The 67,253-nt window shown below is 30.7% G+C and overlaps 1 protein-coding gene across 1 annotated transcript; it reads left to right on the top strand.

Annotated features, from left to right (window-relative positions):
• The first annotated feature begins 9,219 nt into the window (after nt 1-9,219).
• Nucleotides 9,220-63,371, top strand: LOC132721226 (choline transporter-like protein 2). The gene is made up of 22 exons (XM_060705491.1): nt 9,220-9,370; nt 33,695-33,743; nt 34,673-34,746; nt 36,907-36,985; nt 43,622-43,736; nt 45,403-45,463; nt 46,390-46,540; nt 47,680-47,763; nt 48,276-48,388; nt 49,022-49,138; nt 49,980-50,079; nt 50,515-50,607; nt 51,698-51,839; nt 53,749-53,804; nt 56,432-56,608; nt 56,911-57,039; nt 58,057-58,126; nt 58,959-59,032; nt 59,420-59,490; nt 60,077-60,165; nt 60,953-61,037; nt 61,731-63,371. The coding sequence occupies exons 1-22, from the start codon at nt 9,235-9,237 to the stop codon at nt 61,841-61,843; spliced, it is 2,178 nt and encodes a 725-aa protein (XP_060561474.1). The 5' UTR covers nt 9,220-9,234; the 3' UTR covers nt 61,844-63,371.
• The last annotated feature ends 3,882 nt before the right edge of the window (nt 63,372-67,253 follow it).

Raw genomic sequence — 67,253 nt, 5'->3', positions numbered from 1 at the left:
AAAGGGACTAAAACAATGGGTAAAAAAGTGAAAGATGAACAAATAGTTTTAAGCGAGAAAAGTAGTAAGTTCAGAATTTATATATTAAGAATATCAGACTTTAAACTTTTTATATAAAAATTATTCTTGAGTTACTTGAAGAGAAACATGCACTTGGTGTAATCAATCAGAAACACCTGATGTACAGCATTATTTATTGCTTAAACATTCATTAGATATGATCTGAAAGTAACTGGATATTTCAGCTTTCTGTCCAAAATGTCAAACAGTATAAATGTCATACTGCTTGCTCATGTTTTCTTGAAAATGTCGTTATTTAATAACGGTTACAGACAAAATAGAAAACAGCATAAAGATCAAAATTGAATATTTCACAAACATCATACAATAGCTACAAAAAAAGATCATAAATAAATATTAATGCCTTTGTTTAAAACAAACTTTAACTGAAAAACTTTTTGTCATTCAAGTTCTTCTGGATCACTCACGAGAGATATTGCCATTTTTATGCAAATGCTCAATTTTTTTTCTTCAGATCCCCTCCCCCTTTTTTTTGAAGCAAAAATTGGGATTATATCATTTTGCTTTTTCAATATTGTGGAGTTATGAAAGAATAATATATATGATTCTGGTTAACATGTTGTTCATATAAGTTTACTTTGGTTCAAAACTCCAGTCATATGCACTGAGATTGAAAGTGCTGCAGAAATTATAGAAATTATGGAGTTTCTTCTTGTTATTTCTTAAATACTTACATATTATTTTTTTATTTCGACACTTCAAAAGTTCATGAAAGTGTATACTTGAGCAAAGTTTTTATTGATCTAGTGTATAAATGTTTAATATGTATAAATGAGCAAAGTGCATAATAATCTGAGTATGTAAATGATTTAAGTGTTTATTTAATGATCAATGTGTATAATTGATCAATTTGTATAAATGAACAAGCAATGTGTATAAATGATTAATGTGTATAAATGAGCAATGTGTATAAATGAGCAATGTGTATAAATTATCAATGTGTATAAATGATTAATGTGTATAAATGAGCAATGTGTATAAATGATCAGTGTGTATAAATGAGCAATGTGTATAAATGATCAATGTGTATTAATGATCAAAGTGTATAAAGGTCAATGTGTATAAATGATCAATGTGTATAAATGATCAATGTGTATTAATGATCAAAGTGTATAAAGGTCAATGTGTATAAATGATTAATGTGTATAAATGTTAATGAATTAATGTTAATGAATTATCAAATTATATAAATTTTTAAAGTAGATAATTGATCAATGTATAAATGATCAAAGTATATATTTAATTATTGAAGTTTTTATAAATTATATGGTCAAAGTGTATACTTGATCAAAGTGTATATCAAATGCATGAAAGATTTATATGGTCAAAGTGTGTAAATGATCAAAGTGTATTTAAATGATCATAATGTACAAATGATCAAAGTGTGTAAACTATCAAAGTATATAAATGTGTAAGAATGATTAAAATGTATAAATGATCAAAATATATAAATGATCAAAGTATATATTAAATGATTAAAGTTTTCATATGGTCCAAATGTATAAATGATCCAAAGAATAAATGATTCAAATGTATAAATGATCTTAGTGTAAAACTGATCAAACTATTACAGAAACAATGAGAATAAAGTTTTAACATTTCATACTAAGATTTCTTTAGAAATTCAACCAACATAATGTCTAGTATATGTTATATGAAACTATCTATAATATTTCACATTTAAATTAAAATAATGAAATTTATTGTCATTCTGTAAACATGAACATTTATATGGAAGACACGTTTTGATTATTAAAGAAACATTTCATACATAGCACATATGGCATGGACAATGTCATCAACATATAAGGCATGTAGAAATGGCAATAAATATGATAATAAATCATCTATATATAGGTAACATCAGGCTTTATTTAAATCAATTAATGAATGTGCATATATTACTACTACAGGAAGGTGATATATATGTAATTATGAATGAACTAGATCATTTTAGTATTATGATTGACAGATGTATACAAATGTTTAGTGAAACAATGCATGTTAAATGCAATACCATCATATAATATAATATTTAAAAATAATTTAGTTAAATTTGAGATATACATGTGATGATGAAAGATTTCTCCATAAAATTTAAGTAAGCCCACACTCTATGAGGTTGGTCACTTTTTCTTGTTGAGGATATTGTGGAAAATGTGTCTCAAATATAAGAGCAGGAAACTTTTCGGGACTTATTATAACCAATAAGAATCTGTTTGGTTGATTTTAATGCACAGGTTGACAATTTACCAATGATAGTATTCTTACATAAATTTGCTATTTTAACACAATTGAATAATAATACTAGCTGTCCGGTCAACTCAGTACATGGAGCATTGGACTATGAAATGGGCAACACAGGTCCAATTCCCAGACAATGCAGGTAACTTTTGTTGTGATTGTTCTACGGTCATTCGGGCTGTACCTCTGCTCTGGCATGTACATAAGTTATCAGTTCCTTGGGATAGTGAAGGCAACTAGTACCTAAATTGTGACAATTGAATTTAAGGTGGTAAGTTGAGTGAAAAAAATCATGAAGCCTGAATTTGGAAAATTGGTTCTATTTAAAAATACTGGAAAATATTTCAATATCCCATATGATGTTTCTAAAACATTAATGATATGCTGGAATAAATCAATCTTTAACTATGGACTGTTTTTTCCACTCCTCGCATGAGGGTCACTGATTGTAATTGTACTGGATGAGAAGAGAGCTCTCATCTTCAATTCGTTGAGGTCTAGGGTTCTTTTGTAAATAAATAGAATATAACACTGGGAGATCCATTGAAAACAAAGTGAACCAATTTAGGAAGTGAAAATCTCAAGCTCATTTGTGGGTACATATATATTTTCTTAGAATATCAATGGAGGGAACTTGTTGATAAATCTATCTCTAGTGTATTTTAATTTGTAGGACACATGATTTTTATCAGCACTTCATCCCATTGTTATTTTACATATATATCTTTATCATGTAATATTGATAACATAATTTTTATAATCAATGAATTGCACACATTAATATAGTGATTATCTTTAAACAATGGATAAAGAAATGTGTATTTTGAAACTGTAAACTCTTTAAATGCTGGCTGCAATATTAAGTTGCCTATGCCACTATTCTCAAGCTACTTAATTTGTGTAATGGTCTTGTCCAGCTTTAAATTTGGAGTAGTCCATTAAAAGATTTAGGGTTTTCTGAGTTTCAAAGCACAAAATTATGCTGCCAACACTGTAAACCGTGGTCAGACTGCACACCTGTGCAGGTTGGCCTCTCAGTTTGAGCAGGTTACATGTTATTGACAGACTGCACACCTGTGCAGGTTGGGTTCTCAGTTAAGCAGGTTACAGATTATTGACATCTGTAGATGGGACAGGCTATGCTGCTTCAATGTCATGTTGTCTCCTAAGTGAAATAAGAGGCTTATACTCCTTATATTTTTGATAGGAGTTACTGCACTTAGATTTCCTTGTCATTGCTTGGTTTCTTTTGAGTGTTTACCAGTAAGAATTTTAAAACAGAGTGATTTGTGCTGGTCAAAAGAAGACATATTTTCAGGTGAGACTCAAACCAACAACCTCCAACCAATAGGTCTGATTCTACACCCCGATATATTGTCCCAATTTACTTCCACAGTCTATGTGTAAGACTTCAGGTAAATCAAAACAAAATTTATATATGATAATCTTTTCAAATAAGGTACTTTTCTGATTCAACTTTATATTTTATAATTTTTCAAATTATTTCTACATTCATCTTCTAACAAACTTTGGTATTGTTTATCAGTGTTTATAATGTTTGTAAGGGCTGTTATGATGTTAATGTAATATCCACCCTGATAATAAACTCATGGCCATTTATCTGTTATCTTTATCATAGGGAACTGTGATCTAAATTCAAACAAATTAAACAGACATTTGATACAGATTTAACATGATTCTTATTTAGTAGTGGCTGATACATGTGGTGCTTGAAGAGGTCTGATTAACTTTGTCTCATTCCCAAGTGAATATTCATGAAACCAGGCCATATTGAAAAATATTGCCCCCTTTTTAATAAAATGCCACAAAAATTTTTAGGGACATATATAGGACAAAACTTATTAGGACATGTATAGGATAAAACTTGTAAGGGCACATATAGGACAAAACTTATCAGGGAGTATGAAGGATAAAACTTATTTGGACATATATAGGACAAAACTTATTAAGGCATGTATAGGACAAAACTTATTAGGACATGTATAGGATAAAACTTGTAAGGGCACATATGGGACAAAACTTATCAGGGAGTATGAAGGATAAAAGTTATTAGGACATATATAGGACAAAACTTATTAGGACATGTATAGGATAAAACTTGTAAGGGCACATATTGAACAAAACTTATCAGGGAGTATGAAGGATAAAACTTATTAGGCCATGTATAGGATAAAACTTGTAAGGGCACATATAGGACAAAACTTATCAGGGAGTATGAAGGATAAAACTTATTAGGACATATATAGGACAATACTTATAAGGGCATATATAGGTAAATACTTATCAGGGGTATAAAAGATAAAGCTTATCATGGCATATATAGGACAAAATTTATTAAGACATATATAGGATGAAACTTATTAGGGCATGTATAGGACAATTTTTATTAGGGAGGATATAAGACAAAACTTATAAAAGAGGATATAAGACAAAACTTATAAAAGAGGATATAAGACAAAACTTATAAAAGAGGATATAGAACAATACTTATAAGAGCATAATTATATAGGACAAATTTTATTAGGGTATATATAGGACAAAACTTATAAGGGAGGAGATAGAACAAAACTTATTAGGGAGCATATAGGACAAAACTTATTAGGGAAGAGGATATAGGACAAAACTTATAAGGGAGGATATAGGACAAAACTTATAAGGGAGGATATAGGACAAAATTTACAAGGGAGGATATAGGACAAAATTTATAAGGGAGGATATAGGACAAAACTTATTAGGGAGGATATAGGACAAAACTTATAAGGGAGGATATAGGACAAAACTTATTAGGGAGGATATAGGACAAAACTTATTAGGGAGTTTAAAGGATAAAACTTATTAGGGAGCATATAGGATGAAAATTATTAGTGCATATACAGGACAAAAAGGTGAGCAAAATATCCAGCATGACTGGGACTCAAACACAGAAACCTAAGAATACCATACTGCAGTTCCACTGACAAGTCTATCTGACTGCTTCACGTCTTCTTCCATGCAAGTTAATATAATATGCCCTTAGCTTTCATTTCTTCAAAATCAAGCTATTATGAAAATTAATGCATTTTTGAATCAAAGTATACATAAAGCTGCCATAAAATGGAAAAATGTCGTAATTATGTACTCATTTGATTATGGCATTATGATTCTAATAAAATTTGTTTACATGAGATCATCTACCCTCATCAATGTAAGTGAGTACAGTATCAAGAAAATAAAGAAAACAAAAGAAAAATAAATAAAGGGAAAACCTTCAAAGAGATAGGAAAATCTTGGAATAGCTTTAGTCCAAATGTGTACAGATAATAAAAAATTGGGGTCTTTTTTTGTACAAAAACTAGAAAGATATTTGATATACTATATTAGTTACTTCAGGTGTATTCAACAATGATTAATATCCTATTGATAACAAATGAAAATTAAGAAAACATAAGAAAAATAAAAAAAGGAAAATCTTTAAAGAGATATGAAAATCTAAGGATAGCTTTACCTTTGGTCTAAGAGTGTATAGATAATAAAATGTATTTTTTTGTGTGTGTACAAAAACATAAGATATTTGCCTTAAAGTTACTTCATGTGAAGTCAACAATGATTAATTTCCTCTTGATAACAACTTTGTTGTACCAGGTAATAAATTTACAGGTGTGTATTATGAAATGAAACTATGGGGATTATCGACAAAAATACATCAGGGGGTAAAATAGATTGTCAACATTGGTACATGACTTCCTTGTGGTATTAATGCTGTTCAAGTATCACAAAATGTTAACATTAAGATAAACAAATCATCGTGTCACATTGTTCATGAACTATAGATTGTATAATAGGAAAGATCATGTATAAAATGTGTTGATATCAGCTTATAAGGGACATAACCATATTGGTTCTGATTTTCAATATTAAGAGTATTCTCCCTTGATTGCTTATTTAAAGGAACGACTTGAATATATTTGTAGTGTGTGTAGCTTCTAAAAGGAATTTTATCATTATCCTCATCACCATCAATGATTTACCTGCCATCATCATTATCATCATCAGCATGATCATCATTTTCATCATCATCAACAACAACAACAACAACATAATCATCATTATCATCATCAACAACAATGTCAACACAAATACAACAACAAAATCATCAGCATTGATCACCACCATCAATGATTTGGCTGTCATTATCATCTTCAAAATCATCTCCACTACCATCATCATCATAAACATCATCATCATCACTACAATCAGCATCATCACTACCATCATCACCATCATCATTACCACCATCATCATCATCATCATCATCATCACCACCACTTCCATCATCACCAGTACCATCATCACCATTATCATTATCATCACCATCATCATCAACACTACCATCATCAACACCATCATCACCATCACCACTTCCATCATTACCACTACCATCATCACCATCATCATCACCACCAACAACAACAACATCATCATCTTCATCATCATTGACAACAAAATCAGTAATAAAATCATCATCATCATGATCATCATCAATAACAACACTTAATAACTAGAACATCATCCTATACATCATAACTTTTATTGTCATCAAACTTTTGTGTCATCATCATGATAATAATCCTTATCATCAATAACATCAAAAAACATCAAAAAGTCATTTCAACATGCAACACCTAAATCATCATTTTTATTACCAACAACATATAATCACTATCAGGTAGGTTAAAATATAATATGGACAACAATATTGTCATGGATTTTACTTTAGACCAACAATACACTATTAAAACTCATTACATATCATGATCACATGTAATGTGTAATGTTTGTGTAATTTTTGTCCTTATCTATAACCATGTAATAGGGCTGCATTTTAGTAAACGTTCTCAGTTTTTATTGCCCTTTCCGCTTATTTTCCGTACCTTATTTGTTAGAGTTAATTTGATTGGTGCTTTCGGTTTAATTCTATAGTTTTTATTGGTCCACTTGATTAATATAATTCGATTAGTTCAGAACTTGTTATGAGTAATTTTGACCAATCAATCTTATAGTTAAGCATTGTCATGACTACCAAAAGTGTATAAATACCGGGTGAATTTCTATATATCTTGTCTTGGGAGCTGGCCGACAGGTCAGTTCACTTCAAAGCTTTAGAGCTTTGGCACTCTTCAAAACTTAATAGTTTTGACTCTCTTTGAAATCTATATGATTTGAGAATTTAGGCTAAACTTATTAATAAATACTTAGAAATTCTTTTTAAATAAATAACTAGTTTTTGGTAGATTCTGCTTAAATATATAGTCTTATTCATACTTTTGGTAAATAAATTATACGATTGTCGTTTAAATAAGTCTATGATTATCGTTTGAATAAATCTCGTAATGTTAAATTTATAAAGTCTTGTGTTATACTTTCTTAATAAAAGTAAATTAAAGGTAGCGTCCTACACCACCATCCTAGCCACTGGTTGGCAATTAAGAGTTCAGAGAACCTGGGTAAAGTGCCGTTTAAAGATATATTTGTGATCACGTGTCGTCCGTATAGTAATTTGGCCATTTATATTTTAAGTCTGTCCAGAGCGCCACTGAGTGTTGGCCTCGAATCAGCTTGAACCACTGATAATAAACCGGCACTATTACAACCATTTCAAGTGGTTTTGGACTGTATACCTGTAGCTCCAGGCAATTCACATACAGATTATGACTACACTATGTATATTAACCATATTTAGCATAGGGAAATACCTGTTCATAATGTTTACATACAAAGTCACAGCCCTTTGATATAGTATTAGTCTTAGTGTATTGATTATTTCAATAAGCCTATGTGAATTTCACTTTTATATTTGTTATCAACATTACAATTTGCAGCGGATTTTACTAAATAACTAGTATGTTTGACGTCAACTTACTAGTTTAACAAATTTGTGGATATTTTCAATGTGTACTTTAAAAATACATTAAAAGCTTCATTTTCAAATAGAGTAAACTATTGTTTTCATTCACTAGGTCAATTCTGGATCAATGACGACTGCGGTTTTAAATTTCACTGTTAAATCAATATATGATGCATAGATTATCATAAAATCTGTTTGAAAAGAATGTTTTTAGTATTCAGCTTGTCCGCTAAAGAATGTACATTACATTGAAAAGACACCCAGGTTTGATTGTTGACCTGAAGTTTTGTACATTAATTTCATAAAAGCATCCTAGCATATTATAGAGTTCATTACCTCTATACTATATTATCTAAAATGTAAGATGAATTCATTGTAAAGAAGGTTCAGTGAAAGAATTTATTATACATTAAACTGTCATAGTTTTGTCATATATAGAGCATTTTATGTTAGCCTTCAAAAACAGACACACCACTTAATGTTTTTATTATCAAACTTATTGTTTGCTTGTGGGCAAAACAAAAACACATAGAAACGATAATAAAAAAGTGTTCAAATGTACTTGTCAGGAATGTAAGATGGACTTGTATTTAAACAAAAAATTATCTTCCAAACAGAAGTCGGTGTGTTATCTCATATAAAACATAGTTAGAAGTGGTGTATATAGGAATTTGATGGACTATTTGACAAAGAATACAAAAATCATGGAAATGTTTAACATCATATAGAGCTAGGTAACATTAAAGTGTTTTAGCTTTAAACACTACATTTTTGACCAGTTCCTGGACATAGATTCAAAATAGTTGTTGAAATGGATATAAAATAAGTGATAAATATCAAAAGAGTGGAAAACAGGATTTGACTGTTTGAAATGAATTACATTAAGGATATCACACAAGATTCAGGATAAAGAACAAATAGTCAAAATAGGAATAACTTTTAAAGTGACATAGCAAATAAAATATAAAAGTAAAACAATTGACATTAACCTGGTGGTGAAAGAGATGGGCAAGCAGAAGAAGAATGGAGGTGTAGATAAATCAGAGGCTGTGGAAGTTGAAGAATTTCATCCTCTAAATGCTGCTCCAGCAGCAGACACTGGGGAGAATGATGAGTCAGAGGAGGAAAATCCTGAATATGGTAAGGGAAGTTTAGTGAGGTATATTATAGTGAAGTGAATGTATTTCAATATCCAAGTTGTTTTACAGTTTTGAATGCTTATATCATTAAAATGCAAGAGCATCAGCAGAGGAAAAGAATCTTGAATAAGAAAATGTCTGTTTAATTTTTAGCTTGACTATACGAAGTATATGGAGAGCTGTCCTACTCGCCCCGGTGTCGGCGTCCGCGTCCAGATTTCAGATTTAAGTTTTGGAGCCGTAAAATATTTTTCACTATAACTTTGTCATTTCTTAAGGTATCAACTTCAAACTTCAAATATATGTTCCTTATCATCAACCACATCTTTTGTGACAAAGTTCATAACTCTAGCATCAATATTTTCAGATTTATCTCCCCTTGAACTTAGAATTTTCCTTAAAAAATACTATTTTTTACTGTTACTTCTTTATTTCTTAAGGGATCAACCCCATACTTCAAATATATGTACCTTATCATCATCCCCATCTTATGTGACAAGGTTCATAACTCTAGCACAAATATTTTCAGATTTATCTCCCCTTGAACTTAGAATTTTCCTCAAAAAATACTATTTTTTACTGTTACTTCTTTCTGTCTTAAGGGATCAACCTCATACTTCAAATATATGTACCTTATCATCATCCCCATCTTATGTGACAAGGTTCATAACTCTAGCACCAATATTTTCAGATTTATATCCCCTTGAACTTAGAATTTTCCTTAAAAAATATTATTTTTTATTGTTACTTATTTATTTCTAAAGGGATCAACTTCATACTTCAAATATATGTAACTAATCATCATCTAAATCTTATGTGAGAAGGTTCATAAATCTAGCACTAATATTGCAAGAATTATCCCCCCATAAACTTTTTTTTACTATAACTTTTTTAGTTTTAAAGTTTTAAAGGTATCTACCTCAAACTTCAAATACTTATTCCTTATCATCAATTACATTTTATGTGACAATGTTCGTAACTCTTGAGACAATATTTACAGATTTATCTTTCTTTGAACTTAGGATTTTCTTTAAGAAATATTATAACTTCTTTACTTTTTAAGGTATATACTTCAAACTTCAAATATATATTTCTTATCATTACACACATTTTGTGTGACAAGGTTCGTAACTCTAGCATGACTATTTCTAGAATTATTCCCCTTGATCTTGGAATTTATGTTAACAAATGATATTTTTTTACTATAACTTAATACATAATTATACATAACTGGTTTTTCTTTCATAGTTTTGTCCTCCTTACTGCGTCCAGTATTTTATTAGTCGAGCTTGGCTGTCTCCTGTGACAGCTCTTGTTATATAATACATTGTATATATAAGTTGTGTTGCAGTTTGGAATGCCTCCCATTAGAGAAACCTAGGCACCACACATACAGTCAGAAACTTCTTGTACAACTTGATATATCTCACCAACAACTAAAGATGTTGGCTTGTCTTTGAGATTACAATAGGTCATCACTATCCAAGGTCTATAACTTAAGCATGAGTTTTGACAGAATTATTTGTCTTCAAAACTTTGAAATTTCCTTCTTAAAATGGTATCGGTAGTTGATAATCCGCCTAGTTTTAATAATGCAACGATAGCCATTAATTACAACTACTTTTATGCTAAAGATCATAATTATAAATGCATAGAACTATTTACATGTTTGTTAGAAGAGTAATAAATACCTCATTCTGATCTGTGCATAATTCAGTGACTGTATAGTAAATGAATTTGAGCCCAAATGAATTTGAAAAGATGCAAGTCCTGACACACTGACAGAGTATTTGTCTGCCTTGCTGCTATTTAATGCTTATTAAATAGATTACCAATACAGCGTTTAACAATAGCCCAGGAATAGCAAGTGAAGTCCAGAGATCAGTCATATGTAAAAAAGACTAGTTTCTAGATGTAGATTTTCATTCAAAAATATGAATCTTTGTCCCAAATAGACAGATCTTTGTGATGTGACAATAATAGATACAATGTATTATATGCAATTGAACTGACATTTTGCCATAAATAGACTTAATTCTTTGACTAATGGAAGGTGTCTATATGATAGATAGACTGAAATAAACTGAAATAATTGTGGTGCCAATCAATATAATATTTTCTTCATGACAATAAGACAGAAATTTGTAACAAATAGTAAAATAATGTGACAAATAGACACTTTCTGGTGACCAGTAGACAGACTTCTGTAAAAGATATAAAGATCTTTGTTACCACTAGGCTGATTTATGTGTCAAACAGGTTGATCTTTGTAACCAAATACAAAATGTAGATTGATCTTTGTAACCAAAAGGCTGACTTTTGTGACAAAAAGACAGATCTTTGTAACAAATAGGCTAACTTATATGTCAAATAAACAGATTATTGTAACAAATAGGCTGACTTTTGTGTTGAATAAACAAATCTTTTGAAACCAAAGACAAATTTTTGAGTCAAATAAACAGATCTTTATGACCAACAAACTAACTTTTATGTCAAATAAACAGATCTTTGTGATCAATTGTCTGACTTTTGTGTCAAAGGCAGATCTTTGTAACCAATAGGCAGACTTTTGTTTCAAATAGACAGATCTTTATAACCAATAGGCTGAATTTTGTGTCGAATAAATGGATCTTTGTAACCAATAGGCTAACTTTTGTATCAAAGGCAGATCTTTGTAACCAAAAGGCAGACTTTTGTGTCAAATAGACAGATCTTTGTCACTGATAGGCTGACTTTTGTGTCAAAGGCAGATCTTTGTAACCAAGAGGCTGACTTTTGTGTCAAAAGACAGATCTTTGTCACCGATAGGCTGATTTTTGTGTGCAGTAGACAGATCCTTTTGTAACCAATTATAGACTGAATTTTGTGTCAATAGACAGATCTTTCTGATCAGCCGACAAACATTTGTGTCAAATAAACAGATCTTTGTAACCTATAGGCTGACTTTTGTGTCAAAATAGATCTTTCTGACCACAGAGTCACTTTTGTGACAAATAGTCAAGACTATGTAACCAATAGACTGACTAATTTATTGTTTTCTTTCTAAACCTTTTCCTGCAACTATAAAAGATAACTAAAATTATCTTACATAAAGGAACAATAGACAGTCATATTGCACTGAGTAGGTTTTGTTATTATGTAATATTGTTACATAAGGTTTGTACCATAGAAAGTTTAACTATCTATGACAGAATCATCATATTGAAGAGAATTGCTTAGTTGGGAAAAAATCAATTAATTAACATGATAAAATTGTTATAAGTACACAAATGCATTCTTGTTTGATTTGTTAAAGCTTTCTGTATCATGATGAAAGTGTTTGATTACCTGTGTCACAGATGTTTTATATATACTGTAATATGTATAATAAATGAGACCATCTAAATTTGTCTGTTCCAAACTATGAATGGAATATGAGCAGACAAACAGAAGGAATTTACACACAGTAATTTATTTTGTTACAAATAAATAATCAAAATAATAAATACCTAAACACATAATTTTAATAAAAGATATTCTGTCCCGTGAATGAATTGTTTTAAAAAACAAGAAAGATGACGTAAACAAATATCATAAATTGTGTGAAAAATTTAAAATTTTTGTGAAGAACTTCGATGCATGTTGAAGAATATTTTGTTTGTTGTAGAAATCATAATTTGAAGAAAACTTTGTTTCTTTAGAATTATTGTCACATAGTTATATAAAATGTCCAGCCTGACCTGGGCCTAGCCTAGTAAATTCCCCATGAACGGTTTGACCCATTTAACAAATGGTTTTTTTCGTTTTGTCAAACCATTTAGAAAAATAATGCCCAAAATTATCTTGATGTCTCTTTGACAAGTCTAATTAGCTAGACTGACCAGGGCCCTGGAAAAACTATTCCATAGAGCTACCCTGCCTCATACAAAGTTTCTCCCCAATTTGTAAAATAGTACAATACCATGACATTTGTAAAAACTTAATATTTTGTACGTAATAGAGACTAATTGTGAAGAATTTGTTGATTTCTAAATGCTTTATTATGAAGATCTTATGTTTCTTGCAAAGAATTATTTTGTTTATCATTTATTACTTTACTTTATTATGCCCCAGGAAAACTTTTAATTAATTTGAAATAAATAAATTGTAATAATAATTATAAGTTAACTTTTACTGAAACCACTTGTAGGTTAATATAAAGGATACCAGGGTTTTAAGGTTTGTTTCAATGGTATTTCTGTTTTGACTGTTCCGAGAGTTGCATTCTTTCATTTTCGAGCGAAATCTATGCTTTTATTAGGAAAGTTACGTCATTTTCCTTAAAAGACCTATCATTTCAATTGACTGTAAACTGAATATGGAATCTTACATATTGTGATCAATTCTATACACTGTAATATTAGATAAGAAAGCTACAAACCTAAGCACTGAAAGCTATATAAATGTGATGTTTATTCCTGAATAAAATAAAATTCTTTCGAATTTTGGATGCTTAAATAATTAGATCTTTATGTTAATTGAAGTTGTTAAGAGATTTTTATACATAAGGGAGCTGTATATGGATTCATAAATAAAATAAAATTTCTTTTGAATTTTGATTTCATCTATAAAAAAGAGTATTATGTAAATTGAAATTGTTAAGATGTTTCATACATAAGGGATTTGTATATGATTGTATAAGTAAACTAATATGATATAAGATTTTTATTTTAGAAAGTGACCCTTTATAAAAGGTCATTACACAGAAAACAATAGTATTAATAATAAATTGAAAGGTGATAAAATTTGATAACATATGACTTTTTGATTGTGGTCTAATATCTAATAGTTAATATCTGATCAGTGTCCGAAATTTAACATGATCTGGACTATATATACAGGATTTATTTTATATATTGTGTAATAAAAAAAAAGATATTTTGTGATGGAAGTAATGATAATGGATTATTCAATTCAGTAAATAAAGATTTTCTTTCATACCCATTAACCTGCTGTATTCATATGTAACGGTTTTGACCAGCATTTAATTTTTATAACAATTCAATCAAAATTAAATGGATTTCAATGTGAAAATACAAAAATTGAGTAACTAACAGTAAATAGAGAGCCTGGTAAACCTGCAACGATGTACAGGCTAGCCTGGTAAACGTAGTGAAATAATAAATGTTTCAGTGAAAAATATAAAGTATATCTCACTGATAATATTTCAGTATTTTTTTTTTCATTGATGAGCATAATGTACATTCCATTCTTTTGAAAAATGATCTCAAAAGTGTGGTGGTCTTAATTCTTGGGTGGTTTGAAGTACTGAATTTACAGTATATGAAAATTGTCAACTTACTGTTTAAGTATTTTAAGTATTGCCAGACAATTTATGTAGATATATTACATTAATACATGCATAACTTTAACTGATGTGTTGACATTTTGTTTTCTAATAGGTTTTAAACTTAGGCTTTAATTTAATCTTTAATTTTAATGAAAAATGGGACTATTAATAGGAAATAGCACATCCTGTTTGGTTATAAAGTGCTATAATTATTGAAATTAAAGATATATCAATTTGTGTGATGTACATATGCATCATGTAAAATCTTGCTGCAATTAAATTTAAATGTTTAAAGCTTTAAGTCACTCATCATTTCATATAATTGATATAATGCTGCATAGATACTGTGCATAATTTATGCAGACGGAAAAAAAAAATCTCTAAATTGAAATTGTTGGACCATTCACTTATAACATGTATGAATGTGCATCCGGAACTTTGTGATGTTATTATATAACAATATCTTGTCAAATAAAGCAAAGAAATATACAATAAACAACAATATAAGGAAGATAATAAAAAAGGACTAGGCAGTGACTAAAAGTAACGGAGATATTTCTTGTTTAAATAGGAAATTGTTTTAAGTAAGGAAAAGTTAGTAATGTATATGGATTCAGGATCAGTTCGGATGTCAAAACGTGATGATAATGGTTCAATGGCTGATGATGACTATTACGCTGATGATGATGAAAGTAAGTGATTGATTACCTTAATCACAGAATACTTCAGAATACTTCAGAACGTATTATTTGATATATATGAGCCGCGTCACGCCAAAACCAACATAGTGCGTTTGCGACCAGCATGGATCCAGATCAGTCTGATCAGGATCCATGCTGTTTGCTAACCAACCCTATTACAAGTAGTGAAACTGATAGCGAACAGCATGGATCCTGATCAGACTGCGCGGATGCGCAGGCTGGTCTGGATCCAGGCTGGTCCCAAACCCATTATGTTGGTTTTGTCGTGATGTGGCTCATATGTATCCCTTGCCATACTATATATCTGGACTTTATCAACCAAACCATTCATCATTTTCAAGAATTTTTTTTTAAATATTTACTACAGTGCTGACCATGATCAGACAGCACAGAATTGATGTGCCAGCCAGTCTGTTCTGGGGCTTGCAAATGTTGGATCATTTGTAACCATTAGACAGATATATGTTTTAATGCATACAAGTATCTTTTTACAATGTAGCCCTGTCCTTTAAAAAAATATCGGTAATATTTTTGATTAAGTTTGTTGTATGATATTGCAAGGTGCAAATTGAAATGCCACTCATTAAAATTATTAACAGATATGATATACACATGTATAATTATGCAGATATTTAAAACAAGGAACAAATAGCAAGATGGAAATTTTATTGATTTTGTTTAAACCACAAATAAACACACTTCATTTAGCTCCATGGTTTAAACTAAAACATGCATTTTTTTTCCAGATAATTTCTTTTCCTAAACACAGCACAAATACCAATACTTGTAGTGCTACAATCATGTATTCTATAAGACTTTTTTTTAATGAAATCACAATCATATATATAATATCTTTATGCATGTTACATGAAAATGAAAAAAACACTGCAGTTTAGATTGTGTTGGGGGTTTGGTGGTAGTGACCATTCAACCGCTGAACACATGTGAATCTATAAATTAAATCCAAGATGCTATTAATGGCCACGGTAATAACATGCAATGTATCTTAAAGATAAACAGTCATAAGTATGACAAATATCTTTTGCCATTTTAATATGCTCAAACAAAGTGAATATCCAAATGTCTAGTTTTTTCATGAGATCAGTTAATAATTATGTAAGAAGAAGTATGACTAAAAATTCCACTTTTATTAATTTGAGGAAAGAATATAAGACTTTAATGCTGAATTTATTACATAATTATAATAATCAAAATAAGACTTAACTGAGTGTATCAAATATATAACATTTGCTTTGATGAAAACTCCACTGGTGTTATACTGTAGTGAATTAGTTGATGTACCAGTCAAATGTAATAACTGCCCCGACCCTACAGCCTTTGGCCGGGGGAGCATTTTTTTTTATCTTCTGTCTTTTCTGGCTCTGCCAGATCAATGTAGTGATTCTGTTGGGGTTTTGTGATCACAGTGCAAGAGTATTAACAGCAAGGATTTTAACATCTGACTACATGTATCTATCTATTCAGAATGTGGCCTTGTCAAACCCATTAAGGGAGGTTGGCGGTGGTAAGACCTGATTACAACTCACTAGTAGTGTATTGTATTATTATGGACTAGTGTATTGTATTATTATGGACTAGTGTATTGTATTATTATGGACTAGTGTATTGTATTATTATGGACTAGTGTATTGTATTATTATGGACTAGTGTATTGTATTATTATGGACTAGTGTATTGTATTATTATGGACTAGTGTATTGTATTATTATGGACTAGTGTATTGTATTATTATGGACTAGTGTATTGTATTATTATGGACTAGTGTATTGTATTATTATGGACTAGTGTATTGTATTATTATGTGAAATGCATGTAAAAATTCACTCATGAAATCGCCTAGCCTGGATTCTCCTGTATTGGGAATCTAGAAAGTTTATTGGCGACGCCGGTGAGCGGCGTCGTCTATTATGGAATGCTTTTTATTTTTGCCTATGGAAGGAGCTGTTATTATTAGCAGTTAATTTCATGTTGTGTTAATTATGTTAGTTTGTGAAGTTTCAATGAGCTGTACCCCTGTGATAGTTTGTATATTTTTGATAAAGATATAATTAGATTACGGATTTCTGAGATTATTATGATTATTGATGGTTTATCATCTAATATTATATAATTGTAATACAACTGATTTTTTTTTTACTTATAAGATAGCCCCAAATTTGCGGAAAGATAACCTCTACCATACTTTGACCAGAAAAGAATTACAGCATTACTCCCCTTTATTTCCAACAACAGTAGCTTGTAATTGAGGAAAAATTATTCAGCTGTAAACAAGCGTAAATAATGTATCAGTGCTTTTACAACACGGATGAACTAGTTTTAAACTTTCTGGAGTGTTTACGAATTTGTGAGGATTTATTGGGTCGTAAAATGTATATTTCACATCATTAGATATTCCTTAGGTGGATATTGTGTCTGTGTGTCAGAATATTCTACTTTCACTTTGTGAAGTTCTGCGTGTTTTTCTTTGTTTGAAATATTTAACAATTAATACAGTGTGTTTTATCTAATTCAATTTTTGTTTGGATTTTAAATTAAGATAATTTGTATGCGAGAATTCATGTTATAAGTTGGTTGTGGAAAATTGATTGATTTTTGGCTTTATGCGTTTTAAAAAACAACAATAATTTCTGTGATGTAAGGTTCTATATTTATTAACCTGTCTGGGAATATTATCTCAGCAATGTAAATAGTACTCATTGTAAACGTAATTCATTGTGGGAAATTTAAATGTTTACATATCATGGGATTTTACACATTTACCATGTTTACTTGATGTACTGTAAAGATTTTTTAAGTATATACCTAAATCTTCTTTTAAGCTGAAAATAAGTCATTTAATATAGGACATAATATCATGATGAGTTACTTTCAGGAATGTGTATTATACATGTAACGTATTTATTATGAACAATGTTCATAATAAATACCATTAATCATGCTCAATATTTTAGGACAAAATTTTGAAATACCTGTAAAAGTGGTTAATTTTTAAATACCTGTAAAAGTGATTAGGCCAGTTAAATAAGTACATTTACTCACATAAATCATCGAATCTACATTTATGGTAAATGATGGTTAATTAATGCATTTAATAGTTAAATTGAAATACATTTGCATCAAAACTTTACTCCTTGTCAACAGCAAATTTAGACTAACATAAAATGAAAATCAATTAGCATAATTTTAAATTGTCTTCCAGTTTGAATTTCAAATTAGGACATTAGTTTCAAAATGCTATAAAATACTATGATACATGTTAAAATTGTAATAGGTTACTTGTATATTTTGCCTCAGATAAACAATTTTTTGAAGCATTGTAGTATTTAAGATGGTAACTTGAGAATAAAAAATTGTCATCCTTGACTAAATGTGCCACTGTGTATTTAATTGGTATAATTTTAACATGCATGGATAAATATAGAGGTATTATTTGAATCACTCGTTGATCTCGTCACGTTAAATACTATTTTTAGAATTTTTTTAAAGGATTGATGAACATACATCCTTTTAAACATTACCGGTGTACATCCATATAAAAAGGTGAAATAGTTTTACTACCGGACATTTCAAACCAGGAAAATATTGGATGTGTTAACAACTTGGTATTTTAGTGACCGATTTATATTTTAATTGGATAATTTAATATTTTGGGGTATTTTTTTTGGCTTATCTCTTTTAAACAACATGTATTTATATTATTGAAAGGGTAGAAATGTGTATTAATGAACATAATGTGTGAATTTTTAAAAATATTTTCAAGCTTAGAATAATTTATTTTCAATTTAATTTATTACAGTTTAAATTACACATAAATATAGTTTTATACAAAATACATTGTTCATATCTAGCGCAGTTTTATAAAAAATTTTAAAAAGTTTTTTTTTATATAACTTAAGTTGTATTATGGTATGATGCTTTTGTGTCCACATGTCTGTCTGTCTGTCTGTCAGGTAGCCATATTGCCCATAAGTTTAATAACACAACACTTTTCGGAAAAATATTGCTGTCTGAATATAGCCTGAAAAATTTGTGGTTGAGCATTTTTGACCCATTAAATATTTTTTCTTATAAAATCTAGCTTACGGTGACAAGTTAAATTATTTTGACTAGTTTTTCTACATACTTATTAGGGAGGATGGTCATGGCCAGTACATGACCCCTATTATTTTTTAGGTCAAGGTAACAATGATACTTTGTGGAAAATATTTATTGCTTAATAATTTTAGAATAAAAAAAGCCTAGATTTGTAAAAGGTTGCCCATGGACAGTAGATGACCCCTTTCAATTACAAGGTCATTAGGCAAAAGGTCAAGGTCATAGTGACATTTAATGTAAAAGCCTTGTCCAACTAGTTGTTTTCTTTTATTCTTCAACTGAGTCCCCTCACATTTGAACATTGTACAATTAATTACAGCAATGCTCTGACATGTGCTGGTCTTCATGTTCCATGGAATTAGTATTTTGTTTTATTTGCACATTTGCGAGAACAGTTAAAAGGTCAAATGCTCTCTTGGGGAGAGGTCAAGGTTTCTGTAATTGACAGTGGTGCATTTGACAAAAATGTTGCACAGAATTAAAAGCTGCCTTTCAAACCATGAACAAACATTACTATAAATAAAACATATTTTTTCTCCTTACATTATTTCATAACACAAACAATCTATACTTGTTATTTGTTTATTCATTTATTGAAAAAGGAAATTCTTCATGTTCATTTGGCCATTCATTAACATAAGTGTAATAACTTCCTCCATCTGTCTGTATTTTTGTTAGATTTCTTACATCTGGATCAAAGAGATCAATATACTTACATAGTAAAATACCCATAAAATCAACCAGATTTAATGTATGTACTTGGCAAGTTATTGCTTCAAACAATGGGGTTAATTGTTATACTCAACCACAAAATACATGTTTTTTACCACCAGTTATGATATAATTATTTGGTGTACTGTTTCCTTTTTTTATCCCAATTCAAATAAGGGTGATAGAAAATTACGAGGACAAAATCGTTCCAGATATTGTGTGTTAACTATATGTTAAGGAATTTGGAAAATGTAAATTTGCAAGTTTTCTTGGGAAAAAATGTATATCCAAAAAAAAAACACAAATATAATTTTTGTCCAGCCTGACACAGTAAGCTTTATTCTATTTCTATGATAATTATAGGAAAAAATAATCAATCTGTGTGTTGCTATAGATATAAGTGTTTCTAGGAATACTTATGAAATTCATGGAAGTTAATTTGCTGTGTGAACTCAGAAGGGTTCATTAGCAGTGTATATTCATCTTACAGCTTTTTACATGAGTTAAGTTTGATAAAATGATTGAAAATATGTTTAGAAGTGGAGAGTAAACTTCACAAAAGGCAAAACAAAAAAAATAAAGATATAATAACATGGATGCATGGAAGTTCAATCTGTTAGTGTGTTACTATTTCTCTGTTGTTAAAAATAAATGCATTGTGTTATCGTCTGAGATTTCAAGCAAAGTAACTTGTTTAAGGTCTAAATATACAAGGTTCAGTCATGATAAATTTAAATCAATCTTATCAACAGGGAAGTAACTACTTTAAAGTGTGTAGATATTAAATGATCATTAAAATAAAGTAGAGGGTTTCAATATAATGATTTTCTGATAATATTGGTCTGGTTTTTGTTATCAGTACACATTGCATGATTTTATCATGTAATTTCTTATCAGTTCTGGACTGGGACTTTTAAAAGTATACACCCTGATAGGAATTCTTTATTTGTGCAAAAATAAAATTGAAAAACCAGTCTGGGAAAGTGAAATTTTAAGATTTTTTTTTGTATTCCACAGGACTTTGTTTTTGTATGAGAATTAAACTTTAAACTTGAAGGAATAAGGATAATTATATGATAATTGTTTTACAAATATTTAGATATTTTACATAAAGAGGAGTTTAAAGTGTGTGGACAAATGACATTGTGATTTAAGTTGAAAACATTAGAAAAACAAACATAAAACACAACTCAGTGAAATTGTTTTAAGTGGTTCAGGAAATGAAAATATAGTTTTAAATATTAAGCTATTTAGACAAGGGATATATAATCAGAGGAATGGGTAAAAAACAAAATGGAGATGCGGTAGAAATGGATGACCTCGATGATATAGATGGAGGTAAGTTGATGGTCTCGTTTAATTTAATTTGAGCTGCGCCATGACAAAACCGACATAGTCCGTTTGGGGCCAACATGGATTCAGACCAGCCTGTGCACATATACGCGCAGTCTCAGATCAGCATCCATGATGTTTGCTTACAAACCCTATTACAAGTTGAGAAACTGATAGCGAACAGCATGGATCCTGCTCAGACTGCTGGGATGCCATGCTGGTCTGAATCCATGCTGGTAGCAAACGCACCATGTTGGTTTTGTCATGGCACGGCTCATTAAACTAAAATTCATATCTATACATTTATGTCTAGAACTTCAATTATTTCAGGTAAATTTTATCATCTAATTATATTTTAACCATTCTGTGCAACATAGGTTGTGTTCACAAATATAGTTTATGCTTCTGTGTTCAATATATGATAAAGTTCACAGAAATTTGTTGATATACTGGAAACGGTTCTGCCCTACTTGAAACTTTTGACCTGTTTATGTAATTTTAATATTTTGATAACAAAATTGCTAAAATCAAGGTAGCTCAGAGTTTGTAAGTTTGCAGGTTTTTAATAGATTTGCTTTCCTGGATTTATAGACTTTCCTCAGCATTTACACACAGGCTTGTTCAATTGAATGTTCAGACTTGTTCACTTTAATCATGCTTGTTCATTTGAACTTGAAGGAGGCTTGTTGATATAAAGCAGGCATGTTTACTAGAATCTTGCTTGTTTACTTTACTTGAATCATGCTAAAGCCTTGTTCATTACAGTCAGGCTTTTTCACTTGAATCAAGCTTGTTCACTTGAATATGACTTCTTTACTTGTATCAGACTTGTTCACTTGAATGTTCACTTCAATATGGCTTGTTTACTTGTATCAGCCTTGTTCACTTCAATATGACTTGTTCACTTCAATATGGCTTGTTCACTTCAATATGGCTTGTTTACTTCAATATGACTTGTTTACTTCAATATGACTTGTTTTACTTGTATCAGCCTTGTTCACTTCAATATGGCTTTTTCACTTCAATATGGCTTGTTTACTTCAATATGGCTTGTTCACTTCAATATGGCTTGTTTACTTGTATCAGCCTCGTTTACTTCAATATGACTTGTTCACTTCAATATGGCTTGTTCACTTCAATATGACTTGTTTACTTCAATATGACTTGTTTACTTGTATCAGCCTTGTTCACTTCAATATGACTTGTTTACTTCAATATGGCTTGTTTACTTGTATCAGCCTTGTTCACTTCAATATGACTTGTTCACTTCAATATGGCTTGTTCACTTCAATATGGCTTGTTAATTCAATATGACTTGTTTACTTGTATCAGCCTTGTTCACTTCAATATGACTTTTTCACTTCAATATGACTTGTTTACTTGCATGTTCCTTGTTTAATGGCATGTTGCTTGTAAACTCAAATAGGAAAATATTTAGTTACATAAGTTGTATTTGTAATAAATGGAGCCATCGTGTTGACCCTTTGCTCTGTGTAAGTTGAAGAGGATCAAGTAATTTAAGTAAGTGATAATTATAAAATACAGATGTTTGTCTCCCATATTTAAGTGTGTCTTAAGTGTGTCTGCTGTTGAATTATAGATGATTAAATAGATGATTTAAGATATATAAGACAAATGTGATAAGACAAATGTGGGAAGCTTTATTAAAATGAATAATGATAGTTGTAAATACATGTAACCTGTTTTGAAAAAGCACCTGTTATTAAAGCCTTCTTTATGTTGCAAGATGGTTTTTTAAAGCCAAGTTTTACTGTACTTCATGTTCATATTTTTTTGTTGTCATGGTTTCTTCACATCAAGAATTTCAGAATAAGAATGAATTATGCAGCTCTGCAGCTTCTATCTGGGAATATCTTTACTGTTATAGATGTCTGTTTAGTTTAAATAGATCAGGGTCAAAATATTTAGTGCTGTAATACCTAAATATTCACTAATTGGTGGTCTGAATATTGAAGATCTAAAACTTGTTAATGAGGTATGCACAATGATAGCAAATGTTATAAAATGAATATAATTCAATTTTCAACCAGTATGGATCAAGATATTATATATAAGTTACCATGTTCTCAATTACTAGAATTTTTTACCCCATTTTTGGTCTAATTTATTGTCATTATAATACCAATTTGTTTCTTTGTTTTTTTGGTTTTTAAATTTTTACATGAAGTCAGTTACCCCACATCCGCAAGTGACCAACTACAAATCCCATATGATTTCTGAATAAGTCAGTGAGGGACAAATGACCATTATACTGAATGGCCAAGATCATAATTCACAGAGAAATTACGCCTCGCCCGAGGATCAAACATGGGTCCCTTGAATTACTAATCCAATGTTCTCTGTTTTGACTCACAATGTATGTGGGCATACCAATCAAACATAGAATGAGAAACGTATAGAATTATTACATGTTTAACTGTATAATAGGTCTGACAACATATTTGGAGAAACTTCTGCAAAATGTCAACAACAAACAACAGAAATAATACAAATGTCAATATCTCATATTAACAGTTGCCATGGAATCTAATCCGAATAACAATTGCCTTCATAGTTTTAATGATTAACAGATGTAGCGTCCATATTAATTACGTTATTAATCTTCCCTATTACACTGTGATATTTCAAACAATACACGAGGATTTATATATTTTTTGTAATCACTATTATAAAATAATATTGTTTTAATATAAGTAGATATAATCACATATACGTTTACAAATCTGCACCAGAATGCACTAAGTGCTGAAATTTGGTTATCACAAGAAAAGAAAATCACCAAAATTTACAAAAGAGTGTCAGTTGAATTTCAAGTTCAATGCATACTTGTACTAAATAAGGATTTAGTTAAAGAAGAATATATATGTTTATGCTGAATAAATGCAATTCCTTACTATATCTACTTCTGAGAATTAAACCATTTCTAAATCTTCAAGTTAGGAAAATGTTCTTTAATGCATACATTCTTCCTCATTTAGACTGTTGTTGCACTATTTGGGGTAATTGCAGTAAGGAACTCTTAAACGACATGTATAAATTTCAAAAACGTGCAGCAAGAATAATACTTGATAAAGATTTTGATGCGCCTACTGATGAGTTATTTTCTGAATTGAACTGGATGAAATTCTCTGATAGAGTGAATTATAAAAAGGCCATTTTAGTATACAAGTCCCTAAACAATCTTCTCCCTGATTATATGCAAAATCTTTTTACAAATACAGAAAATAAATCATTAAGATCATATGAACAAAAACTTCTTTTAGTCCCCAAACCAAGAATTGAATTCTGCAGAAAATCCCTATCATATTCAGGCTCAAAATTTTGGAACTCCCTCTCTTTAAACATAAGAAATTCCTCCAACTTACAAACATTCAAAGCAAATTATCTTAAATGGTGGTTCTCTGGTGGGCACCAAACAATCTAGCTATGTTTTAATATCACATATATGTCTCATAAAATGTACAATTTCATACATTCAAATGTTTGTATTCATTGTCTTATTGCATTTTTCAATTACTCTACTTTTCTATGTTGTATAACTTGTATACATTGAGTTTTCTTTCTTTGTTTATATAAATCTTTGTTTGTAACTGTATATATGTACATTTTTGATAGAGGCTCATAGGGAAGACTGGGCTTGCCTAACTATGTTGCCTCTTTAAATAAAGTCTTTATTATTATTATTATTATTATTATTATTATAGGTCTCCATTAGAGAATAGTACAAATTTGTCTGTAATCTTCAATGACAAGAATGTTAGTGTTCCTGTTAATAAAATTTTGTTAAAAATGCTTCAAAGTTATGTCCCATGGATAATCTGTGCAAAAAGTTGTCTTTCCTCAAATAACCAATTTGCATAAAAAACTTTATCAAAGAATAGGTTGATGGTTATAAATTTATTTTTGGTATTGAAATATCATTGAAAGCCCTTAAGAGTTATGACCCTTGAATTGATGTTGAACAAATTTTTTCTTATTTGATTTTCAGGCATAATATCTGAGTTCCTTAGCAAGCAACATGGTTTTGATTATTACGGACTGACTGTTATTTTTTCACTTTTTGAATTTATAAACTAGCCAAGTTTCTCTAGACATTTAATTAATTTTGCAATGTTTAATTCATGCACCAAATGTGGCTGATCTTAATGTAGATGTCTTTTTCACATGTTTACATCATTTCTTTTGATATTAATTATCATTATTCAACAGAAGAAGCTTAATAAATCAAAACATGTTTTGATAAAATGTATTGGTTTACAAAACTTTTCTTATCATGCATGTAGGCTATTTGTCCTGTAATTTCAAAATATTTAGATTTTACTTGTTTGTAATCTTGTATTATGTTAATTGGCAATTTTGAGTCTGTTGAAGCCTATAGTCTACCATCATTGATCGTCTAGTATTTAGTATATTTTTGTTTGATTTTCCAAGAAGGTTCGAGTCTTGCCACTGCATCTCTGGATTCATGTGAGAAAGCTATCCAGCTAGCTTTTAGAATGTTGGGTGGTTCTACTCAGGTGCCAGTTTGTGCCTTAAATAATTAATGTACAGAGGGGCACTTGAGGTCTTCCTTCATCAGTAAAGCTGGGAAGTTGCCATATGAACTATACTGTGTTGGTGCCACATTAAACCCAACCAAGAGATATAAGCCACTTCCACTACAGAGACAGACAAATGCCTCGTGGTTTCCTATCTGAAAATCTGCTCTTCATATATTTGAGAGTCATAATGTTTGTTATAAAGTAATGAATAGTTTCCATATATCATTGTGAAGTACTGAATAGTTTTGGGTTTTTTGTCTGTGACATATGGTGTAACATAATGAAGCTGGCACTTGAATCAATATTGACAAGAACTAATTGATAGACTTGTCCACATAGGAATTGAGATAACATGAAATATGCAGGACATCCCATGAGTGGGAAGTATCACTTGTTTTTGGCAATTATGAAGATTAGAAAAAAAAAACAGGCCTTTGTTCTTGCTTTGAAATGCCAAATATGTTACAGTGGTTTTGGTTTTCATTACTTTGGGAACAATTGACCCATACCCATTTAGCTGTGTTTTGCTGATAATTAGGAATATTCACCTAGATTATTAAAACATTGACCGTAATATAATAATAAACAATAATAGTTCATATATATTACAACAATTTTGAGTCTCCCTCCCTGCTGTATGTTCGAGTCTAGTCCAACCAATTGTATTGCACCATGAGATATTGTGCTATTTTCATGTCTCGGCAATATCTCGAGATTCTGTCCAAGAACGAAAATATCTCAGAATCTAGCTTTGGCACGTCAATATGTATTGACTCTAAGGTTCGAGACCTGTCTGGGAATTTGGATTCTTTCATGTGTGGAAGCAAAAATTTCCAGCTAGCTTTCACAACATCGGTGTACTACTCAGTACTGAGAATGTAATAGTGAACAAGAAATAGTATTTTATTTAACATGAAGCAAACACTAAAATACTTAATATCAACATTGTAGCTGAGGTTCACAGAAAAGCAAATATAATGCATGAGTAACTCTATTCAGTTTAAAGTATTTTTGTAAAAAGATTTTCTATAGATATTTGTATAAAAAATGCTCATTATTTTGTTCACCCTATCTTGACCATTTTGACCAGTTGCAATGACCTTATTGACCCAGACATACCATTTACAGTAGAATGTATTTATATCAGTTTAAGTTTATTCAAGAGACATAATTTAATGGTCAATATTGCAATTGGGACTCATGGGGTACTTTACTTAATTCATATAGGTCCCATCAGACAAGGATATACCCCATGTACAATATTGTTTTTCCTTGTTCTAACTCATCCATGAAAACACATAATTATCTCAACCACATATTTCCTTCTTTTTGCTCCAGGATGTTAGAAGTTCAACTATATATGTATATTTATATAGTCATGTACACATTGATAGTATATAAAACATATGATCTAAATTTGCAAAATATTTTTATTGAAAAATATGTTCTGACAAATGATCATACCCTAGATTTAAAATGCATATTTGAAACTTTAACCCTAATTAATTACTAATTTTCTATAATTGACTTTAGTTGTCTATTTTAAATTTAAGTCTACCATTGTTAATGTATAAATGATTGAGTTGAGTTGACATTGGTCAGACTGCACAAATAAACATGTTTTGTTATAATATTGATGGATTCATACTGTATTTACTCACTTAAAGGTCATATCACCTATAAGTCAGGGTCTAAATTTTTACACAATATACATGTCTTTTGGCCATTTTCTGATTTAATTACCTGCTTTTATTTATATCTTTAATTGGATTTTTTATTTTTTAATATAAGATGAGGTGTGTATCATAAGTAAATACTGTTAAGATTGAAGAAGAATATTTGTAATATTATTAATTTATGCACATTGAAGAAAAATTGAAAACAAAGCACCATTCAAGTAAATGTAGTGGTGGGGTTTTGGTGTGTGAAAAACACTCAAACACTCAGTGAGGTTTTCAATGTTTTATTCAGGTCTGGAAGAAACCAGGTTTTGTAAGAAATAAAGAAATAAATGAAAGATATTATATTATAGATGTTGTCACTTTGAAAGTAAGACAAGGAGTGGTCTGAGTTACCAAGAAATGTTACATTCCAGAACCATATCAGCTAAAAATAACTTTCATACAAAATCAATCATCCATCACTCTACTTGTAAAACCAGTTCAATCACCCATAACAAAAGGACAAAAGACAAACACATATAACACCACAACAGATCTGGTCTGGCCTTTAAGTATGGGTAAGAGTTCGTATTAAGACGACCGTAGGGAGTCTTAAGGCCTCAACAGACGGTAGGATTTAGTTGTACAGCACTAATTAGAGATAAGATGTACAATTTTCAAAGCTATACAACACTTGCATTCAGACGGTAATTCTACACTGTAAGAATCATCTGAGGTTTCCCCTAAAAAGGATCCCTTTACATTGATCCTTTACATACTTTACTCACTAAATACTTTTTTCGCCATGAGTAATGATTGAAACACCTCCATTTTAAAAATAATATATATATACATATTTTTAATGTGAAGCCTGACCGAGACTCAAACCTGGGACCCTCGGAATACCGTACTGTGGCTCTACTGACTAAGCTATCTGACCGCCTACTAACTTCCTCCCCTCCCCTAATTAGAGAACAATTCAATAATGTGACATAATCATTTACGGAACAATTTGGGATTCGAACATAACACAACTTGGGTCTCCTGAAAAGTTTTTCAACATCATTTTTACCCCCATCTTACTACTATGTTTACCTTTTAGCCCTAATTGTTCTGGAATTTCATTCATTACACCCATTATCAGGAGATAATTTGGTTATCTGTTACTTGTCATTGTGGGAGGTCTATAAAAATCGGTACGACAAGGTTTTCAAAATAGAACATGTCCTATCCCTTACATCTAGACATAAGGTTTCCGAAATCAAGAAATAGTAGCCTTCACACATTAAGATTTGTCTGCACATCTTAGTTTTAATTGGTGTTGTACTTCAAAATCCTACCGTCTGTTGAGGCCTTTATCGGACTCTTACCCATATAACTGCAAATCGGCTCTTACAACTCGATATCAGATAAAAATATAGAAAGTGTCACCTCTTTAATTAAGCATAACATTATTTTTCCCCAGCAGTCACGTACAAACAAGGATGGGGTCCAATTACTTAATCTGGCATGTAAAACAATGAGTTTTCAACAATACCTAGTATTTTTGATGCAATTCATTCCTGTCATATGAAACAAAATAATGTTTTGCTTAGTTTTTCTAGAAAATATAAAACAGTCAGCAATTAATAATTGACATTTTTCATAGAGTTTAAAGGTTATCAAAAAGTTACTGTGTTCACATTTGTCTCTGCGAGCTGAGCTCCACGTGCATTATCTATGTAATAAATTTGAATGTATCCTCACATTGCTACAGTGTTATCAGCCTTTTTAGAAACACCTGACCTGGCTAATTAAAATATGCCAATCACAATTTTCAATATCAGCACTGGTTTCTTCATGAAATAGCGGCTACACTAATAACTGCCGAGTAAGAGCCGATTTGCAGTTATGATAAATTACCATAAAATATTGACCTTAATATAAACAAAAATAGTTCATATATATTACAACAATAGTCTCCCTCACTGCTGTAGGTTTGAGTCCTGTCCGGGAGTTTGGATTCTTTCATATGAGGAAGCTTTCCACCTAGCTTACAGAACGTTGGTGTTCTACTCAGTATTATAAATGTAATAGTGTTTTATTTAACATTGAGCAAACACTTAAATACTTAATACCAACATTGTAGCTGAGGTTCACAGTTAAGCAAATATAATGCATGAGTAACTCTATCTTATTTAAAGTATTTTTGTAAAGGATTTTCAATAGATATTTGTATAAAAAATGCTCATTATTTTGTTCACCCTATCTTGACCATTTTGACCAGTTACAATGACCTTATTGACCCAGACATACCATTTAGTAGTTGTAGATCAGTAGAATGTATATATATCAGTTTAAGTTTATTCAAGAGACATAATTTAATGGTCAATATTGCAGTTGGGACCGGGGCACTCTACTTAATTTATCTTAGTACCATCAGACAAGGATATACCCCATGTACAATATTGTTTTTCCTTGTTCTAACTCATCCATAAAAACACATAATTATCTCAACCACATATTTCCTTCTTTTTGCTCCAGGATGTTAGAAGTTCAACTATACATGTATATTTATACATGTACAAGTTGGTAAAATTACTGTTTAGTAGATAAAAATATATGATCTATTATTTTTTGAAAAATTTTTGGGGCTTTGGAAAAAATTTTTGTGTCTTTTTGACCATCCCGGGGAAAATTTATAATCTTTAATGAAATTTAAAAACCCCTTTAAGATTCTGTACAAAAATTTTCAAATAATGGACTTTAGTTTTTCTTTTTTAAATTTTAAAAGCCCTCCCAATTGTTTAATGTATAAATGAAGAGTTGATTAAACTTTTGGTCAGACTGCACAAAAAAACAGGGTTTTGTTAAATATTGAGGGAAATTCCCATTTTGGTTTTTTACTATTTAAAGGGTTTCATATCCCCTAAAAGGGTCAGGGTCAAAAATTTTTTAACAACAATATGTTGGCCATTTTCTGAAAATAATTGAAATTTTTTTTTAAAATTGGGGGAATTTTCTTTTTTAAAATTTTTAAGATGAGTTGTTCATAGAAAAATTTACTGTTAAACGAAAAGAAAATCTGAAATTTTTAAAAAATTTTTATGCATATAGAAAAAAAAAATTAAAATTTAACAACATCCCAAAAAAAAGGGTTCAGAGAATTAAAAATTTTTTTGGACACCTCTTTAAAGGGGTTATCATCGGGATTAAAAAGGGGTTTTTTGTTCATAGAAAAAAGGGGCAATTATGCCGGCATTAAAAGGGTTTTTTGGGGGTTTTGATGGCTTTTTCCCTTTGTTTTGGCTTGTGCGGGGGAAAGGGTGTAAGGAAAAGTTGTAAACCCTGCTTTTTTTTTTCGAAGCTAAAATTTCCCCCTTTTTTTCAAAAAAAAAATTTTTACCCGTTATGGGTTTTTCTTTGGTGCACAAATTTGTTAAAAAAATTTAAGGGTCAATCGGGCCGGGGTAAATTTTTTCCAAAAATATTCTTAGTTCGGGATTTTACAAGGAGGCTTTCCCTTCACCAGTTAACAAAATGTGAACATCGCTAAAGAAATATTCTAAAAACCCCAAAGAAAAAAAATTTAAAATTTAAAAAAAAATGAAATTTCTTTGTTACAAATTTTTTAAAAGAAAAAAAGATTTTTTTTTATGTTTTTAAAAACCGCTGCAATTTTTAAAGATGGAATTTTTAATAAAAAATTTGGAAATTAAAATGGTAGGCAAAGGGTCCGTGATTTTGGGGCAAAAAATTTTTTTCCCAATTTTTTTCTCCTAAATTTTTGTTTTTCTCCAAATTTGAGCAAAAATATCTGAGAAGAAAAAATTTTGAAATTTTGTAAAATTGTAAAATTGGGGAATTTGGGTTCAGGGTATAGTATAATTAACCAAAACAAAAGTTTTGGGAGGAAAAAAATTTAAGGACAGGGGGGAATATTTTAAAGGGTAAAAAAATTTAAGTAAAATTTCACAAGTCAAAATCAGTTTTTTATATACTAAAATTTGGTTTAAAGGTTAAAGTTATTATACTGCCCAAAAGGCAAGAATATAAAGGGACGGGGATATCATTCTAGAATCAAAGAAAATTAATTATAAAATTGGGGAGGAGTAATGACGGGATTTAAATTATTTTGAAAAGAGATAGTAATTTTTTTCCCAATGGACGATTAAGATCTTATACTTGTCATAGTTGTATATCATAAACATGTACACTGTATAGCATAAATATCATCCATGTAAAGGAGAAGAAAAAGTACTCCTGTATATCATTAAAAAAAGTTCAAAATAATACTACAAGTTTTCATAAATTACTCACTGACTATTTAATGAATGCATTGGAAAAGGGAATTCCTTGTAGTATTTATAAACTAGGGGGTTGATTTAACAGATTTTAGATTATATTATCAAGATGTATGTCCATGATTATTTTTAAATCTTCTTTTTTAAAATCGCATGTTACAAGTTTTGCACTGCTGAACTTTTAAATTTGGACAATAAGGCTATAATTTTGGCAAGTGTTTGGTTTTAAGCTTGATTTTCTCTTCCTTATTCACAGTCATGTTCATTATCTGGAGATATTTTTAGTATTAGTTTATCAAGATAATGTCATGTTAAAGCTTTATGATATAGCTGGGACAAAAGATATAATAAGTCCCAGTACATGTATATATAGCAAAAAATAAGGAATAAGGAAGTCTTATGCCCCCACTCACCTAACCCAGCCAAATTTATTTCAAGCCACTGGGCAATTAGGGATTGTTGTTTATCACTTCTGCTCTATGTACATTTAAATATTATTATGATTGTAGTAAACAGGTTAAAATACCAAAAAAGGCATCAAACCACTTTTGTACTTGTATTTGTTTTACAGGTAAGCACATGATAATGTAATGTTGAGGATTAAGAGCCATAATAAATTGGTATCAGTTAATAATGAAACAACATTTAAGCCAGTTCCAAAAATAAAACAACACATTTTGTGAAATTTCATTATTATTAACAAAAATGTGAACCTAAAGAAAGAGATAGTTACTTGATAAATGCATTATTTATGGATGAAATCCAATAAAAGACATATGATTCTTTTAAGTTAGGAAGCTATTTAAAGATAGGTGGTCCAAATGTACAGATGTCCCAGATGCCAGTTCATGTCTGTATGGTTTACTCTTCCTGAAAACATACTTCAATATAGTATATAACTATATACTAACATAACAATATATTAAAACCTTAGCATAAGTAATATAAATATTAAGACAACAATGTTTAATGATACCTTTTCAGTGTTGAATGAAGACCTTAGCAGTGCTGGTATATAATTAACACAGTATATAGGTATTCAGACATAACCCCACTCCACCTCCAGGAAATTTGCCCCTAAAAGTACCATGTTGGTATAAATTAAGACTTTTGCTTAGCTGGTATGAACCAAACCAAGATAAAGAATGAGTTTGGATTTAAATGAATAATATTTATAAAAGTCAAAGAAATTTATTAAACACTTTTATCTTGCCTGCACATGCATATGTAAATTAAATCTTATTTATCAGGAACACAAACACTAGAACCTTTGATTACACGGGTTTTATTTTACGCTTTTTTTAAACAGAGATAACATAAAACAGGTAGTTTGGAAGTATAGATTTTCTTTATCATCTCTTATCAGTGCAGAAATGTCAATTTCTATATTTTATTGCTCTAGAAATTTCAATTTAATGGTAGATTACCAAAATTTGAAAAAAAATTAGAATGGCATCTGTTACTGGGCCAGCTGTGTTGAAATTTTCAAATGGGCTGAAAAAGTAGTTCCCAGATTGTTAAGTTTAATCATCAATAGAAATATTTAAAAAGAAAAAAAAATGGAAAAGTATTTTAGAAAGCTACATATACAGCATATTTTTCAGAAATACATGTACATGTATATAAATGTGATGTCATTTTCTATTTTCAGGAAAACCACTGAAGTTTGATCCAAAGTTTCAAGGTCCTGTTCGTAAAAGGTACGAAAAAATGATTTCTTTGAAATATTTTGTGCTAAGTCATGATTATTCTGATAATTTAACTCGTAATGTATGTAATTTTATGACACATCATGCATTACCTGATTGCTATTAACGTACCACTCTAAATACCTTACCAGTAAATACTTTAAATAAAGTTATCCATGTTTCAATCTGAACAAAATCATTTATAATTTCTAGAAAAAATTTCAAAATATGATTGTTTAAAATAAGGAACTTTTGGGGCCTTAGGACACACGGGAAGTGCTGTGATCCTGGTCTGCACTTTTCCCAACATGGGAAAAAGGCGCAGCCGCAGGCAAAGGGTTAAATTGTGATAATTTGGTAAAATTTGCTAGAAGGAAAAATACATGAAAAATATGAGTGCCCCCCCGCAAGGTTAAAAATGAAAAGTAAACAGTGCAGCCCATAGCAGGACACACAGGGGTCCCTCTGATCTTGGTCTGCCACGGGATCTCACCGCAGGGTATTTTATTTGCCCACTAAAAAAGGAAAAAATATTCACTTGTTTTTGTTTCCAAAAATGTCTCTGAATTTTTAATTAAAGACCACCTTCATGTTTTAATGTTGAATTCTGATTTAACTGTTGCTAGGGGGAGGGGTGTGGATGGGAGCATGCATTTATCACTGCTGTATATGAACAGACTTAGCACAGGCCTGGCTCTATACTTGTGACATAGAGATTCTCTGTTAGAGAAATATGAGGTAAAAAGTGATCCTTCAGAAGCATCAAAAACAGCAAAACTGCATGAAAAATGCAGACTTGGTTTTAGAGTTTTCTAGCACTGGTGTAGCACCGGTAGATAATCCTGTATGAGATGCAAGAAATTTAAGGTCAATGTTGCTACTAACTTGGAAATGGTTGATGATTTAGCATAACACACAACATGTTGTATTTTAATTTTCAGATCATGTACAGATATTATATGCTGTCTGATATTTGTGGTGTTTGTGTTGGGGCTAGTTGTTGTAGGATATTTTGGTAAATATTGTTTCATCTTAAAATTTTATCTTCTTCACAGTGTTTACTTTATGAAAATATCGATTATTTGTGATACTATATAAGCAACTGTTGATAAACAGTTACTGACGTACAATTTAACAGCTGCATACTGAAGCATTCTAAGATACTTTATATAGAATTCTAGATCAACTGAAATCAGTCCTAAGATCATTGGATCTTATGTTTACTAGTAATATCAAAGGTAAAGATATATTTTTGTCTTGCTGCATACTGGTGACCAGCCTGAATGGTTGCCTGAGTGTAAACTGGTTGTCAGGCTGTATACTGGTTGTCAGGCTGTAAACTGGTTGTCAGACTATATACTGGTGGACTTGCTGTAAACTGGTTGTCAGGCTGTATACTAATTGCCTGGCTGTAACCTGGTGACCTGGCTGTATACTGGTTGTCAGGCTGTAAACTGGTTGTCAGGCTGTATACTTATGGCATTGCTGTAAACTGGTGGCATGCCTGTATATTGGAGACCTGGTGTTAAAGGGTTTTGCCGGGCCCCGGCTGTATACTGGATGTTCAGCTGAAAAACGGGTTGCCTGGCTGTAGGGCTGGTACCCTGGCGGTGTTTGGTTGTCAGACTGTAACTTTTTGCCTGGTGTAATGGGGGCCGGGCTGTATACGGTACCGGGCTGATACTGGTTGCCTGGGCTGGCTGTATACTGGATGTTCAGCTGTAAACTGGTTGCCTGGCTGTATACTGGTACCCTGGCCAGGCTGTATTATGGTTGTCAGACTGTATACTAATTGCCTGGCTGTAAACTGTTGGCCTGGCTGTATACTGGTAACCTGGCTGTATACTGGTGGCCTGGCTGTATACTGGATGTTGAGCTGTATACTGGTTGTCAGGCTGTTTACTGGTTGTCAGGCTGTATATTAATTGCCTGGCTGTATACTGGTAACCTGGCCAGGCTGTATACATGTTGTCAGACTGTATTTTAATTGCCTGGCTGTATACTGGTGACCTGGCTGTATACTGGTGGCCAAGCTGTATACTGGTTGTCAGGCTGAATACTAATTGCATGGCGGTAAACTGGTGACCTTGCTGTATACTTGTGGCCAGGCTGTATACTGGTTACCTGGCTGGAAACTGGTGGCCTGGCTGTAAACTGGTTGCCTGGCTTTTTGCGGATGACCTGGTTATACATAGGTAGACCTGGTTGTATATTGATTTAATACCAGGCTGTATTCTGGTAACCTGGCTATAAACTGGTAACCTAACCAAATTAATGTTCTACTAGCATTAAAAAAGGTTAGAGCAAAACAGTTATCATATACTGTTTATCCAGCAGAATATTTCATAGGCAGAAAAAAATATCAAATTTCAAAGAATGAGACAGAATTCTTAGAATAATTTGACTTGTAATTTGAAAATATGACTTCTCTTTCAAAATCTCATTAATTTTGATAAAGATAACATAGTGAGACAAGAATAAATGATTTTATTCCTAAGGAAAGGGCAATAACTTTCATGATTTATATTTGCACAATGATTCATCCTTCATAAAGATAAACTTGTCATGTAAACCACATGATGAAAAACTTTAAAATATGGTCTTTAAGAACAAATTGTCTGTAAAATAGTAAAAAAACTTTACCTGACCTTGCTAGATATCTTAAATTGACATGGCTATCTTAAAATCTAATCAAAGATATACATATTTAAATAGAAATTTTGAAAAAAAAATGTTCCGACTGAAAAGCAAATATTACAGACCATATGACCAGACAGCATGGATGTGCCAGCTGATTTTGGTCTACTATTATGGCATTGGTAGACTCAAATACTGCCAGTTTTAGGATTAAACCTGTGTCAGATATTGTCACAATAAAACAAATTTTAATATAAATTAACCAATGTTGAATTACTTTATTTGGATAATTCCATAACAGTTTGCCTCCCTACAAACCATCTACATTTCCCAAACAGTCACATATTTATATTTACATTAATTTGCTGCATAATTGAGACATATTTTACTGTAATCTAAGCATTATAAAATTAGCAATGCAAAATTAGCAATGTCCATAGTTAGAGGAAGTATTCTTATAATAATCATAACATGTATATATACATACATAATCATATGTAAATAATGTTAATAAACTATGCTATTTCTATATTCACAGCTTTCACATATGGAAATCCAAGGCTTCTTTTGTACCCTATGAACTCTGACAAAGAGCTTTGCGGTTTCGGCAACCAGAAGTAAGTAGTTTGTCATCTGAGTTAAATATTAGATTGATATGATATCCAGCTTCCTGGTTTCAAGTGTTTCCTCCTAAAGCTCTATTGTTTAAGAAATTAAAGTATGTTTGTTGTATATACATATATTGATTTCCTGTTTACTTATGTTTTTGTAAAGTTCTTTGATATTTGTTATAGATAAAACCTGTTTTTTTTAGGTAAAAAAGTGTTTTGGTTTTTTATTTTTTTATGAAGGTCAAGTTTTTGTTATCCTAAGCCCTAAAATGGGTTTTTTTTTGGCTTTTTAAGGTTTAAAAATTTGAGGTATATTTATTCCCATGGAAAGGGGTCCGTGGCCAGGAAAGGTTTGACTTAAATCCTTCCCCCAGTTGGGGGGTTTCCTTGCAAGTTTTTAAGAAGTAAAAACCTTAATTTTTTCCCTTTCATTTGAATTATGACATTTTATTTTTGGGGCTACTTGGGAATTAAATTAATTTATATTTACTATATTTTTTTACATTTATTTATTTTTATTATTTCAGGGGGGAAGCCAAAAACTTTCTATTCTTTGATTTGGGTTTTCTTTTGGGAAAATGGGGGCAGGTGTATTTGGGATGGATGTCCTACAAAATCAGGTACTTATTTTTTGATTTAGTTAAAAAAAATTTTTCATTTAGATTTTTTTGAGAAAAAGTTTAAATTTTCATTTCAACTTTCTTTAACCAAAAAGTGCGGTGATGAAACCATTTTTCACCCATTTTGGGTTAAAACCAAAAAATACCCGTGTTGAGAGGCATAATACCCTATAAAAAACCCCCCGGGAAAACCTTAAAAACACTTTTTCTTTTTGGGGGCAAAACCCTTCATTTTATAGGAAAATTTTTAAAAAAAAACAAAAATGAATAAAACATTTAAAAATTTTTGGGTTTTCTTGCTTGATGGTAGAATGGGGTGCCCCCAGGGGGCTTGTGGGTTAAAAAAAATTTTTTTCCAAAAAAAACCATATAAACTATTTTACTTTTGTTAAAATAAAAGGGGAAGCAAGAAGTAAGGGGGTTTTCTTAAATATCGCCCCCTTGCCAATTGGTTTTTAAATTCAAAAAATAATACAAGAAAATTTTAAAATCTTTAATTAATAAAGTTGAATTTTCAAATGTTTAAGGGGCTCAAAAGGTTTTTTTTTAAACCCCCCCTTTAAAAAATTTTTGCCTTTAAACGGGTTAAAAACGCTAAACTTTATATAATTAGCCCCTTTTTTTTCTTTTTTATTATTTGTAATGATGGTTGAAAAGATGTAAAAAATCGTAGGTTTAAAAAATATTTTTTCTGGTTACTAAGAATTCTACCATACTAGTAAAATACATAAATGGAAATTCAGCAGAATATACCTTATTTCATCAAGTCATTCTGAGCCTTTATTGATTTGTTTGTTACATGTATTGATACCATTGTTTTAAATTAAATATAAAACAGATATTTTCCAAATTATTCAAATTCTAATGCAAGCTTTATTGCTTTTTTTCCCCAAAACATATAAGAAATAGATGCAATCTTGGGAATATGAAACTTAAAGTGTGTAAGATAGTAATAAATATGTTCAAATGGTATTTTCTCATGCCAATGTTGGATTATTGTTTTCAACTGATTTTTAACCTCTTTTAATGCATATAGATAGCACTGTTAAGAAAGTCCAAATTATGATTAATGAATTTTATGAAAATGACAGTCATTTAAAAATTCCTTAACATAAGTCCATAAAGTCTTTTTAATATGAAATAGAAATGAGTGTCTTAAGTAAAACAATAAATTTTACAAGTAAAATTGCCCTTTCTTGCATATAAAATCAAATTTGTATAAATTTTGCAAATTTAATCAAATTCCAAGTGGCTCTCTAAAATTTATTGATTTAAAAAGGACAGTCTCAGAATCCATCAAACTGACTGTTTGAATTTAAAGTAGCAATCTAAAAATCGATTCATTTAAATGGGCAACCTCATATTCAGCTGAAGTGGCACTCTCAAGTTCTTGCCATTAAAATCAAGTTAAAGTGATAGTTAAAACAACATTTGAGCCGCGTCATGACAAAACCAACATAGTGCGTTTGCAACCAGCATGGATCCAGACAAGCCTGCGCATCCGCCCAGTCTGATCAGGATCCATGCTGTTTGCTTACCAACTCTATAACAAGTAAAAAACTGATAGCGAACAGCATGGATCCTGATCAGACTGCGCGGATGCGCAGGCTTGTCTGGATCCATGCTGGTCGCAAACGCACTATGTTGGTTTTGTCGTGACACGGCTCATTTATTTGTAATGGCTAATTCAATTGATGGTACTAAATTTGACTTAATTTGTATTGAAAAAATATGTGAGTCTTACAATAAAATTAATGTTTTGTTGCAATTTTAGTTAAATTGACATTCAGTTAAAAGTTTTGAATTAATTAAATTGACATTTTAACAAAGTTATTGAAAGTAGGAAAAAAGGTGACATGTGTAAAGTAAAGCATGCAGTATCTTCTAAAAAGTTATTTCAGCCTTGACAAAAGAGAGACATATTTGTATAAGAGAAGTCTTTAGCATACAAGAGATAAAGCTAGTCTTTATTACAGTAATTTCCATATATGGTAATTCTAAGCTATTATAAGGCCCATTACTTATCATTGAATTATCTCCCTGGGGTTTAATACCAGATTGTCATTCCTGAGTGGGAAGTCGAGATCTTTCTTGTATTTTTTTGACAGGCAGCCAAATTCCAAATTTTCATACACTTTCTTAACTGTCCTAAAAAAAGTAATATGATTCTTGAGGTGTGCTTTCTGTAATCCTTATGCTGCTGGTTGGAACAAATTTTACACATCCAACCCATGTGCTGTCTGATCATGGTCTTTTGTCATTCTGTATAAATTTTGAAATTATTCCTAAAATTAATGAATGGTTTTGTCTATATTGGATGTCAATTACAGATATTAAGCATGGTAAGGTTTGATTAAAGTAGTGACATGTTTAAAAGAAAATGATATCAGTATTGTATAAATTATTATACAGTAAATTGTATTTGGTAATGTTAATGACATTGTCCTGCTTTGCTACCAGCAGTCAATAAGGTAATCTGCTGTATTTCTTAAAATAACTTGTCTTGCTTCCATTTTGAAACAGACCATTGTCAGTGTTCAGTTATCAAGATGAAAAAATTTGAAATTGGTCAGCCATACTTTATAAAGGCTGCATGGCTACAGCATGGCAAACAATACTACCATAATTATTTTACAATGGTTTTTTGTTTCGAGAACATTTACTTTATTAATATATTTGAATTACAGAAAGTGAGCTATTTTGGTAAAATTAGAAAAAGCTAGTATAAAGGGAAAAACTGGTTTAAGATGGTATAAAGTAAACAAATCATGTAATTATCAATATGTATTTTAAATAGTCAACATATTGAATCCCAAATAAATTGTATTATAAACAGATATTATTGTAATTGAACTGTTTAGAAAAAAAAGAAAAAATGTAGTAAAAAAATGTATGGTAAAAAAAGGCTTGTTAAGTTGAATTTTTTGATAAGTAAACTTATAATTACTTTAATAGTAAAAAATTTCATTGATTAAAATTATGTATATACAACAAATTGTAATCAATTTGCATGCAGAAAAAAGAGTACACAAATACTGTTTTGGTAAATAAACTAAAGTAAATTACATATTATGTAATGTAGTTCAAATTGTATACTAAATATATTGTTATAAATACCGTAAGTTGTATACATGATTGAAGTTAAACAAATAATAATCAGTTTCAAATATCAATCAGAAGATACATGTATATTTGTGGTATTATGTGGTGATAAGACATAAAGCTGGAGGAATTTAGTATTTTACCCCTTGTAACATACATATATCAAAGGCTAGATATTCTTATATCAACTTACATGTTGCCATTTTCAATTCAAAAAATCTGTATCATTTTGTTAGCCATACAAGTTCTATAAACTTTAATAACTTTATAACTTTTATAAAACAAAAAGCACTGACCTTTATTTGTACTGGTCAGTTAATCAATAGAAAAGTTGACTGACCAGCATTTACAGGGCAGTGCCTGCCCAGAGAGGAAGGAGTTGCCAATTATCTAATTAGCAATTTAGATAAGTAAGCTGCAGGATAATGACTTTTACACTTTTATTAATTTTGTTGATAATATTCTCAAAACTAGAATGATAAATAAGTATAAGAAATGGCAGAATTTATTGTATGAAAGTTAATGAATACCAAACCAATAATATTGTAATCATGGCCATACACACACCTTGGGAAATGCAGGGACGGACTCTGTGATAGTCTAAATACAGGTAAAGCCAGAATACCCTTGCAATTACATGGGATGGTAAAATCCCTACCAAAAAACAAGCACTGCAATTTGAACATATCTCTAGCAAATTGTTCTGGCAGTGCAGGGATAGATTAATGGTAAAGACTTGGCTAAATTTATTGGTCTTTTCTCAGGGCAAGGTGGGAAATGGTTTCAAATTGACGGATGTATTAACCCAGGGTTGTCATGGGTAGGAGGATGTAGACAAAAATGACTTGTCTCAAATGCATTGTGGGCTGTCTCAAAACTGAGGAAAACACTTTTTGTTGTATTTAATAAAACCAAAAAATGACTGCCTCAGATTCAAAACAAATCAACTTAGAAAAAGTGAAATAACAACAGTAAGACTTCTGCTGGATAACAGGGCTTTATTAGATGAATAGATATGATCTCAGCATAATATTATATAGAAATATATATAATTATTATTATTATATATACATGGTTGTGTAGAATGTGAAATGTCACAGTAGTATAGTTATACTAGGTTTGGGTGGACATTTAAATTCTGTATCATTTCATGTTTTTCTTGTTTCTTTTGATCATTCAAAAGGTGATATGACCCCTATTTACATTATAAAATCATGTTTATTCCATTTTATATACATTGTATAAAGATTTTGTTCAAACTTCAAATGGTTGTGGATTTCAGCATAAAAAAGTATATTCATTGATATTAATTTATATAATATTTCCATACAATAGCTTTTGTGTACAAGGGTAAGTCATGTGTATTAACTGGGCCAGGAGTTTGTTTTAGATTGGTTTAAGTTAATATTGGCAAAGTTTTTTTAGGTAAAAAATATTGTAAAAGATTGCCTTAAAAAAATTCGAACATTGCCTGAAAAGAGATTTTAGGTACAGATTGCTAGGTAAAATAGTTTGTAAATATTACTTTAAAAAAGGTTGGTGCAGGTTTCTTGGTCAATAGATCATAAGGTCAGAGCCACATGTGTCAGGGTTGTTGTTGTAAAACAGTAAGCATTGTTGTTTTGACATATTTACTGTTTGAGCTTGGTATGGAGTGAGTAAGGTCTTAATTTTTGAAGTTCGGCTCTAGATATCACAAAAAAAAATACTAATATTTGCATGTCTTTTTTTATATGAACAATAACTCATTTATACTGCTAAGGAAATATGTAAAATAGATTTCCCCTACATTGAATTTGGAACTGTCCAATAATGATAAGGCTTTTAATGTCACCAGTATAAAACCAGGCCTGCCTGCATATCAAATTTTCATCTTGATATTCCCCCACCCCCTCCCCCCCCCCAAAAAAAAAAAAAAAGAATTATTTTTTTTTTATAATTAATAAAATAAATTAATAAAATAATATACAGTTCCAAACGAGTCTATTTGATATATTAATATACATGTATTATATAGTGAGGTATAAAGTTAGGTATAGAATGAGGTATAGAATTAGGTTTAGAGTTGAGTTAGGTATAGAGTTGAGTTAGGTATATAGAGTGAGGTATACAATTAGGTATAGAGTTGAGTTGGGCATAGAGATAGGTATAGTGTGAAATAAAAAGTAAGGTATAGAGTTGAGTTAGGTATAGAGTTCAGTAAGGTAAAGAAAGGTATAGAGTTAGGTATAGAGTTAGGTATAGAGTTAGGTATAGAGTGAGGTATATGGTTAAGTATAGTGAGGTATAAGGTCAGGTATATAGTTATGTATACAGTTAGATATTTAGTTAGATATAGGGATGATGTGCATGCTTGAGATGAAATTATTGTCTCAATCATTCTTTCATTGCATGTGACTAGATACATTTTTTGGGTTTAGGATTAATCTAAAGCAAGATTCATTTTTAACTTAAAATGGAGAAATAAATCATGTTTCCACCTGACAGTTCTTCACACTTGCATTAGAACAGAATATAGATATATTTCACTTAAGACATTTTGCTTCTTGCTTCATACCGTTTTTGCTTACAGTATCTTTATTTTACCTTTGTTTAACAATACAAACATGTACAATGATAACATGCACATAAATTTGGACATTTATGTAAATTTTCAAAAAGAAATTCTTCTTCAATGAATAGATTTATTCTATTGAAGTAATTCATGCCAAGGAAAAAGTCAAATGTTAACTTTTCAGCTCCAGTGGGATGAATAACAGTACATGTATACAGCAAGGGCTGTCTGAGGTTCATATTACCAGACTCTGTGGTGTTGTCTAAATCTTGTGTAGGTTAACATTGATATGGTTTCTTGTTTCCATGGCACCCATAAAGTATTTAACCTTTCCAGAAATTCTATTTATAAGAAAAAATTTTAATTTCAGATTTGTGTGACAGATTGTCCTACAGAAAACTGGCATTACCAGCTAGCTTTAAATGATAAGAAAAAGTTAAAATATTGTAAACCAGGAATTGATCTTGACACAACATCCAAGGTAAGAGACACCCCGAAATATCCTTGTTTTCAGGCTTCTTGACTTTCATCTTAAAAAGCATCAAACATTTTTTATATTTTGTTTTTCAATAGTATATGTCCTCATGATGCGGCATGCTAATGTTTGTTTATATATTTATCTTAGATAAAAAGCCAGTATTTGATTTAGCTAACTTGATATTTTTCTATATACTTAACTTTTTGAAAAAAAAGCAGAGCAACATAAAAATTATATTGTTGTTTATGGTCATGTTGTTTATGGTCATGTTGTTCATGGTCATACTGTTATGGTCATGTTGCATAATTTTATGGTCATGCTGTTATGATCGTGTTGCTTATGGTCATGCTGTTATGATCATGTTGCTTATGGTCATGTTGCTTATGATCATGTTGCTTATGGTTATGCTGTTATAATCATGTTGCTCATGGTCATGCTATTATGATCATGTTGCTTATGATCATGCTCTTATGATCATGTTGCTTATGGTCATGCTGTTTATGATAATGTACCTTATGGTCATGCTGTTATGATCATGTTGTTTATGGTCATACTGTTATGATCATGTTGTTTATGATCATGTTGCTTATGGTCAGGTTGCTTATGATCATGTTGTTTATGGTCATGTTGTTTATGGTCATACTGTTATGATCATGTTGCTTATGTTCATACTGTTATGATCATGTTGCTTATGGTCATTCTGTTATGATCATGTTGCTTATGGTCATACTGTTATGATCATGTTGTTTATGTTCATGCTGTTATTATCATGTTGCTTATGGTCATGTTGCTTATGGTCATACTGTTATGATCATGTTGAATGTTCCCTGCCATACTTAGTTCCAGGTCAAAAGGTCAAAGATGAAGGTCACTTGGACCTTTAATATTGAAAATTGAAACAGGTTATTAAAACAAAGTGCATTGTATAAATTTTGAATGTAGCTTGAAGATTTTACCTGCCATACACATTTTTCGGTCAATTGTCAAAGGTCAAGGTAACTGGGACCTGTAATAACAAAATATAAAACTGGTCATTAACCCAAAAACCATTGTCAGACCTATGTACGTAGGTGCACTTATAGGAGTTCTACCAGCCACATTCATTTTGGTTCAAAACAGTTAAAAGTCAAAATGACGTTTGCTAACCTATTAAGTCAATAACTTCAATTATGAATTTGAAACTTGATAAATTATGTGGATGCATCTTGATGACTTTTGCCAGCCATGAGTTTCAGGTCAAAGGTCAATATGATTTTTAATTCAAATGATATCTTATTTAGAAAATGTGCAGTTTATGCGCTACTCCTTGTAATTTGTATTCCTAATATCTCTCATAAATTTGACAATGAATACTACTTCTATGATAAAAAAGAAGAACTTAAGGTTGCTTGTCAAGGTCAAGTTGTCCCATTTTCGATTTTTTGTTGCAAAGCAATAATACATATATCTTCATCTAAGATCAAGTAAATTGGTTGATAGTCAAAATTCTACATTAGCCAGATGTTTTGATGTTTTGATTTAGGTAAGCCATCAAAACTATAATTGTTTAGTGTGGAATTGTTTGAATAATAATGATTATAGTAATAAAAGATGGCCTCTTTGCCTCATTAACTTTTCTAAGATATACAATTTGAAATTACGTTTAAGTAAACCTGTATATAACTTTCAGAGTGTGAAAGATTTGGTAGGAGATGAAGAATGTCCAGCATATCTCCTAGACAGCAAACCATGTAAGTTATTATACATTAAACTTTGACCTACTGAACATCTTAAATGAACTTAGCCAATTTCCATTTTTTCGTTCAGTCGATTATCAATATTAAGCATATCATGATGGAATTTTAAAGATAGTCATATAAATTTATAAGCCTGTTAAGACATGGATATGCAGGCTGGTCTGGCTCTATACTGGTGACAAATGCTTATCACTTTTGGTTCAATCAGAGTAAGGGTGTATCATATCAACATTGTACATGTATATAATATGTCTCAAGTTGGTTTATACAGAAATTATTTTAGTTCGATTGTATAGGAACATAAGTTTATAGACACACTTTCAAATACATTCCTTGAACCAACAGTAATGAGTTTGAAGTTTCTTGCTCAAGGAAACAACAGCTTGCCCATGACAGGGTTTGAACCCACACGACTAGCCATACTTACATTACTAGTCTGATGCTTTAACCACTAGGCTAGTTGTGCTTATGAAGGAAGATCTAATAGGTTACTTCAGACATCTCAGTAAATCTATTAACCTAAATGGATAGCTTTCTCACATGAGAGATTGTGTCGGGAAATTTTGAATCTTCAGCATTTGGGGGGCAAGTGATTTAAAAATGGGGAAACCTTTAAATTTAAAAATTTATGTAACCCCTTTTTTAAATTTAAAAGGGTTTTTAATTTTCCCTTAATTTTGTTTGATGTTTTAAATTTTTAAAGAGCTGTGTTTGGGAGTCGTTTATATCTGTTAAAAAATACTATGAACAACAAATGATGTTTAATTATGTAAATTTTAACATGGAATTGTCAGTTATAATGACAAAGATTCACAGAAACTTGATGTTATTTGATGCAAAATGTAAGTTTACATGTATGAATCAATCACCATTTATTGATAATCAAATTACATTATATTAACATTTGAAATTTATTTCAGTTTTAAATCGTTGTGTACCTAAAGCCTTGGTGAATTTGTTAGATGAAGCTGGAACTCTTGCAGAAAATCTCCAGAAAGAGAAAAACTTAACTGATATAAAAGACAAGAATAATCAGACTCTTACAACAAAAGATTTTGATGATGGTCTCAGGTAAGATGACATGTCCTACTGTTAATATAGAACAATCTAATATCAACGTAAATGGAACAATCCATTATAAATATAAATGGAATAATCCATTATAAAGATAAATGGAACAGTCCATTATGAATGTAAATGGAACAATCCATTATAAATGTAAATGGAATAATCCATTATAAAGATAAATGGAACAGTCCATTATAAAGGTAAATGGAACAATCAATTATAAAGGTAAATGGAACAATCCATTATAAATGTAAATGGAACAATCCATTTTTAAATGGAACAATCCATTATAAAGATAAATGGAACAATCCATTATAAAGATAAATGGAACAATCCATATAAATGTAAATGGAACAATCCATTATGAAGGTAAATGGAACAGTCCATTATAAAGGTAAATGGAATAATCCATTAAAAAGATAAATGGGACAGTCCATTATGAATCAAAATAGTACACTCCATAAAAAAGGTAAATGGAACAATCCATTATACTGGTAAATATAAAAGGAATAATCCATTATAAATATATATGGAACAATCCATTATAAATATAAATGGAATAATCCATTATAAATATATATGGAACAATCCATTATAAATGTAAATAGAAAAGTCTATTATAAATGTAAATGGAACAGTCCATTATAAATGTAAATGACACAGTCTATGAAGGTAAATGGAACAATCCATTATAAATATAAATGGAATAATCCATTATAAATATATATGGAACAATCCATTATAAATGTAAATAGAAAAGTCCATTATAAATGTAAATGGAACAGTCCATTATAAATGTAAATGACACAGTCTATGAAGGTAAATGGAACAATCAGTTATAAACATAAGGGATTTCAAAACCTGAAAATGCTAAACTTTAGCACCCAACAGTCTATAGTCTAGACAGATTGCAAGGAGATGTATTCTGACCTTGACTGTTTGGAAGGTCTCTGAAAGTCACATTTAGCAGGAATAGAAAATAAAAAAATTTGATATTCAATTAGCATTGCTAAAAACGTTTGACAAAAGTTGACATCATTCTGTACCCTCTCATGTCCCTCCCCCCACCATCAGTAATATTTCAATGTAATAAAGATAGGACTAAAGTTATGGTTTTGGTAACTGTTTTTCAATTGTTTCAGTGCCTATGGATTATTTTTGAAAGCTAAAGAATATGGTGAAAAAGTGATACAAGATGTGGTGGCCTCCTGGTGGATGATACTAGTGTAAGTTCATTTTATACCTTATAATAGAAGGACATTGTGCTAGAAGTTATAAGTTAGAGATATCTTTTACTTGTCATTGAGATTGAGTGATTGGGAATATTTTGAATTGACATGGTAATTAGGTTCAAACATATTTATTTAAGCTCAATTATGAAACTAGTTCTTGCAATTTTTAATAATCACTTTCGAGTCCGCTTCCTTGAGCCAACAATACTGGTGTCATATGAAGAAACATGGTTGTGACCTGATTAGGGCTAAATTTCCAGGAAAGTGGGTGAGGTGCACCAGCCATGAGGTATGACTAAAAAAGTGTTGAAATCAGCTCAAAAAAGCAGACAAGCAGTCAAAACAAATTGACATTAGGATATGTATTACATTTTTTTACACCTGTTGATTGTCTTGTTTAAAGCTGTCCAAATATACTACTGTTTATATTTTAGTCACATTTCAATTCAAGCATAAACTAGGTAGAACGTTTTCCTGTTACAATATTTGATTATTATATTTTTCAGGGGATATTTAATAGCCATGTTTGTATCATTATTGTGGATTATATTAATGAGATGGTTCGCAGGAATCATGGTTTGGCTGACAATTCTACTCTTTGTGGCAGTATTTGGATTTTGTAAGTATTAAAATACTGTTTAATATCTTCACCATCACTGAACTGAATTTGTGTAAAGGTAGGGTTTGCATTAAATGTAGAACTTTTAGGGAAGTGAGTTTTGAAGATTTCAATATCAATTTAATAAAATTGAGTAGTCATCAGTACATTATCTGTCCAGCAGGCCAGCCGGGTTTAAAAAAGTAAAAAATATTGCTGATAACAAGGGATAGCTTATCTTTGAATATAGTTATTTGTGTGTTCTTTTAATACATGTAATTGTAACATTCCTTTGTATACTTTGTAAACTATTAACATTGGTCCATGCGGTTCACAAATGTGAATATAATAGAAATATAATATAAGAAAAGACACAAGTGTGTTTAGTCAGCTTTATTATTGGACTGTTGCATTGGCAAGAAATCTCCCAGAATATCGTCACCTTAGTGCAAGAACTCAATATCTGCTTCTTTATCTATATGCAGTTATTGAGTTTTTGCACTAAGGTGACGATATAACATTTTACAAGGTACAATGTGGTCGGTGGAAAATTACAGAAATGAGTGTTATGGTTAAAGGTCATATAAATATAAATGAACTTAACACCATCACAATAACTGCATGTGTTTTTCATTTTTCTGTTTTGTATTTTAGCCTCATTTTGGTGTATGAAGAGTTATTTTGATGTAAAAGATACAGAACAGTCCTTCCATATTCACATGGCCATCATGACCTTCACCTTCTCCAAAGAGAAATTCTGGCTGGCTTTTGGTATGTACAGTTCTTATGGTGTATGATATATTGATATATAAGGTTAATTTTAATTGGACAAGTGTGATGTCAATGTTATTTATCTCAGAATAATGAACTTTTTTTTTTCTTTTTTTTATCAAAGAAATTAGTTATACCATTTCATAGCATAATCAGTCATTGTTCCAATGAATTATTATTATTACAATAATTATGTATTCTGGCTTGAATAATAGTCAGGGTTACATATGTTATGAGCATACATGGTATATTATCCTGGATTGTCATTTTATGTGTGTACTGAAGATTCCCCTTGGATAATTTTGTCTATTAAGGACAAAAAATAGAATCATAATAAACCTTATTCGACACATTCAGTAAATGTCAACTACTCTAGGGTGCTGAGACCATGACAATAGTAATACAGGGTATTTTGACACAAATCTGTTACTTTAAAGTATCAAAAATATCACTTTAAACTTGGATTACTCATTTACTATCAAATTTGAGATGTATTTCGAAGGGGCAGATAATCCTAGAAGTCATTTTTGCATAATTATTTCCCTTTTTAGAATATTTGCTTTTTTTTGAAAAACTTAAAATTATTCACTTTAAACTTGAAATATTTGTTGACTATCAAGTGCAGGTATGTCCACTTATCACATTTATCCCCTTAACTATGTTACTACTTTTAATTGATTATACAGCACTGAAAAGTGGAGACTGGAGTGCTCTTTCCGCGTACAGGTCTTGTTATTAATAGTTTCTAGGTATGCTTTAAACTAGCTTTAGGTTTCACACAGTTGCCATGCTAAAAAAATGCCATTACAGTCATAATTACAGTATATTATATATTCACCAGGTATCATCTCTATCGTAATTCTGGCTATAGTTATACTAATACTACTTATATTGTGTCAGAGGATCCGTATAGCCATTGCTTTGATAAAGGAAAGTAGCAGGTAAGTTATCTCCAGTCGTCATAGCAACTAATGTTAATTTTATCAATTAATATCATTTCTCTGAGAGCCATATTTTTTATCAAATTTTTATTTACTTGTAAATAGTGATATTCATGTATTAGAATACTACTACATTGTATTAATTTAATGCATATTTAGCAACAGCCTTTTTTATACATTTCATGTTGCTGTTCTTGTGTAGGTAAATTTCTGTATTGCTATATATTTAACTGTAGATAATAACTGATTTGAAGAAAAGAAATCTGTATAAATAAATGCAACTAAATTAACTAATTTCATAATACTTCTCAATGAATATTTAAGTATTGGATCCTGGACTTTCATAATATTCTTAAAGTTAATCAGTTGTAATTTTAAAGATTTGGAAAGTTTGATATGTTGAGTTGTCATAGAGATATTTTTTTGATATTTCAGGGCTGTTGGTAGTATGTTGATGACGCTGATATTTCCTGTGTTTATTTATGTGCTGGAAGTGTCAATTATAGGATACTGGATTGTATCTGCTGTGTATCCTTTACACTCTATTTTACCTTTAATCTGCTGAACTTTGGTAATGGATTCTCCCAGCTTTGAATTTGGAACAATCCATTCAAAGTTTAAGGGATTTTAGTAATACAATATGAAAATTAAGTTATAATTGTTTAGAGCCTGGTCAGAATGATTGGTTGAAGAAACTGCAATGCCCAGAGCTTAGATATTTGGCAGGTAGCATCACATTGTAGTTCTCTACGAAAGTTATATAGATCATGCCCATGGGGTCAAGATTGGTTCTGCCTTTGTTGTCACATAACTTATACAGACTTATAAAGGAAAAAGCATTTGATATTTCTCCTTTGAAATTACATTGCCCAGAGCTTAGATGTTTGTCATGTAGCATTGCCTTGTAGGCCTCTACAGAAGTTATATAAGTTGTTCCCCTTTGGTTAAAAATGACCCCACTGCACGTTTACTTTTAATAAAGGAAAACAAATTCAAGTCTTATCATACCAAGAGCTTAGAGCATGGAACATTGTGTTGTGGTCTTTAACAAAAATGACACATGTGATGCTTCTGGAGGTAAAAAAGGTCCAGCTTAAAATTGGTGTTAAATCCAAACAAACAAAGTTGACATAAATTTACTATTTCCCTTAAATTTTCAGGAATTAGTGTTAAACATAAAGTTACTATTAAGTGATGATGTATTGAAAATAGAAAAAACTGTCAAATGAAAATATAGTTTGTATATATATTTATCGCAAACCAGTGCTGATTTTACGACTGTAAAAATGATACTGCATGGCTGTGCATATATTCTGATGTAACATCATTTAAATAATACTAATACAGTGTAAAAACGCGCTAAATATTACAGTTACAGTATTGGCACGTCAATGAAAAATGGTACTTTTGCACTTTAAACAGTTTTAATTTTGGGTATGCAATAAATTGAATATTATGTTTGTGCATGCTCATTACTGAATTTATTAAACTCATTAAATAAAATATTTTGCTTGCCAGAGGCTCATATAATATTATTTTATTTATCTCGTTCAATAAATTCAGTATTGAAACTACACTTATTCAATATCCTCTATTTATTAACCTTAACTGTCCTTAGTTACCTAGCCTCTTCTGGCAGGGAGCCAACATTTGATTTATTGAATGACACTGATATTTACAATGAAAATGGTACATATAACTATGATGAGATCCAAACAAAGACTAAAAGTCTCTTTGATGAAATTCCATGTGATGCTGAGGTTAGTTATGTGATTGAATTTCTTCTTACACACACATATGCACACAAACTTGTTTACACATATGCATGTTTTACAATTATTGACACTCACACACAAACTTGTTTACACATATGCATGTTTTACAATTATTGACACTCACACACAAACTTGTTTACACATATGCATGTTTTACAATTATTGACACTCACACATGAACTTGTTTACACATATGCATGTTTTACAATTATTGACACTCACACATGAACTTGTTTACACATATGCATGTTTTACAATTATTGACACTCACACATGAACTTGTTTACATATATGCATGTTTTACAATTATTGACACTCACACATGAACTTGTTTACACATATGCATGTTTTACAATTATTGACACTCACACATGAACTTGTTTACACATATGCATGTTTAACAATTATTGACACTGTCTTATGTCAACGATATTGGAAAAAATTTACTTCTCACCTCTAAATTGATTGAAAGAATGATGTTCTTAAATTTACATGAAAGCATGGGGTTCATTCTGAGAATTATAACCCAATACCACGTAAAAGAACAATATAATATATTTTGTATTCTGTTGGGAACTTTTTATTCTATTAATTTAAATTGGTATTTACTTTTTCTATCAAATTTCATGTTTTTCTGAAATATTTTGTATTCATTAGAGAACTTTATATTTTATCTATTTGAATTGGTATTTTAATTTTTCTATCAGGTTTTATGTTTTTCTGAAATATTTTTAGCACACCTGTCACTTTGTGACAGGGTCAGCTTTTGTGATCGCTTTTCGTCCGGCGTCCGGCCGTCCGGCGTCCGTCCGTCTTCCGGCCGTCGTCCGTAAACTTTTACTTTAGATGACATCTCCTCATAAACCACTAAGCCAATGTTCCTTTGGTGGTCACCTTTGAAAATTGTTCAAAGAATTTAATTCCATGCAGAACTCTGGTTGCCATGGCAACCAAAAGAGAAAACTTTAAATATCTTCTTCTAAGAAATCCAAAGAGCTAGAGCTTAGATACTTGGCATGAAACATCTTCTAGTGGGTGTCTACCAAGTTTGTTCAAATAAAAGCCCTGGGGTCAAAATTGGCCCCGCCCCAGGGGGTCATTGATTTTTCCAATATGCATATAGTAAAAACTTAAAAATCTTCTTTTAAAGAACCCAAAGTGCTTGAGCTAAGATATTTTGCATGAAACATGTTCTAATGGATGTCTACCAAAGTTTGTTCAAATAAGAGCCCTAGGGTCAAAATTGGCCCCGCCCCAGGGGGTCATTGATTTTCCCTATATGAATATAGTAAAAACTTAAAAATCTTCTTTTAAAGAACCCGAAGAGCTAGAGCTAAGAAATTTAGCATGAAACATGTTCTAATAGATGTCTACCAAGTTTGTTCAAATAAGAGCCCTGGGGTCAAATTTGGCCCAGCCCCGGGGGACAATGATTTTCCTTAAATGTGTATAGCAAAAACTTAAAAATCTTCTTCGAAAAAAAAACCGAATAGCTAGAGTTTAGATATTAAGCATGAAACATCTTCTAGTAAGTGTCTACAAAGATTGTTCAAATAAAAGCCCTGGGGTCAAAACTGGCCCTGCCCCAGGGGTGTCATTGTTTTTAAATATATATGTAAAGAAAGAAAATCCTCTTTTAAAAAACCCAACGAGCTAGACCTTAGATGTTTAGCATGAAACATAATTCTTCTAACAGGTGTCTACCAAGTTTGTTTGAATAAAAGCCCTGGGGTTTAAACTGGCCCCACTCTGGGGGGCCTATATACAGGTGAGCGACTTCAGGGCCATCATGGCCCTCTTGTTAATGATACAGTCATGTATAATAATACAATGTTTCATTTTATTATAAATAATATACAATGTACTGGGTATATTGTAATGTTTCTATTTATAGACAAATTCAACTCTCAGTGAGGTGTGTGGAGTATTAAAACATGCACAAGAAGGGCAGTAAGTATTTTAGTATAACACTGTTACTACGCCAAATTGTTTATTATCAAAATCAAGAAAAGATAATGACCGTTTTCTGTCCTTTTATACTGGACATAGTCCGTAATCGACCAATATCATAATAAACAGTTTTGTATTGCAATATTTTGTCAAACCATATCAGTGAATTGTTTGATTTTGGCACCATATGACCCAAATTGTGTTAATGATTTATTGCCTGTAGTCATTGCAGACATAAAAATAATTTGCAGAAAGATATAAAAGGAAAGAAATTTTATACTTTTTAGGGCAGCATATACAGAACTATTCACAAATTTTAACAGTATATAGTAAAATCTGAACTAGTGGTCACACCTGCACAGAAGTCAATGTGTAAACAGAGGTCAGGTGAAGACCACCCTTTAAATGCATTGTGTATAACACTAATTTGTGATATGGAGCCACGATTCCGTAATTGTATTTGCAATATTTATCCAAATCAACAGACAAGATCTTGTAAATATGTTTTTTAAAGGGTTTTTATGTACAAGTAAAATGTAAACATAGTCTTTGTTTTATATTACAAGTGAAAGGTAATTTCAAGACAAAGGTAGTTTTTGTATCCCCCACCCCAGCATGATTTGGTCATGTTTACAAAACATGTTTGTTTACTTTTATTCACAGTGCATACAGAATTATTTATTTAATGAGAAATTGTGGTAAATTTGGTCAGTTTTGTTTTGACCTTGTTTAAGTTTTGATTTGTTTTATTTTGAGCATTTTTCAAGTTTCAGTTTAATGCTTACTCACAAAAAAACAACACATTTTTTCATATGAAAATGTAGAGCCTTATCAATTGATTTGAATGGCCATCTTCCAAATAGCACTAAATCATATATCGCACAATATTGTTCACTTCAAACTTAAGAAATTTGTAATGTTTTGAATAACTTATTTAAACCATTGTTTTGCTGCACTTATAATGGAATGGAAGCAGTAAAGTCATGTATAAAGTCCCCAATAAAGAGCCAAGCTGGCATGTTCATTCTTGCAAACTCTGCACTGTTGATGTCAAAGTTTTGATGTTGGAAACCCTAATGAAGAATTTTATTTGTTTTAAATTATGATACGTTTATAATTATACAACTTCAAAATGTCACATAATGTTGTTTTTTTGATACAGTATATAGGTTTGGTTTAAAAAAAACATGCAAAAAACAAAATTTTAAAATGATATTGAAAAAAGAATGCATAAACTAATGTTGAATGTTTTTTTTAAAGAAAGCTGGCTTCCAGAAATGTTTATGATGAGTGTGATATGTTAATTATTAATTTCACCAACAGTTTACATTTTTTTGCATCTTGAAAGTGCTGGGTTCACAAAATATATCCATGAAAGGAAAATTTTCAACCTTTCATGAACGTAGCCCTTTATTTAAGAAGGGGGATTGTAAAGTTTAAAGGTTTGTCGTACAGTCTGCACAAACTTCATTTTTTGATCAGTATGTTATATATTTGGTATGTAGGTACCTTGAATGGACCACTAACCTTGTTTAGGGTTAAGGTCGGTGGATCAATATCAAGGTCACTGTAGCTAAAAATAGATTTTAGCTTGACTTTATGAAGAATAATCCTACTGCTCTGAGTTGGAGTTACTTTGATTTAAGTTTTACAAACAAATTATTGTTCAATATTATATCCCATCAACATTGAAGATAATTGCTTGTCACTTTGCACACTTATTTGGGATCTTAGAAGGAGATGAGTTTCTAAGGCCCACCACTCTAGGAAGGATTTTGACGGAATTATGACCTTTTGTCTGGTTTTAGGTATGCATGCAAGTAAGCCTTCAAAACTACTGAATGTTTTCACTTATATGAAATATGGCCTTTTGTGAACATAGAAAATTCTTCGGTTACTTACTATGTCAAATATTTTTTCTACTAAAATCATCTTTTTATGTGTTAATTTCTATATTATCCAGGCTCTTGTTTTTCTTTCAAGTACTTGGAATAATCTGGCCCACTGTCCTACTGACAACTCTCTTTAGATCATCATTAAGTTTACTGATATTTTTGGTATTTTGTTTGTTATTGCCTTACTGTTCATGGTCATCTGCCTCTGTGTATGGTATCAAAGGGAATATATTTACCAATGTCAAAGCAATTATTTGGGTGCATCTACTGGTATATCATGGATATTCTTGTTTGTTTTATATGTTGACTGTTATGGCAATTTACACCTGTTACCTGTTTTGTTTCCACCTTATAAAAATGTATATTGAAGTACATGCACTAGGAAATAATCGTGATTTTTGCTATGGAGTTTAAGACACTTAACTTTGATATTACACACTTCTTTCTTGTTGCCAAGCTAAACATCAAATTGCTGTAGGTATATTTAAATTAATGATAATATGTTGTTTGTAAATCACTTGAATGGTAAATACAAGACTATAAAAAACTTTTAAAATCAAATAAATGAATTTAAGCAGAATTTTTAGGTATGACCTTTCAAGAAAATATTGATTTTAAAAAAGAAAAATATGGGAAATATTTGACAATTAGTGAAAATGTACAATCATTAATGCATTAAAGTTTGAAAAAGAAAATCACAAAATTTGATTAATTGATATTTAATTGTTACAGATATACAATGTACCTACAAATCTACAACTTATTTATGTTATTCTGGATGGTAAACTTTTGTATTGCCCTGGGAGAGATGGCCCTTGCCGGGGCGTTTGCCTCGTATTACTGGGCTTTTGAGAAGCCAAGAGACATACCCACGTTTCCCTTGTTGACTTCAGTGTGGAGATGTTTTAGGTAAGAAGTGTCTTTTATTACATGTATTATGTTAAATGTGCTTTGATTTCCAAAATTTAATAATACCTCTTTTAACTTTAAAGATTAACTTTTACTATCTTTAATGTTATTTGACTGCAGTATTTTGTTTAACCATTTGTCATTGACATAGTTTTACAGACTTCTTTTTTGATGTGGATCATTATAAATGAAATTTTTTAAGGATTAAGGCCTTGGTATCACATTTCTAAAGCAAACTTTCATAAGAACCAGAATGTAACATATACTATTGTGACATTTTCATTCATTTTCTATTATTGTAGGTATCATCTAGGGACACTGGCATTTGGATCCCTAATTGTTGCCATCATACAGATCATTCGTGTGTTTCTAGAGTATCTAGACCATAAACTCAAAGGATCAGAAAATCCAGTTGCTAAATTCTTTATGAAGTAAGTAAACAAGCCAGTTTTTATATACTTCTAAGAAGGGGAGACTTATTCTTCTTCCTTGTGTACTTTTTTGCTTACACATTCTCCTTGTTTATGTCAATGAATGATGCCATTTTGCTAATCTGTTGATTACTTTACTTACTTACCAACTTTCTCATGCCTACAAACTTAAGAGACCACCTCCGTGGTCGAGGGGTTAGAGTTGATGACTTCTAATCCAGTCACCTCTCTGGCGAGGGTTTGATCCTTTAGTGCAGAGGAAGGTAGTCTAGTACTGGTGTAACTCTCCAGGAATGATGGTTAGGAAACTACCCGCCTATATGACTGAAATACTGTTGGAAAAAGGCTTAAATGAAACAAACAAACAGACAAAACAAACTTATGACCAATGATTATTTTGTCAGTCTTCTTTTAGAAATTTTTGAACAATAGGTCAAAGGTCAAGATCATGAGGTCATTGACCTAGAAAATGTAAATGTTATCATCTGTCAAACACTTGGACCAGCAAGATGTAAAATTAAAAAATGATTGATTTTGGATCAGTTAACAGAGTTACTTTTTTACCTTTAAAGTACATGTATAAAGATTTAAGTGTCCTTGACTTTTTAAAAGTGATGTCCATATAGCTGAAAAAGGTATTAAATTGGCCTATGCTTGTCTGAATGTAGCTTAATAAATGCACCTATGGTTTTAGATGTATTTCAACAGTCAAGATTTTTACAAAGCTTGACAAAAGATAATCTGGTTATTGAAACTGTCAACTTTAATGCGTTGCTCAATGTGACAGTAATATGACCATTAACCTTTATACATGTAACTGTATGGATTTCTTGCTGTTCACGACCAGTCCTTCTAATATATGAACTGTTTGGCAGATTTAAATAGTAATTTTGCATTTACTTTTCAGAAATCATAAATGCATTAAAAAGAACTTAATAAATCTTTTAATTTTACTCCAGTAGTTGTGTTACTTTAAACATTCTATAACATAAATGTGTTTTTTATTTACATTTTCAGATGTCTGAAATGTTGTTTTTGGTGCCTTGAAAAGTTCATTAGATTCCTCAATAAAAATGCTTACATAATGGTGAGTACTTGATTACTGCATGTCTATAATCCATAAAATTTCCAGCCCTAGAAAAAAAAAATAATAAAAAAGAACAGATTTTTTGCTGGTAAACCAATGAAAATTTCATTGCCCAAATAGGACATACATTGTGTATTTGTAATTGCTATTTGATTGCATTTTGAAATACTTAAAATTGGCCTATACATCAGATTTTACTGTAAATATGACTTTAATAAGAGGTAGTTTTCACACTGTTGTCATATTTTTGTTAACATTAAGATACTATCTGGCAAGAAAACATAACCAAATGTTTGTATATAGCGCTTTTGTTTGGCAAATTGACAAAGTTGATGTTATGAAAACACGAATGAGTATGAAATACCACATATGTTATGAATAAGCAAAAATTATCAATGACTGAGTCCCAGGCTAGTTTGTATACTGCTTTTGGAAAATGTTTTCTATTAGATATACAGTAAACTCCATTCATGACAATATGAGATGCGCCATGACAAAACCAACATAACGGGTTTGCGACCAGCATGGATCCAGACCAGCCTGTGCATCCGGATCTGGTCTGGATCAATGCTGGTCGCAAAGGCACTATGTTGATTTTGTGGTGACACGGCTCATATGGCTTATAATGATATACTGCTTATAACGATGCTGTTGCTACAGTCCCGACTCCTGTTTACAAATAAGTTGTCTCTCGGATATCACAATATCCAGATATATCTATATAAATTTGGCGGGCTTCTGAATATTGTGGCAGTGTTTACTATACAATGTATATCTTTTTGATTTGTTCTAATGTTGATATACATATACATAGAAAGAATTTTAATTTCAGGTTGCCATACATGGGAAGAATTTCTGTGTTTCTGCAAAGAAAGCTTTCATGCTGATCTTTAGAAATGTTGTCAGGTATGTGTGTGATAAATTAGGGAATGTTGTGTGCTATTCTGATTGGTTGTATGACTGGCATTTATTGTGTAAATATAACTTTATCCAATCAATGAGTATCGCAATACACCAGAAAAGCGCACATTTATAATGTTGCTTGTATTACATACATTTTGTAAAATGGGTACAGAAAATCTGGAGAAATAAATTTTCTCAATGAATAGGCTATGTACTAGATATTTTGGTATGTATTTGTGAGTGAAACCTATTTTTTCCTTCAAACTTTTACAGACAGAGGCTTTTCCTGTCCTTCCCATACACTTAAACGAGAAATTTGTAGAAGTTGGGTAGAAGTTTTGTAATTGTAAAAATGTAAATATTTTTACAGATAAGTTTTTTATATTTCAGGGTTTTAGTTGTTGACAAAGTGACAGATTTTCTTCTGCTGATAGGTAAACTGCTCGTAGTGGGAGGAGTAGGTGAGACTATTTATTTTATTTATTTTAATACATGTATAAGATTTGATACTGTTCAAAGGCATAAATCCTAAACAACAAAATTATAGATTTTGTCTCCATAACTATGTTTATTTAAATTTTAGTTAGTAAAATAACAAACAAATATATTGATTATAAGGCGCATTTATTAGCCTAAGAAATGAAAACATGTATGATTTTTCCTTTAATTATAGGCAAACATGGGTTTTACAATGTTTTAATAATGGATATAGAGCATGTTAAACTCATAAATGCAACTAATAGGGTTAGCCCAAATATCATTAACACCATTAGCACTCAAAGGGTAAAAGTCATTTGTCTCATAGGATGAAAATCATTTTCACCATTAGCACTCAAAGGGTAAAAATGATTAACCCTAGAGCTCTAGCACTCATAGAGTAAAACTCATTTTCACACTTAGCACTAAAAGGGTAAAAATGATTAATACCTCTAGCACTCATATGGTAAAATTCATTTTCACCATTAGCACTCAAAGGGTAAAAATCATTAACACCACTAGCATTAACATGTGTAATTTGAGATGTACATTGCGTTTTCATTGTTTCAGCATGTGCCTCTTATTTCTTCTTTGATGGGAAAATAGAATTCCTGAATACATACAAGCCAACACTGAACTTTTATGTCACACCAATTGTTGTAAGTATTTAATTTCATAATTTAACCCACTGCTGACTGACATTGTCTAAAAATTTAAGTATTTTAGTCTATAGATACCAATGAATGGTAAAAAAATTGTTTAAAATGGATTATTTTCCTCTTCTTTGAACTCATGTATAGACAAGTCCTGTTTGTTAAAATTGGATTATTGCCACTTTTCTCAACAAATGTATAGACAAGTCCTGCTTTGAATTTTAATTGAATCATTTTAAACTTTAAGATCTGTTGATATTATTATACTAAAACAGTCTTTAGTATAGTTCCCAGATAAAGTACATGACTTTGTGTTCACAGACATGTGATTTGAAAGGTCTAGTGCATAATGATTTAAATGGAGTCAATAAACAAATGATACTGTGTAGAAATTCTCATTTAGGTAATAAGATGAACAATGTTTTTTGCACATTTACTTTTATACCAGTTCTTATGATAATCTATACTGAGAGCTGGGAAAACATAAGGTTTTGATGATCATATTAGCCATTTCTGCAAACTTTTTGTCACTTCCATGCCTGTCTCAATAATGACAACTTTTTTCACGATGAATCATTATCTGGACATAATCTGCAACCGAGGGCTTCCTCCACCAGTAAAGCTGGAATGTCACCATATGACTTATCCTGTGTTGGTTGGATGTAAATCACAACCAAAACAAAAACTGTACATACTCAATGTTTCCATAACCTTGTTCATATTGTTCATATTCCAAAGTTAATATGATTTAACTGTACTGATAATTTTTTTGTTTTTCATTTGCCTTTTACAGCTTGTTGTGCTTGGAACATATGTGATAGCGTCTATATTCTTCAATGTGTACAACATGGCGGTCGATACCCTTTTCCTTTGTTTCTGTAAGTATAGTTTAGTGTAACTTGTGTTAAAGATACTTATAAAAGTTCTACATATGTTTGAAAAATGAAAAGTTTACCATCTTCATTGTAATAGATCAAAATTATATTGATCTATGTGAATGTGTGTCGGTCAGTCTGTATAACAATACATTTGTAGCCAGATGTTGGTAAAAGATTAAGCTGCATTTGTTTGATATTTTAGCAGAGTGGTTCCCCTTTATTAAAATGAAAACCTTAACTTATTCCCAGTATGCTCCTTTTAATTCAATAGTCACATCATGTTTTCTGTGTGCCACATCTTAGTAGCTTTAATTTGACTCAGAGAATAACTTTGATTTAACTCAGAGCAACTGGTTATCAAGTCTGTTAAATATCAGTGTATCTTTGCAAGAGTTATTGTCCCTGATTGTGGTATAATATATCACACTTTTCACTGCTGAAATCACTGTAAAATAAGTTATAGTTTCCATAAGTTAAATCTATTTTAATTCAACACTGCTACCTGTTATGTCTTATGATGGTGCAGAGATATGCAAAGAGTTATTGCCCTTGATTTCTATAATAAATTATTAAATAAGCACTGCAGTGAAAAATAACCTTTCTTTTATTTCCCTGGTAGAGGAAGTTATGATAACGCTATTATTCTTTTTTTTTTAATGACACTTTGTATATTCCTTCTTGTGCTTGTTGCAGTGGAGGACCTAGAAAGAAATGATGGATCTCAAGAAAAGCCATACTACATGCCGAAAAATCTTATGAAAATTCTTGGAAAAAAGAACAAAGATTATGTGGAGCCTAATAAATAATAACAATTTTAGTGTATGGCATTTACACAAGACAAGTGCATCCATAACATTTCCTGCTTTATAATGTGATTCAAACATACTAACTTGCAGGAATGTTCATTTTGTGCCTAGATAACAAAAGAAACACAGACTTTTTTATGTAACACAGAAAAAGAGCAAATCCATTTTTGTATAATTATGTATATGTATTTTTCTAAGATAATTGTATGTTTAATGTCTCTCTGTAAATAATTGTAGCTAGTAAAAATACATATGTACATTTTGCAAAGCAATGCAAAGAAAAAGGTCAAATGGTTTAGTTGTATAATGTGCAAAATTTCAAAGTGCTTTAATTTTTGATGGACCAAAATTACAAGTGTTTTTCTTTTGTAGTTCTTTGAAAGTTTCACTTTGGTAAAAGGTGAATGTTTTACTTTGGTACTGGGTGAATAACAGGTGAAAAAATTTTCTTTGGTACTGAGTGATAGTTTCGTAACAGTTGGTTCTCAGTGAAAATTATTGGTGCTGTGAGAAAAAAGTAACAAATTGCATTATGTAAAGCAATACAAGAAAACTCAAAAATGCTTTACTTGTACTGTGTGTGAATTTCTTTATATTTTTACAAAGTACAAACACTCATGTGTTGCATTTGTACTGTGTATATACAAAGCCCTGTGTTTTTCTTATACATACATAATTATAGTGCAAAATATCCAGTACATGTACTTCACTTTATGCAAAGATTGCAAAAAGGATAATTTCTTTTTGTTTACAGAGTGCTGAAACACAATTGCTTCATTTGTTGATTTTTGTGTAAAAAAAAAACCCATACATGTATATTAACTTGTACAATGTACAAAATACCACATATGTGAATTAGTCCCATTTTTGAACTGCCGAGTTAATCTAGTAATAAACATACTATATAAATAGCACTGTATTTACATGTACAAATGTTTCAATTTCTTTTCTTATTATTCAATGTTATCAGGGATATAAATTATGCTGTAACGTGTGGCAAATGTTGTAAATAATTCTTAAAAATTTGTATGAAATACAAAAACAGTGTCAAAGTGTGTAATATTTAGATTGTTTTAACTATGGCATGTGAAAAAAGGGGAAAATGCCTTATGACCATTACATTGTTGACTGGCATCAATCTCTGTTGTTGTTAGGTTTGTCGTAAACTTCTGTGTCAGAGATTGAATGTCCGCTTTGTATTTAGTTATTTTTGATCAGAAAATACAATAAAACAATATTAGAAATCTTAAACCATTCTGGAATTACTTTGCTTGAAAATTGATGCGCCTGTCTTTGACCATCTTTACGCAGTGATCTCCCCTGAAATTTTTGGCTTTAGTGTACATATAAAAGGGAAGTAACCGCTTCAAAGAAGTGGACTACTTTCGGCATTTGCAATTAACAACATTAGACTCTGAAATTTTGCTACCATTATTTGTTTGGTCTGACGACCCAAACAAATAAAAATTACAGTCATTATTACAGTCCATGACAAAGCAAGAGAGAGAGAGAGAGAAATAAAAAGAAAAATTTGGGAGAATTTACATGAACAATCACACTGTTATTTCGTGATATATAGAAAACAAACCTGATGGCTGTTTTCAATTCAATTTTTATATTGTCATTTTAAAATTTATTATTTTAGTCAGATAATTAACTTTTTATTGTGATAATCTGTATTTCTCTTTTGCATGAACATTTATATTTTTGCCTAGCTTGGAAAACATTTGCTCAACTTCTTTCTTCAACATGTAAATGGGGGCCAGCAGTTTTTGTGCATAATTCATTTTCATTAAATATTTTATATCTTTAATATTTAGATAAGGAATAAAACTTACTTTGCATTGTTGATCTAAAAATTATTAGACACTTGTCTCCAGTCTTTCTCGTTAAAATTTTGATTCAAGGCAAAATGTAATTGAGGTCTTCCAATATTGTGTTTGTAATTTATACAGATCAAAATATACATTGTAAGTAATTGTGTTGTAAATTATTATTGACCATATAATATGCGATGTCCAACATAGTGTTTCTTTAAAATTGTGTAAACATATATTAATCTGTGATTCTGTTTATTTTTCATTTTACTAACGCATTAACATTAAAACTGGCAAATTTTTTATAACATTAAATTTGTTTTATTTAATGGAAGGTATCTATATTTACAGGTTATTAAAAAATTTCATATTTCAATTTGACCCTTTTTTTTTTAAAACTTTTTCTTAAAACCAGTCTAAAAATTGCAGCTTCAAAAAAGGGTTTGTTTTAAAAACTTTATGTTTTGAAAAAAACCAAATTTCAGTTTAAACGGGTTATTTCTAAACGGGTCTTCAAATTCTTTTTTTTTAAAATGAAATGCTCCCGGGTACATTTTTTTTTAAAATTTTAAATTTTTACATTTAAACTTTTTAAAAATTAAAGACTGAAAAAACATTTAAAAAACTAAAATTAGAAACTTTGCTAAATCTCAGACAATAAACCCTTTAAATTATAAAAGCTTTTATATAATAAACCTTGAGTAAAAAAAAAATTTTTTTTTTCTATATATTTTGGGGGTTTAAATATGTGAAATTCTTTATTCCATAAAAAAAACTTTTTTTTGGGTATTTTAAAACTTCATTTCATTAACCCCTTTTAAAATCCCAAGTTTAAAGGTCTTCCTTTAAAAACTATTTTTACGACTTCTAATTGACGTTGTTTGATATACAATTATGAATACCTTTTTTTACTTTCATTCAAATGAGGGTGTGCTATAACTCAAGAGGTTAATGTTCTGTAAGCCTTACTTTCACCAGTTCTAAATCTGTCAACATCTGTTCTTTCAAATATCATCCTTTAGAAGTGCCTTAAAATGGTGTTTTTTGTAACTTTATCTAACAAAGTTACAAATTTTAAACAATTGGTCAATTTCTGATTGAACAGCCACACATTTGCATACAAGTATGTGACTTCCTTGCTGCAAATATAGTTTCCAAGTACATGCAGATATTTTAATGCATAAACCCTTTAACACAGTCTATGAACATAAATTAGAATATTTTTATTAGTTTAAAAAAGTTGCTAAATTGAAATCAAGTACATGTACAAGTTAACTGAAAGAAGCTAACAGGAATCTTTAAGCTATTAGGAATGTAAGTTCTGTAATGGCCCATAATTTCTAATTATTGTTCTAAAAAAGCATTATTGCAATCTTATTAATGTGAATTTGTCAAATGCAGTTCATAATTTACTTTTTGGTAATGTGCAACAGGCTTAGGAAAACATAAAAAAACAAGTTGTGTATAATTATTTTTAAACAGATTGCAACACTGAGAAGAAATTTTCAATAAAATTACGTTCACATTTTTTTTCAGGGGATAAAACAACAACAGAAAAATCACACACAAACAACCTTAAATATTTTATTTTTAAACAATCTCATTTATCATTAGAACATACATACATGAACTTTATAGCCTTATGTACGTTTTACCTCATCGTATAATATAGGACAATATCAGTGCCTTCAGTGCTTTGATACAAAAAAAATCTATTTTTTATTTATCTAGAAGTTAAACTATTAAAACATAGGCAAAAGATACTTTATTAATTTTGAACATATTTTGGTATTAATGTGTACAATTTCTTTCCTTTTTAGCAGAATCAGTGATATGCTGAACTTAGAAATTATTGTGTTAAGTTCAATATTAAAGTACCAAAAAGCATCCTTGTTTTACTAATTATATGAACATGTACATTATATTATGATTGATTATGTCTTAGTTTCTGAGACAGATGAACTGTGTATTGATTAAAATATTTGTTTAAAAAGATTTGTTTCTTATTTTTGATTTTCGGTGTTATGTGATGGTAATATGTCTCTTCACCACAATTTCTTTCAACAACATTTCCATAGCCAAGTGGTAGATAACCATATTTTACAGGAATAATTAGTGTGGCTAGGGGATAAGGTATTTGATTTAAACCACTTGCCCCTTACCTCTGTGGGTTTGAATCACGCCAGAGTCTTAAGATTCTTTCATATGTTGAAGCTATCAGGCTAGTTTATGGAATGTCGTTGGTTCTTCTCTGGTTCCCGTTAGTGCCTTAAGTAATGCAAGGAGGGAACCTGAGATCTTCCTTCACCATTAAAGCTGGAATGTTGCCATATGACCTTTATTGTGTTGATGCGCCCTAAAACCTAATAATAAAATAATTTTAAAAACTCAGGAATAATCCTTAGGTAGTCTGCTACAAAAGATATAAGAATTGCTACAGTCTGGTTGTTAAGTAATTCACTTTGTAATGAAATATGTCACAATCTCCCCAGAAACTTCAATACCAAGGGCTGACACATTTGGCACGCAGACCTTGTGGTCCTCTACAAAAGGTATGTAAAGTATGCCCTTGGGTCAAAATTAACACCACCACCCCACCCAAGTGTTGACTTAGTTTGTATGAACTTCTAGTAAAAAAATTGACATAACAGTATACATAACAAAACAATAAACAATGCAGCTACAATGTGCCACAAAAAGGCACTCCATAAGAGATGACGCCATCGGCAATCCTCCAACACTTTATATCTTTTTTCTTCCTCTACAAACCAACAATTTCAGACAATGATGAAATTGCCTTTTTTCAATGTTTTGCTTTCAAAAAGAGCAGTAAACTGGACTGCTGTACTTTGTCCAATCAAGCATCAGTCTTGACGCTTTTTACTTACTTTAAACTTTAGTTAATGAAAAAGGTGTTGTTACAAGATTATGTTCTTTTTGTAAAGAATTATATTTTTTAGCAATGTCATAAGGAATGAAAGCCAAAATAGTGCCTATGCTTGTTTTGTATCATTCCAATCGCTGATAGAGGTTCGACCTGTCCGATCACCTCAGTTACTAAATATTACTAAACGTGCATTCTACAGAAACATTTATAAAGGCAAAAATCATTAGCATTGCCCTTAAGGTTTGGAAGTATTGGTTGCCAAATTTGGGGTGTTTAATTGCTGATCTAATGTGCTGATCCTTCGATTGGGATAAACATGTATCTTGCTGTAAGTAAATTTGCCACTTATTTATCAAGGAACATGATGCTAAATATAATACACCAAATTGACTACCACTAGATCAGGATACCAATAGATAAGATTACCTTTAGGACCAGATTGACTACCACTAGAACAAATATAATACCACTAGACCAGATAGACTACCACTAGACCAGAAAGAGTACCACTAGACCAAATAGACTAGCACTAGACCAGATAGACTACCACTAGACCAAATAGACTACCACTAGAACAAATATAATACCACTAGAACAAATATAATACCACTAGACCAGATAGACTACCACTAGACCAGATTGACTACTACTAGAACAAATATAATACCACTAGACCAGATAGAGTACCACTAGACCAGATTGACTA

Source organism: Ruditapes philippinarum, unplaced genomic scaffold (assembly GCF_026571515.1).
Source record: "Ruditapes philippinarum isolate M1 unplaced genomic scaffold, ASM2657151v2 ctg3886_1_1_1_1, whole genome shotgun sequence".
NCBI lineage: Eukaryota > Metazoa > Mollusca > Bivalvia > Venerida > Veneridae > Ruditapes > Ruditapes philippinarum.
Note: the sequence above shows the minus strand (reverse complement) of the source record. Positions and strands in the feature narration are given on the sequence as shown.

Excerpts from the sequence above, each read along its gene's own strand:
- LOC132721226 (XM_060705491.1), top strand. The coding sequence starts at position 9,235 with ATGGGCAAGCAGAAGAAGAATGGAGGTGTAGATAAATCAGAGGCTGTG. Across the intron at positions 48,389-49,021 it reads TGTGGCAGTATTTGGATTTT|CCTCATTTTGGTGTATGAAG; the intron begins GTAAGTATTAAA and ends TTTGTATTTTAG. Across the intron at positions 49,139-49,979 it reads GAAATTCTGGCTGGCTTTTG|GTATCATCTCTATCGTAATT; the intron begins GTATGTACAGTT and ends TATATTCACCAG.